Raw genomic sequence first — 71,588 nt, forward strand, 5'->3', positions numbered from 1 at the left:
TATAATTGAATCTTGGGAATCCTTATTCTTGACGTAGGAGGTGAACATTTTCTTCTCCCCCGTCATATGGTTTGTGCATCCGCTGTCGATAATCCAGCTTGAACCCCCGGATGCATAAACCTGCAAGGCAAATTTAGGCTTGGGACTTAGGTACCCAACTCTTGTTGGGTCCTATCAGGTTAGTCACAATTTCCTTAGGGACCCAAATGCAAGTTTTATCACCCTTGCATTTTGCCCCTAACTTCCTAGCAATTATCTTTCTATCCTTTCTACAAATTGCAAAGGAAGCATTCAAAGCATGATATATTGTAGAAGGCTCATTAACTTTCCTAGGAATATTAACAACATTTCTCCTAGGCATATAATGAACAACATCCCTTCTACCAACATTTCTATCATGCACATATGAAGAACTAGAAGCAAACATAGCATGAGAAAAATCATCGTACGCATCATAACTCCTATAAGCATTTCTAGTTTGTCTCCTATCATGATACAAAAAGGCATGGTTCTTTTTAGCACTAGTAGCCATAGGGGCCTTCCCTTTCTCCTTGGCGGAGATGGGAGCCTTATGGCTAGTTAAGTTCTTGGCTTCTCTCTTGAAGCCAAGTCCATCCTTAATTGAGGGGTGTCTACCAATAGTGTAGGCATCCCTTGCAAATTTTAGCTTATCAAATTCATTCTTGCTAGTCTTAAGTTGGGCATTAAGACTAGCCAATTCCTCAGTTAATTTAGAAATTGAAACTAAATGATCACTACAAGCATCAACATCGAAATCTTTACACCTAGTGCAAATCTCAACATGTTCTACACTAGAATTGGATTTATTTGCTACCTCTAATTTAGCATTTAAATCATTGTTGACACCTTTTAAAGTAGAAATGGTTTCATGACAAGTAGATAGTTCAAAAGAAAGCATTTCATTTCTTTTAGCTTCTAAAGCATAGGATTTTTGTGCTTCTATGAATTTATCATGTTCTTCATACAATAAATCCTCTTGTTTCTCTAAGAGTCTATCCTTCTCATTCAAGGCATCAATCAATTCATTGATTTTATCAATCTTATTTCTATCCAAGCCTTTGAACAAGCTAGAGTAATCTATTTCCTCATCGCTAGACTCATCATCACTAGAAGAAACATAAGTGACATTGTTTTGATTACATACCTTCTTCTCCCTTGCCATAAGGCATGTGTGACGCTCGTTGGGGAAGAGGGATGACTTGTTGAAGGCAGTGGCGGCGAGTCCTTCATTGTCGGAGTCGGAGGAGGAGCAATCCGAATCCCACTCCTTTCCAATATGTGCCTCGCCCTTGGCCTTCTTGTAATGCTTCTTCTTTTCCCTCTTGTTCCCGTGTTCCTGGTCACTATCATTGTCGGGACAGTTAGCAATAAAATGACCAAGCTTACCGCATTTGAAGCATGATCGCTTTCCCTTGGTCTTAGTCTTGCTTGGCTGTCCCTTGCGACCCTTTAGTGCCGTCTTGAATCTTTTGATGATGAGGGCCATCTCTTCATCATTAAGACCGGCCGCCTCAATTTGCGCCACCTTGCTGGGTAGCGCCTCCTTGCTCCTTGTTGCCTTGAGAGCAATGGGTTGAGGCTCATGGATTGGGCCATTCAACGCGTCGTCCACGTACCTTGCCTCCTTGATCATCATTCGCCCGCTTACAAACTTTCCAAGAATTTCTTCGGGCGACATCTTGATGTACCTAGGATTTTCACGAATATTGTTTACCAAGTGAGGATCAAGAACGGTAAATGACCTTAGCATTAGGCGGACGACGTCGTGATCCGTCCATCGCGTGCTTCCGTAGCTCCTTATTTTGTTGATAAGGATCTTGAGCCGGTTGTATGTTTGTGTCGGCTCCTCGCCCCTTATCATCGCGAATCGTCCGAGCTCGCCCTCCACCAACTCCATCTTGGTGAGTAAGGTGACATCATTCCCCTCATGAGAGATCTTGAGGGTGTCCCAAATCTGCTTGGCATTGTCCAAGCCGCTCACCTTGTGATACTCGTCCCTGCACAAAGAGGCTAGCAACACAGTAGTAGCTTGTGCATTTTTATGGATCTGTTCATTAATAAACGAAGGGCTATCCGAGCTATCAAATTTCATTCCACTTTCCACAATCTCCCAAATGCTTGGATGGAGAGAAAATAGGTGAGTACGCATTTTGTGACTCCAAAATCCGTAGTCCTCTCCATCAAAGTGAGGAGGCTTGCCAAGTGGAATAGGGAGCAAATGAGCATTTGAGCTATGCGGAATGCGCGAATAATCAAAAGAAAAGTTTGAATTAACCGTCTTTTGTTTGCCATAGTCGTTGTCGTCGTTGTCCTTTTGGGAAGAGGAAGATTCGTCGCTGTCGTCGTAGTAGACGATTTCCTTGATGCGCCTTGTCTTCTTCTTCTTCCCTTCCTTCCGTCTATGGCCCGAGCCGGAGTCGGTAGGCTTGTCATCTTTGGACTCGTTGACGAAGGACTCCTTCTCCTTATCGTTGATCACGATTCCCTTCCCCTTAGGATCCATCTCTTCGGGCGGTTAGTCCCTTTCTTGAAGAGAACGGCTCCGATACCAATTGAGAGCACCTAGAGGGGGGGGTGAATAGGTGATCCTGTAAAACTTAAACTTATAGCCACAAAAACTTGTTAAGTGTTAGCACAAGTATTGCCAAGTGGCTAGAGAGGAGTCTCAACAAAACACAATACCACAAGAGATCAAACACGGAGATGACACAGTGGTTTATCCCGTGGTTCGGCCAAGACCAACGCTTGCCTACTCCACGTTGTGGCGTCCCTACGGACGAGGGTTGCAATCAACCCCTCTCAAGCGGTCCAAAGACCCACTTGAATACCACGGTGTTTTGCTTGCGTTTTCTCAATCCCGTTTGCGAGGAATCTCCACAACTTGGAGCCTCTCGCCCTTACAATTGAAGTTCACAAAGAAACACAGAGCAAGGGTGGGAATGAGCAACGCACACAAGACTTCAAAAGATCAGAGCAACAACACGCACACAAGCAGCAACAAGAGCTCGCAACACAACTCAACGAGTTCACAACTCCACAAGAGCTCTATATGCTATCACAATGAAACGAATGCGTGAGATCGATGTCTTGGTGCTTAGGAATATTGTAGGAATGCTTGGTGTACTCCTCCATGCGCCTAGGGGTCCCTTTTATAGCCCCAAGGCAGCTAGGAGCCGTTGAGAACAAATCTGGAAGGCCATCCTTGCCTTCTGTCGTCGGGCGCACCGGACAGTCCGGTGCACACCGGACACTGTCCGGTGCCCGATTTCTTTCCTTAACCGGCGCAGCCGACCGTTGCAGATCTGGCGCACCGGACAGTCCGGTGCACACCGGACAGTCCGGTGCCTCCTTCCAACCGTTGGCCAGACCACGTGTCGCGCGCAGATTCCGCGGCCGACCGTTGGCTCGGCCGACCGTTGGCTCACCGGACAGTCCGGTGCACACCGGACAGTCCGGTGAATTATAGCCGTACGCCGTCGGCGAATTCCCGAGAGCGGCTTCTTCGCCCGAGGCAGCCTGGCGCACCGGACACTGTCCGGTGCACCACCGGACAGTCCGGTGCCCCAGACCGAAACAGCCTTTTGGCTGTACACAGCCAACTCTTTTTCTTTCTGTTTCTAACACTTAGACAAGTATATTAGTACACAAAACCAATGTACTAAGGCTTAGAAACATACCTTTACTTTTGATTTGCAACTTGTCCATCCATGGGCATAGATTTACATTTAAGCACTTGTGTTTGCACTCAATCACCAAAATACTTAGAAATGGCCCAAGGGCACATTTCCCTTTCACTTACTTTCTCCCCCTTTGGCATGAATCGCCAAAAACGGAATCATTAGAGCCCTCGAAGTACTTTCTTCCTCTTTGGTCATAAATGAACGAGTTAAGATTATACCAAAGATGAAGTCCTTTTGCTCTCTCCTCCAAAGATGGAGAGTGGCTTGGAGCGACGGCGAAGCATGAGTTACGGAGTGGAAGCCTTTGTCTTTGCCGAAGACTCCAATTCCCTTTCAATATACCTATGACTTGGTCTGAGATAGACTTGAAAACACATTAGTCATAGCATGTGAAAGAGATATGATCAAAGGTATATAAATGAGCTATGTGTGCAATCTAGCAAAAGAAATTGCGCGAATCAAGAATATTGAGCTCATGCCTAAGTTTGTTAAAAGATTGTTCATCAAGAGGCTTGGTAAAGATATCGGCTAATTGATCTTTAGTATTAATGTATGAAATCTCGATATCTCCCTTTTGTTGGTGATCCCTAAGAAAATGATACCGAATGACTATGTGCTTAGTGCGGCTATGCTCGACGGGATTGTCGGCCATTTTGATTGCACTCTCATTATCACATAGTAAAGGGACTTTGGTTAATTTGTAACCGTAGTCACGCAGGGTTTGCCTCATCCAAAGTAATTGCGCGCAACAATGGCCTGCGGCAATGTACTCGGCTTCGGCGGTGGAAAGAGCGACCGAATTTTGCTTCTTTGAAGCCCAAGACACCAAGGATCTTCCCAAGAACTGGCAAGTCCCCGATGTGCTCTTCCTATTGTTTTTACACCCCGCCCAATCGGCATCCGAATATCCAATCAAATCAAATGTGGATCCCCTAGGATACCAAAGCCCAAACTTAGGAGTATAAGCCAAATATCTCAAGATTCGTTTTACGGCCGTAAGGTGAGCTTCCTTAGGGTCGGCTTGGAATCTTGCACACATGCAAACGGAAAGCATAATGTCCGGTCGAGATGCACATAAATAGAGTAAAGAACCTATCATCGACTGGTATACCTTTTGATCCACGGACTTACCTCCCGTGTTGAGGTCGAGATGCCCATTGGTTCCCATGGGTGTCTTGATGGGCTTGGCATCCTTCATCCCAAACTTGTTTAGAATGTCTTGAGTGTACTTGGTTTGGCTAATGAAGGTGCTCTCTTGGAGTTGCTTCACTTGGAATCCTAAGAAATACTTCAACTCCCCCATCATAGACATCTCGAACTTTTGTGTCATGATCCTACTAAACTCTTCACATGTAGACTCGTTAGTAGACCCAAATATAATATCATCAACATAAATTTGGCAAACAAACAAGTCATTTTCAAGAGTTTTAGTAAAGAGTGTAGGATCGGCCTTTCTGACTTTGAATCCATTTGCAATAAGAAAGTCTCTAAGGCATTCATACCATGCTCTTGGGGCTTGCTTAAGCCCATAAAGCGCCTTAGAGAGCTTATAGACATGGTTAGGATACTCACTGTCTTTAAAGCCGGGAGGTTGCTCAACATAGACCTCTTCCTTGATTGGTCCATTGAGGAAGGCACTTTTCACGTCCATTTGATAAAGCTTAAAGCCATGGTAAGTAGCATAGGCTAATAATATACGAATTGACTCAAGCCTAGCTACGGGTGCATAGGTTTCACCGAAATCCAAACCTTCGACTTGGGAGTATCCTTTGGCCACAAGTCGAGCTTTGTTCCTTGTCACCACACCATGCTCATCTTGCTTGTTGCGGAAGACCCATTTGGTTCCTACAACATTTTGATTAGGACGTGGAACTAAATGCCATACCTCATTCCCAGTGAAGTTGTTGAGCTCCTCTTGCATAGCCACCACCCAATCCGAATCTTGTAGTGCTTCCTCTACCCTGTGTGGCTCAATAGAGGAAACAAAAGAGTAATGCTCACAAAAATGTGCAATACGAGATCTAGTAGTTACCCCCTTATAAATGTCGCCGAGGATGGTGTCGACGGGGTGATCTCGTTGGATTGCTTGGTGGACTCTTGGGTGTGGCGGCCTTTGCTCTTCATCCTCCTTGTCTTGATCATTTGCATCTCCCCCTTGATCTATGCCGTCATCTTGAGGTGGCTCATTTGATTGATCTTCTTCTTCATCAATTTGAGCTTCATCCTCATTTTGAGTCGGTGGAGATGCTTGCGTGGAGGAGGATGGTTGATCTTGTGTTCTTGGAGGCTCTACGGATTCCTTAGGACACACATCCCCAATGGACATGTTCCTTAGCGCTATGCATGGAGCCTCTTCATCACCTATCTCATCAAGATCAACTTGCTCTACTTGAGAGCCATTAGTCTCATCAAACACAACGTCACATGAGACTTCAACTAGTCCAGTGGACTTGTTAAAGACCCTATATGCCCTTGTGTTTGAGTCATAACCAAGTAAAAAACCTTCTACAGTTTTGGGAGCAAATTTAGATTTTCTACCTCTTTTAATAAGAATAAAGCATTTGCTACCAAAAACTCTAAAATATGAAATGTTGGGCTTTTTACCAGTTAGGAGTTCATAGGATGTCTTCTTGAGGATTCGGTGTAGATATAACCGGTTGATGGCGTAGCAAGCGGTGTTGACCGCCTCGGCCCAAAACCGATCCGAAGTCTTGTACTCATCAAGCATGGTCCTTGCCATGTCCAATAGAGTTCTATTCTTCCTCTCCACTACACCATTTTGTTGTGGCGTGTAGGGAGAAGAGAACTCATGCTTGATGCCCTCCTCCTCAAGGAAGCCTTCAATTTGAGAGTTCTTGAACTCCGTCCCGTTGTCGCTTCTAATTTTCTTGATCCTTAAGCCGAACTGATTTTGAGCCCGTCTCAAGAATCCCTTTAAGGTCTCTTGGGTCTGAGATTTTTCCTATAAAAAGAATACCCAAGTGAAATGAGAGTAATCATCCACAATAACAAGACAGTACTTACTCACGCCGATGCTCATGTAAGCAATCGGGCCAAATAGATCCATGTGTAGGAGCTCCAGTGGCCTGTCGGTCGTCATTATGTTCTTATGCGGATGATGAGAGCCAACTTGCTTCCCTGCTTGGCATGCGCTACAAATCCTGTCTTTCTCAAAATGAACATTTGTTAATCCTAAAATGTGTTCTCCCTTTAGAAGCTTGTGAAGATTCTTCATCCCAACATGGGCTAGTCGGCGGTGCCAGAGCCAACCCATGTTAGTCTTAGCAATTAAGCAAGTGTCGAGTTCAGCTCTATCAAAATCTACTAAGTATAGCTGACCCTCTAACACTCCCTTGAAAGCTATTGAATCATCACTTCTTCTAAAGACAGTGACACCAATATCAGTGAAAAGACAGTTGTAACCCATTTTGCATAATTGAGATACCGAAAGCAAATTGTAATCTAAAGAATCTACAAGAAAAACATTGGAAATGGAATGGTCAGGAGATATAGCTATTTTACCTAGACCTTTGACCAAACCTTGATTTCCATCCCCGAATGTGATAGCTCGTTGGGGATCTTGGTTTTTCTCGTAGGAGGAGAACATCTTCTTCTCCCCTGTCATGTGGTTTGTGCACCCGCTGTCGAGTATCCAACTTGAGCCCCCGGATGCATAAACCTACAAAACAAGTTTAGTTCTTGACTTTAGGTACCCAAATGGTTTTGGGTCCTTTGGCATTAGACACAAGAACTTTGGGTACCCAAACACAAGTCTTTGACCCCTTGTGTTTGCCCCCAACATATTTGGCAACTACTTTGCCGGATTTGTTAGTCAAAACATAAGATGCATCAAAGGTTTTAAATGAAGGATTATGTTCATTTGATGCACTAGGAGTTTTCTTAGGCAACTTAACACGGGTTGGTTGCCTAGAACTAGATGTCTCACCCTTATACATGAAAGCATGATTAGGGCCAGAGTGAGACTTCCTAGAATGAATTCTCCTAATTTTGCTCTCGGGATAACCGGCAGGGTACAAAATGTAACCCTCGTTATCCTGAGGCATGGGAGCCTTGCCCTTAACAAAATTTGACAATTTCTTAGGAGGGGCATTAATTTTGACATTGTCTCCCCTTTGGAAGCCAATGCCATCCTTGATGCCCGGGCGTCTCTCATTATAGAGCATACTTCTAGCAAATTTAAACTTTTCATTTTCTAAGTTATGCTCGGCAATTTTAGCATCTAATTTAGCTATATGATCATTTTGTTGTTTAATTAAAGCCATGTGATCATGTATAGCATCAATGTTAACATCTCTACATCTAGTGCAAATAGAAGTGTGCTCAACGGTAGATGTAGAGGGTTTGCAAGATTTTAGTTCTATAACCTTAGCATGCAATATTTCATTTTTACTTCTAAGGTCGGAAATTGTAATATTGCAAACATCTAGTTCTTTAGCTTTAGCAATTAAATTTTCATTTTCTACTCTAAGGCTAGCAAGAGAAATGTTCAATTCTTCAATCCTAGCAAGCAAACCATCATTATTATCTCTAGGATTGGGAATTGAAACATTACAGACATGTGAATCAACCTTAGCATTTAAACTAGCATTTTCATGTCTAAGGTTGTCAATCATCTCATGGCAAGTGCTTAGCTCACTAGATAGTTTTTGACATTTTTCTACTTCTAGAGCATAAGAATTTTTAACCTTAACATGTTTCTTATTTTCTTTAATAAGGAAGTCCTCTTGGGTGTCCAAGAGATCATCCTTTTCATGGATGGCACTAATCAATTCATTAAGTTTTTCCTTTTGTTGCATGTTGAGGTTGGCAAAAAGGGTACGTAAATTATCCTCCTCATCACTAGCATTATCATCACTAGAAGATTCATATTTACTGGAGGAGTTAGATTTAACCTTCTTCTTTTTGCCGTCCTTTGCCATGAGGCATTTGTGGCCGACGTTGGGGAAGAGAAGTCCCTTAGTGACGGCGATGTTGGCGGCGTCCTCGTCGTCGGAGGAGTCGTTTGAGCTTTCGTCGGAGTCCCACTCCCGACAAACATGGGCATCGCCGCCCTTCTTCTTGTAGTACCTCTTCTTCTCCTTTCTTCTCCCCTTCTTGTCGTCGCCCCTGTCACTGTCACTTGATAATGGACATTTAGCTATAAAGTGACCGGGCTTACCACACTTGTAGCAAACCTTCTTGGAGCGGGACTTGTAGTCTTTCCCTCTCCTTTGTTTGAGGATTTGGCGGAAGCTCTTGATGACGAGCGCCATTTCCTCATTGTCGAGCTTGGAGGCGTCTATTGGTTGTCGACTTGGTGTAGATTCCTCCTTCTTTTCCTCCGTCGCCTTGAATGCGACGGGTTGAGCTTCGGATGTGGAGGGATCATCAAGCTCGTTGATCTTCCTTGAGCCTTCGATCATGCACTCAAAACTTACAAAATTCCCGATAACTTCCTCGGGGGTCATTTTAGTATATCTAGGATTACCACGAATTAATTGAACTTGAGTGGGGTTAAGGAAAATGAGAGATCTTAGAATAACCTTAACCATTTCGTGGTCATCCCATTTCTTGCTCCCGAGGTTGCGCACTTGGTTCACCAAGGTCTTGAGCCGGTTGTACATGTGTTGTGGCTCTTCCCCTTTGCGAAGCCGGAACTGACCGAGCTCCCCCTCGATCGTTTCCCGCTTGGTGATCTTTGTGAGCTCATCTCCCTCGTGCGCGGTTTTGAGCACATCCCAAACCTCCTTGGCGCTCTTCAACCCTTGAACTTTGTTATACTCCTCTCTACTTAAAGAGGCGAGGAGTATCGTCGTTGCTTGAGAGTTGAAGTGCTCGATTTGGGCCACCTCATCCTCATCATAATCCTTATCCCCTATGGATGGTACCTGTGCACCAAACTCAACAACATCCCATATACTTTTGTGGAGTGAGGTTAGATGAAATCGCATTAAATCACTCCACCTAGCATAATCTTCACCATCAAAAGTTGGTGGTTTGCCTAATGGGACGGAAAGCAAAGGTGCATGTTTAGAAATGCGAGGGTAGTGTAGGGGGATCTTACTAAACTTCTTACGCCCTTGGCGTTTAGAAGTTACGGAGGGCGCATCGGAGCCGGAGGTCGATGTTGATGAAGTGTCGGTCTCGTAGTAGACCACTTTCCTCATCCTCTTTGGCTTGTCCTCACTCCGATGCGGCTTGTGGGAAGAAGATTTTTCCTTCTTCTCTTTGTGGTGAGAAGAAGATTTCTTCTCCTTCCCTTTGTTGGAGGAGCTCTTCTTCTTTTCCCTCCTCTTGGTGCGGGACTCTTCCGATGAAGTGCTCCCGTGGCTTGTAGTGGGCTTTTCGCCGGTCTCCATCTCCTTCTTGGCGTGATCTCCCGACATCACTTCGAGCGGTTAGGCTATAATGAAGCACCGGGCTCTGATACCAATTGAAAGTCGCCTAGAGGGGGGGTGAATAGGGCGAAACTGAAATTTACAAATATAAACACAACTACAAGCCGGGTTAGCGTTAGAAATAAAGAAACGAGTCCGCGAGAGAGGGCGCAAAACAAATCGCAAGCAAATGAAGAGTGTGACACGCGGATTTGTTTTACCGAGGTTCGGTTCTCGCAAACCTACTCCCCGTTGAGGAGGCCACAAAGGCCGGGTCTCTTTCAACCCTTCCCTCTCTCAAACGATCCCTCGGATCGAGTGAGCTTTATCTTCTCAATCACTTGGAACACGAAGTTCCCACAAGGACCACCACAAGTTTGGTGTCTCTTGCCTCAATTACAAGTGAGTTTGATCGCAATGAAAGAATCAAGAAAGAAGAAAACAATCCAAGCGCAAGAGCTCGAAAGAACACAAGCAAATCACTCTCTCTAGTCACTATGGCGTTGTGTGGAATTTGGAGAGGATTTGATCTCTTTGGTGTGTCTAGAATTGAATGCTAGAGCTCTTGTAGTAGTTGGGAAGTGGAAAACTTGGATGCAATGAATGGTGGGGTGGTTGGGGTATTTATAGCCCCAACCACCAAAAGTGGCCGTTGGGAGGCTGTCTGTTCGATGGCGCACCGGACAGTCCGGTGCACACCGGACATGTCCGGTGCACACCGGACATGTCCGGTGCCCCTGCCACGTCATCACTGCCGTTGGATTCTGACCGTTGGAGCTTCTGACTTGTGGGCCCGCCTGGATGTCCGGTGCACACCGGACATCTACTGTTCCATGTCCGGTGTGTCAGTATGGGCGCGCCTGACATCTGCGCGCGTTGCGCGCGCATTTAATGCGCCACAGGTAGCCGTTGGCGCGGAGATAGCCGTTGCTCCAGAGTTGCACCGGACAGTCCGGTGCACACCGGACATGTCCGGTGAATTATAGCGGACTAGCCGTTGGAGATTCCCGAAGCCGGCGAGTTCCTGAGGCCGCTCTTCCTTGGCGCACCGGACACTGTCCGGTGTACACCGGACAGTCCGGTGAATTATAGCGCGCCGGCCTGAGAAATTCCCGAAGGTGGCAAGTTCGAGTTGGAGTCCTCTGGTGCACCGGAAACTGTCCGGTGCCCCCAGACCAGAGGTGCCTTCGGTTGCCTCTTTGCTCCTTTGTTGAATCCAAAACTTGATCTTTTTATTGGCTGAGTGTGAACCTTTTACACCTGTATAATCTATACACTTGGGCAAACTGGTTAGTCCAATTATTTGTGTTGGGCAATTCAACCACCAAAATTAATTAGGGACTAGGTGTAAGCCTAATTCCCTTTCACCGCCCATGATATTTGGACATATCTTGATGGCGTATATGGGAGGATCTCTAGCGAGGATGTGGAGCACATCCTCAACACGGTGGTTCTAGAAGATTGCTCCACCTCATGGTCAAGTGATAATGATGAAATACATACCACAAGTTCACTTGATAATCATGATTGTGCTGGCTCAAACTCAAGTGATGCAAATGATTGTTCTATCTCAAGCATACTTGATGATTATGGTGATTGTTCATGCTCGGACGATGATATCGCTACTACAAGCCCATCCATTACACCACATTGCTTCATGTCACAAGGTAATACGAAGGTATATAATGCTAATGTGACTAATCATTCATATTCATATGATGAGCTTGTTGATAGACTTGCTAGCATGAACATTGATTTAGAAAATGAGAACGATAAAACAAGAAATTTGGAAAGTGAAAACTCATTTCTAAAGTATTCATGTGAACAACAAAAACATCTACTTTATGTTATTACTTGTTCACATGAGGAGCTAAAATTGAGTCATGAGGAACTTAGTGTTGCTCATGAAAATTTGGTACAAGATCATGTTTTTCTCACTAACAAGATTTATAGTGAAAAAATTAGAACTAGTGAGAACTCATCACATGATTTATATAATCAATTGCAAAATGTTGGTAATCCATGTGATGAAGATAAGAAGAATGTATCCACCTCTTGTGATGATTTATTAACTATGCCATGTTCTTCAACTATAGATTATTATTATTCTTCCTTGTCTTGTGGGACTAACCTTTTGAAGGAAAATAATAAGCTCAAAATCAAAGTGAAGAATTTAAGCAACATGTTTGAGAGGTGGCATAAATCAAAAGTCACTCATGATCTTATAATGAAAAATCAAAGAAGATATGATGACAAGAGTGGCCTTGGTTTCAACAAGAGCAATATCAAAGGCGTGCAATTGAAATTAAAAGGAAATAAGATATCTCACTTCATGTGCTATAAATGCCATGAGATGGGTCATCTTGCAAAGGCATGCCCCAATAAAAGGAAGCTCAAGTTGAACAAGGAAGAAAGGAGGCTAAAGCATGACAAGTGCTTCAAGTGCCACACTTGGGGTCACCTCACCTCAATGTGCCCAACCAAGAAATTAGTGAAGCCACAAGTGAAGCCTCAACCAAAGCCACGAGTTGAGCAAAAGAAGAATCTCCAAAAGCAAATCAAGATTAACCATGAATATAATGGTGATGTGGGGAAGAAAAAGAAAACAATAAGAGAAAGAAGAAGGCATTCAATATATAATCAAGATGACATGATGAGCACAAATCAAAAGAAGAAGGATGATTTGGCTCAAATCAAGTGCTACATGTGTGATGATATGGGTCACTTTGCCTCAAGGTGTCCCAACAATCTTGAGAAGAAGGCTCAAGCAAATGAGAAGAGGCAAGACAATGTGAAGCAAAATTTGAGAAAGAAAGAGAAGGCTAAAACAAAGAGAACTTGCTACACATGTCGGGAAAGGGGACACATGGCAAATTCATGTCCCTTAGGTAACAATTCGAAGCCTATTTTAATTCATAATAATATTATGCTTAGAAAGGATGGCAATGGTACCTCATTTGTTGCAATTGCAAAACATCCCGCTATTCATACTAAGGCAATGCCTAAGTATGTTGCTCCTAACTTAAGATGACCCAACTTAGTTTGGGTACCATCAAAACATGGATGATCATGAACAGGTACCTTGGGCGTTGGAGGCTTGATTCAATGATATTCATTTAATCATCATATGTTGAATTAAGTGTTGAAGACTAATAAAATTTTATCCCAATGCCAAGTCAATAATAAGTGAAGACCAAATTCTACCAAATACAATTGCTTTATTCAAGTTGGTTAAATTATGAATGGATTGCAAATAAGTTAAGTTCAAACTTGCTATTGGATGATCATGAGGTATATAAAGTATAATATTTGTTGATCAAATTCATTTGAATGCATATGAGTTGATTGAATTGGATATATATGCATATGTTGCTTGCTATAAGATGATTGAATGGACAGTTTGCTAAATAATCAAGTTTGGATTGATTTATGTTGAATAAATTCAAGAGACTTCATTTATTAAGTGGTTTGAACGAATATTTGTCTTTTGAAAGTAGTTCATTTCAAATTTGATTCAACTTGAAGAAGAATAACTCAATATACTGAAATCTGGCCAATATTGAAAATCTGACAAGGCTGTGCTCATAGCCATGTTTGAGTGATCAAATCTATTTGGATTGGCTTGAAATTCAGTTTACTTGCTCTTTGCATATGATAGCAAAGTCTGTGCAAATTTCATAATCATTGGATAAGTGAAACTTCTTGAGTAAGTCAATATTGCCAACACAAACACAGCAGTTTTCAGCATGTACCTACTGTGGGAGATGTTATGGCTGGCAGCACATATGAAGTCAAATGAGTCTCAACTTTTTACAGCTGTTAGCAGACTAATTAAGCACATCTCCACCAATTTTCGTGGTCATAGCATCTGTACATCAAAATTTATGAATGTTTCTTTGGAGTATACAGAATCTGTCATAAGTGACAAGTATTTGAAATATTGAAAGTCACTTTGATTGGAAGGCTCTCATATAGGATAAATCACATAAGTTGTTTGAGAGACCATAGTTTGGTTTTGAATTGATCTATAATCATGGAAAGTGAAGGGGTACAAGGATATTTGTTGAGAAATATTTTGGCACTTATCTTGATACTCCAAGTTGAAGATCAAGACCAAAGATGATCAAAATTGAGGTTATCATATAACAGATTGCATAATCTTGTTTATTACATATGGCAATCCAAATGCTTAAATTGGTTGTAAGTATTCATTGGCACATTTCAATTTGATTACTCTATTATTGCCATGATCTAGACATAATGGAGAAAAACCCCGTGTTCGTAAATGAATAAGGTGCTAAGTAAGAAATGCAAATTCTTAAAGCACTTATCAAAAGGGGAATTCTCTATATGACTAGAGTTGTGAAACTAATGTTTTTATCTAAGTGATCTATGTAGTTTCACAGCATGAGAATGAGTTTCTCAATGGACTATGAAATTAAACGTATAAAGAAGAACAATCCAAAACTATGTGATGTATTCTCTCTTGTACATTTGGATTTATTTCTTCTACATTAAATACTCACCATGATATGATTTAAAATTAGCCTTTGAACTTAATCATTTTATCATGCATGTTTAATTTGTTAAAATTAAGCATTGAAGATTAAGAGAATTTTAGTTCATATAATAAGGTTTCCTTGTTTAAGTAACTGCCTACTTTATATATTCAAAGTGTTATAAAAGGGAAAGCGGTGCTTGTATTACTAACGACATCTCTTTTGAGCTTGTTCATGAAATTCAGTGAAAAGAGATTCCATATGTTCAAATTGGTTACTCCTCACCAAAAAGTAAGAAAAGGATTGCTAGAGGCAAAGTGGTACTTAATTGGAGCAATCAAAAGATTGACCGAGAAAGAGAGCAAGCAACACATTCAAAGGCAAATCAAGCAAATATGATTGATGTTTCAAACATGGATTGATTTTGAGTATTTTCCAAGTATTTTTGGTTTGACATCAATTCATGATCACTTATACTCAAATCATGTACATTCATGCAAATTATTTATATATGGTTGAATACTAATGCTTGGTACAGTCATAAAGTTCATAAATGAGCAATGATCCTATTTTAAAATTCAACTATTGAGACGTTAACAGTCAGCTCAATGGAATGCAAGTTCCAGGTCTCGGACCGTCCGGTCCTAGGCCACAGACAGTCCGAGAGATCAGGCCACGGACAGTCCGAGCTCCCACTGCGGACCGTCCGTGAGTAGCAGTCTTGCATAAACAAAGGAATTTTCTGGACCAATATCTCAACAAGTGGTATCATCCTTACAAGTGATATTCCTATATTCCGTGCAAATTCATAATTCTCTCACATACAAGTGGTATTGAAGGAACAAATGCATGTGAACTACAACATTCAAATTGTGCACTTGATCTTAGATGGGTTCTCGACTTCATACTGGTGAAGAATGGATTTCTTATTGATAATTGGTCTTCACCAAGCTATTCAATTGGACTTCACATTGCTATTGGAGAGCTAATCGAAAGAATTTTGACTATCCTCTACTCCAACATAGCAAAGGTATCATTGTGATGTGCATGATCATATCATCCCCTACTAGTATGTGGTTAGTGCATATAGTACATACTTAATAGTATCATGCATATTAAATGAAATATTTAAATTCATGTTCTACCACTATTGGTTATTTTCGTTGATTGAAACTAGTGGTAGCATATGAGTTTGTTCATGAGCAAAGTGAACCCATGTACTTAATTTATTTTGGATTGCAACAAGCTACAAGAACAACCTCGATAAGATAACCGTGTGGAGAAGCTTAAAGAGGCTTCAACCCAAACTTGGAAGCTTAAGCAAATCTATTTGGTTAAGTCACATATTGAGCTGCTCATGAGGATGACTTATGAAGAAGATACCAATGCAAATGAATATCAAAACCTTCAAGTGGCATCAATATCTACAGAGAAATGTCCAAGCAATATTATTCCTTCAAATGGTGTTCACTAAGTGGTGTCTAGATCAATCATACAATTGATATTCTTTGAGTGGTACAAGACTTCAAGTGATCCACAACCTTAAGTGATCATCAACTCAAGAGAGCAACTCTCTCCTAAAATAAGTTCATGCAAGTGATGTCAAGGATTTTATCATGCATATGGTGTCCATCAAAAACTTATTGAGTACTTTCAAGTTGGTATAATATTCACAAGTACATTTTCCCAGAGCCTTAGAACAACCCTTTTATGGTAATTAATGACAAAGGGGGAGAAGTTGGAACAAAGATATGCAAATGTGCAAGTTGGAACAAAGATATGGAAATATGCACAAGAGAAAATTGGACATGAACTCAGGGGGAGCTTCTGATCAATTGAGTTAGAATGAATACGAATGGATCAAGAGCAAAGTATAATGGTATGAGATTTTATTGAACAAGAGATGCACACAAGTAGGGGGAGCAAGCTCGTGAATATACGTTTGAGGCATTTGGGGGAGCAAGCTCATGAATATATGTTTGATGCATTTGCTTGTGCATTACATTGCTTGCTTGCATCAGATTTGTCTTATATTCCTACATACTTGTGTGTAAGTGGTTGCTAGAACTAAGACTTGGATGATGATTGATTTAGTGATATTTATAAGCCTAGTCTTAGTGTGAAAGGAGTAACTAGAACCCTATTTATTATGATCTCATGTGCTATCTAGTTTCACTTGTTTCTAGCAAGAGATGCTAAGGATGAAATGAAAAGTAGTAAACACGCTACAAAGGTACATTTCTATTTTGTATACTTTATCATCATATGGTAGTGATAATATCCCCTCAATTTTCATATCTTTGCATGTGTGTAAGTTTGAAACCAAACCATCCAAGCACACATGTAGGCGAGGATATCACTACCAAACCGTTTTTATGGTGCTTATCCAAATCTTAACAAATGAGCTTAAAGTTGGATAAGGAACATAAGAACTTTGCCAAACTAGCAATTTACACTTGTGTGAAAAGCTAGCTTGGAAAAAGAACAAAAACGACAAATCTTTGTAGAGTTGTCATCAATTACCAAAAAGGGGGAGATTGTGAGACCCTGTTTGGTTTTGGTAATTGATTGACAACTTATATGGACTAATAAGTGTTTATGTTGAGATACACAGGTGATTAGTCCACAGGTACACTAGTGTGAGTTATTTTAGCCTTGGTGGTGATGTGGCTTGGTGATATTGAGATGCTCAACTAGTGTGATAAAGGAGCTCGTTGCATATGAAGACATGACATGGTGTCATGTGGCTATATGGAGAAGATCAAGAGATATGGCTTGGCTTCGATGGACCAAGTGGCTAGTGTGAAGGGCAAGTCAAAGGCTCACGTGTGAGGGACCGCGTGGCGGTGAAGCAAGAGCAAGGACTTAGCACCGATGGACATAAAGCAATGGTGAAGAGCAAGCTATGTTGAGATTGATGAACCAAGAAGGCCATGTGATAACATGGAGTGGATCATATCATTACAGAATTATCAAGACGTGTTGATCTGGGCTTTTGATCAAGTGGCTTGATGATGATGGTGGAGGAACTTCATGCTATGGACAAATGGTAAAAGGTATCATGGTTGGCTACACTTTTGGATGCCCATTGTTCATCATTTAAGGAGATGGAATTGAATGCTCAAGGCAAAGGTATAACAATAGGTTTTTGTTTTACCAGTCAAAAGGTGCTTAGAGGTTGATAATTGACCGGGTTAGTAGGCTAGATAGCCGTACTATCATGAGGGGTCAATTATCTTACTTGACATGTCTTTAGTGCCTCATTGCTCATATAGTTGGTGCATTTGCATGAGGGCTAACAACGCTTTGGTTCGTGAAAGAAACTTATTCAAAAGCAATTTCTTAAATGTGGTCTGAATTGAGGTACCGCGGACCGTCCGGGCCAGCATGGCGGACCGTCCGCAGGTCTAACTTGAGATGATGGTCAGAAACGCGGAGTTTCTGTGTTTCGTGAAGTTTTTGTACTGCGGACCGTCTGGTCCCAGGTGGCGGACCGTCCGTAGTTGAAGGACTGGTGTTTGGACAGAACTCGAGTAGTTCTGTTTTGGTTTTATTTTTTGAACTGCGGACCGTCCGGGGCCTGAGTGCGGACCGTCCACAGTACAAATATTTTGTATTGTGGACCGTCCAGGGTCCAGGTGTGGACCGTCCACAATACTAATATTTTGTATTGCGGACCGTCCGGGGTCCGGGTGCGGACCGTCCGCAGTACAAATTTCAGCAAATGTGCAGAGTGAGCAAAACTTCGTTTTGGCTCAGTTTTATGTATCACGGACCGTCCGACCTTGAGGGGTAGACCGTCCGCAAGTCTTTTTTGAATGCTCTGACATTTTTATAACCGTTTATAGCCATTGGGATTCTTGTGCGGACAGTCCGGGCTTGTATTGCAGACCGTCCGCATGTGCGCAGAAAAGGGGCAATTGACCCATAACGGCTAGTTTTGGAGAGGGGGCTATATATCCTTGTGTTGCCCGAGTTGAAAGTGTGTAGGAGGCTAGTTGGAACACTTGTGAGCATATTGGAGCCTTTCCTCTTCCTCTCTCTCACTCATATTGGTTGGGATTGCATTCTAGTGAGATTGAGAGCCATCTAGTGCATTGCATCAAGTTGTTGATCTTTGAGGCACTAGGTAGATCATCAAGTGAGGTCGTTGGCTTGTTACTCTTGGAGGTTGCCGCATCCTAGACGGCTTGGTGGTGGTTCCCCGTGAGCTCTTCAAAGGAGATTGTGAAGAGGCCACGGTGGTGATTGTGAGAGGCGTTGTGCTTGCCTCGCCGGAGCGGTGAAAAGCAACTCTAGTGGAATCGAGGTTTGAGGGTTCATTGACCAATCTGGCTCAAGAGATCAAGTGGAGACTTGATAGAGGAGCGGTTGGGAGCTTTGAATCTACCTCAACGTGGACTAGGGGTGACCGGCAAGTCATCGACACCACGAGAAAAAATCATTGTGCCACGTGTCATCATCTTCCCGTTGGTTTGCAACTTTCCTCACTAGCTTGTATTTACTTGTTCATATACTTATGCTAGTGAGTATTTGTTGCTCGTGTTTGCTCTTGTATATCTAGTCATAACTATAATAAAATAGTTGCTCACTTGTTGTTAGCTTGTGTAGCTAATCTGTTTTACTTAGCTTGTGTAGCTAAGTAGTTGTTTCTCTCTAGTAGTGCTTGTGCTTTGTGCTCTTTGCTTACTAGTATGTTTAGGAGCTATCGTTATGCTTAAAATTACATTTGCATAATTTATATGTCGTTGCTAACTAGATTTGTATGGGAGAGCTCTTTCACTATCTTGGCACCTTAGTTGTTTCAATTAGAATCTTTTGTGAGGTGTTTGTAATAGTTAGAGGAGTGTAGTCTTGGCTAAACCAAAATAGTTTTAATTCCGTATTTATTTGTGTTAGCCATTGTAATTAGTTTTAGAAAGGACTATTCACCCCCCCCTCTAGTCCGCCATCTCGACCCTACAACCGCGCTGAGACTTCGGTAGACTTCGAGGTGGAAGGAGAAGCTGCTTCCTCCACACCGCAGGTTCCCAGTCGCCCAGTGCCAGGCACTGCTGCTGTGCACGCAGCACGACAGCACACGGCTGCGCAAACATCCCGGACTCCGTCGAGGGCATCTCCGGGGGCGTTGTCGGCGGTCAGGGAGTTGTTGCGACACCCTCCAAGCTCCACGGCCTCACCAGGGGCCATGAAGCAGTGGCAGGACGACGTCGACCGACTGCTCGGTATGGCACACTCTACCTCGACCAGGTCGAGGACGCAGTCATCCCGACACCAACACGAGGCGTCAGCATCTGTGCGCTCGCCCTCAGTAAGGGGCGCACAGACAAACGACCTCCGGGCAGAACTCAACCGCAGGCGTGCGGGAGAGGATGCTCGGGTCTCTTTGGAAAGGGCGCGCGAGCGCCGCCAATACATCGATGGTCGCAACCTCGATCAAGACTTCGCTGCGGTTGCACCGCACACACCAATGGGCTTAAAACGTTTGTTCTCAAATCCTAGGGAGGCTGAGCTTATGCGTTGGCATGCTGAAAATCGCAAGTAGAATAACAAACATATTCGACACCCTGCTAATGCATCACAATGGAAAAATTTCGATCTTATGTATCCTGAGTTTGCCAAAGAAACCAGAAATGTAAGATTTGCTCTGGATACAGACGGAATGAATCCATTTGGTGAAAAAAGAAGTGTACATAGCACCTGGCCCGTGACTTTAACGATGTACAACCTTCCATCATGGCTGTGTCACAAAAAAGTACATTATGTTGACTATTCTTATTCAAGGTCCGAAATCAGCTGGTGTTGATATTGATGTGTTCCTAGAACCTCTTATGGAAGATATGACAAAGCTCTGGAATGAAGGAGCTAGAATATGGGATGAGTATTGCCATGAGTATTTCAACTTAAGAGCAATTATATTTGTTACCATCCATGATTCTCCCAGTGGCGCCACACTATCAGGGCAAAAGACTAAAGGAAAGAATGGTTATGTAGTGTGCGTCGATGGAACTGCTTCCATGTACCTTAAATCATCCAAGAAGTTGGTGTTCATGGGACACAGACGTTTCTTGATGAAGCAGCATAAGTACCGAAAGATGAAAGAGGAATTTAACAATCAACTGGAAAGTGAAGGTGCACCAAAGCCTTATAGTGGGAAACTTGTTTTTGAAATTGTAAAGAACATTCATGTTGTATTTGGAAAGGGAAAAACAAAGGAGAAAAGAGAAAGAGAACTGACCCTTCAACTTACACAACTTTCAAGAAGCAATCAATTTTTTTCAAGTACCTCCCATACTGGAAGGATATGGAAATTTGCCACAGCATTGATTTGATGCATGTAACAAAAAATGTTTTTGACAGCATCATTGGAACCTTGTTGGGCATGTCGAGTAAGACAAAAGACGGACTCAAATCACGCAATGATCTAGTAGATCTTCAAATCAGGCCGAAACTTCATCCAGTGGATAGTGGCAAAGGGAAGCCTTACCTCCCCCCAGCTAGCTACAACTTGTCAGTTGAGGAGAGAACATAGATTTGCAAATGTTTGCGTGGGGTCAAAGTGCCCACAGGTTTCTCATCCAATATCAGCAGACTAGTCAGGATGAAGGACTTGTCTCTATTTGGCTACAACTCTCATGACTGCCATGTGATGATGACGGTGTTCCTCCCAATTGCGGTAAGAGCCCTCGAAACAGAGCATGTCAAAGTTGTCATCACACGCTTGTGTTACTTTTTCAATGCGGTTTCACAAAAAGTAATAGCTTTAGAAGACTTGGACTATCTAAAGGCATACATCATCGAGACTATGTGCAAGCTTGAAATGTGTTTTCCTCCATCATTTTTTGATATGCAAGTACACCTAATCATACATCTCGTGGATCAGATAAAAATATTAGGGCCACTATATTTACATCATATGTTTCAGTTGGAGCGATATCTGGGAGTATTAAAAGGTTATGTGCGAAATCGCGCTCACCCAGAGGGTTCAATCATGGAGGGATACACTACAGAAGAAGTGATTGAGAGCTGTATAGATTACATCAGTGACGGAACAATGATAGGTGTGCCTGTACCTAAACATGAGGGTAAACTATGTGGGAGAGGGAGAATGGGCAAGAAAACTTTTCGCGTTGAGGATTACAAGCTAGTACATTGTGCTCATGGTAGTGTACTACAACTTCTCACGATAGCCGAGCCTTACATAGAGGAACACCTGGATGAGCTTCGTAAAGAAAATCAGAACCGCACAGAGGACTGGATCATGAGGGAGCACAAGCATCGTTTCAACGAATGGTTAATGGACAAAAACATCCCATTCAGAGACTCTTTGGAAGAGAAAACAATGAAGAATTTGGCTTCTGGGCCATCGTGTTTTGTGACATCATGGCAAGCATATGACATCAATGGGTACACATTCTACACTAAATCAAAAGACATGAAAAGTGTTGCACAAAATAGCGGTGTTCGTATCGATGCTTTTGACCTACATGGACAGAAAACCACATATTTTGGATTCATAGAGGAAATATGGGAACTTGATTATGGCCCAAGCATGAAAATACCCTTATTTAAGTGCCAATGGGTACAACATCCCGTGGGGGTGATAGTGGATAACTACGGACTCACACTAGTAGACTTAAAGAAAGTAGGATATAAAGATGACCCGTGAGTTCTCGCCGAATGTGTTGCACAAGTGTTCTATGTACTCGATCCAGCAGACGAGAAGATGCATGTAGTTATTTCTGGAAAGCAAAAAATTGTTGGAGTTGAGAATGTGGGAGACCAAGATGAGGAATACAATAAGTATGAAGAGATGTTCGTCTTTAACGGTCCAGAGAGAATCAAGCGTGTGGAAAAGAAAATTGATAAGAACTTAAAGCCATACATGCGGAAAAATGGTAGTTCATGAAAAATTGTATGAATCAAATTGTATTTGTTACCATGTATGATCGATTATGAATTGTGGTTGCCAATTAATTTAAAATCTCTCTAGTTATCTATGTGTGCTATTATAATTCATTTAAATTGTATTTGCATATTATTATTAAAAACTAAATATTAATTCATTTAAATTGTATTTGCATATTTCTGTTAAAAATTAAAATTATTTTTATATTTAAATTGTATTTTCATATTTTCACAATCACAGGCGGTTTTTCATTAGGGTCCGTTTGAGAAAAGGATAGAACACCACAGACGATTCTAAACAAAAACCGCTTGTGATACTATTACATCACAGGCGTACCGAACCGCCTGGTACATCACAGACGGTTTCTAACCGAACCGTCTGTGATGTAAAAAGCCTATCGCTTGTATAGAGCCAAATTGTACTAGTGGGAAAAGATGACCGCAGGGAACAGTCGCGCCATATTTCAGCGCCCTGCCCACATGCAAAGCCTGTGACTGTGAATGTGATGCGGCAGGCATGCAGGGTCGTCCTGCCACTGGGCCCCTCGGCATGCATTGCATCGTTAGTCGTTACCAGTTACCACCGGAAAAAAATTCTACGCGGCAGGGCCGTAAAGCCACCACCGTGCGCTCCTGATGTCGATGCCTGCCGCGTGGAGCTCTTGCGTATCTAACGCTCCCACGACAATCACCCTTCCAGACGGCTCGAATTACATACGACAGGATCGGCTCGGCTCTACTCCGTTCTGTTCGCTTCTGCTTTAGGTGCGTGCCTAGCAGATGGTGAGGCGGCGTCGCGCGGCCCTTCCGACGGCTCGCCGGCCGCGCTACGGGGCCTGCTGCAGCAGCCCCTCCTCCACGCCTACGAGGCCAAGGACCCGGCCGCGTGCATGGACATCCGGCGCCCTCGTGGAGCGGCGGCTGCCTCGCCACGTCCGTGTTCGTCTACTTTGGAGCCTATTCCCGGAGGAGGACAATCTGGACAAGCTGTTCCTAGGCAGCAACCTAAGCCTTTGGCAAGGATGCTACAGCTGTTTTGGAGCTGATTCATTCTCCCCGGGCACGTGCCTTACCTCGCGTCTGTCTGGTGTTCGACAAAATGCACATGTGGTCACAAGCTTGGCAGAATGCAGTCAAGAGATGGGTACTCAGAACTGTCTTATGCAGTCAAAATTTCAATCTAGTGTTCCTGAACTTCTTGCAGGTACAAAGAGCAGTCAAGAGCAGAAGTGTGTGTCTGTGATTGTTATGAAGTATAGAGCATAACTCTGTCTTGCAATATTGAGCTCATTAGGTGAAATTGTGCCTGTAAAAGAGCTTTGTATTTACCTGTCTGTTTGTGCTTTTGTGCAATGGAATAAACAATGATATTATACTGAATAAACATGAATGTTCTGAGACAAATCATTTCGAACTGCAATTGCAATATTTAATGACATTGAACTGGGATTGTCAGCTTTGAATGAACCGGCCAGCTCGTACTCCATTATTACAAAGTTACTAGTAGAATTTTCTACACGTGAACTTAAATTTTCCAAGTATGCTACTACTGATTGTACTCAAGTGTCCCTGTGCACACTCACATGAGCTAGCATCTGCCGATGCTCTTTTCCTTCTCTTCCAGTTGGTAGTCTTTTCGGTCTGAAATCTAGATTGTCAGATATTCTCGTTATTTGGCAATCCATCAAACTGCAACTTCTTAACTACTGAAGCAGCACCTTGATCAACTCCAAGTAAAAGACTTGTGTATCCTCCTTGTACACCCTGAGCATCCATTTCTGAAGAACTCAAATACATATTAAAGTGTGGCATTGTGGCATTAACATAACCACCCTGGATCGTTGGAATTGCCACAGTTGAAGGATGAACAAACATATCAGAGGCTTCATGGCTGTTTTCAGTTGTACTATTTTGAGCATCTCCTGTAATCAAGAATACAAGTTATAACAGATAAGAAATTAAATGGAACACTACATAGTGGAAAAATCATCAAGAAGCTTGGTAGAATCAATACCTTTCTTGTTACCACTTTTTTCTTCCCTTTTCTCTTTTCAAGCGATGTGGTTGATCGTTTATTTTTTGGGCCTTTTACCACAGGGGGAGCTCTAAATGATATTTTACCTGTTATTGTATCTGTACAGCACTCAGTAAAACTGTAGGAACCTCATTAGCTTTTTCTTGCACCTTGCATATAGAATTATCTGCGTCCAGGTCCAGCTTATCTATGGCTTTCTCCAAATCATCAAGAAGCTCTTTTGATAGTGAACACTTCAATGCAATAGATGTCGCCTTCCGTGAGATACGTGCTGCTTGGGTTGTCAAATTTTAATTCTCTGTTCCTTGTTTATTATCAGAAATTTCACGTTTTGCATATTTTGTCCATCTATTCAGTATATATTGTGATGGCAAAACAAAAACATCATTTATGTTGAAGACTTTCAGGGCATGCTTGCATAATATACCTGCAATATATGGATGTTGTACCAAGGATTGGAGCAAAAGGCATTTCAAACTTATTAGTTTGAAAGGTGGTGTCAAATGACACAGCATCACCAAAGCATCCATAATCCACGATAGACTGACCATCTGCCCAAAAGAAATTAGCTATACGACCTTTATTGGGTCCATCTTCCTGATCTATATCAATTGCATAGAAAAATGTAGGATCCTCACGTTGCTTATTCTTCAAGTAGTTGCATAGTGTTTGTGCATCATTAGATTCTAAGTATTTCTTGCGCTCACGGCCAATCTCATTGTTGCAGTCCATCCTCGAGTATGGCACTTTGTCAGCTCCTCCATAAAATTCTTTCATGAACTCATACACCTGGGCAGGTCTCATCCCAGCTTCTCGTATCTGTCCAATTAGCTTTCTGTCTGCTTCTGTGACACGTCGTTGGGATCTTAAATTTTTCTTCTTATTTGGACTAGCAAGATAATGATTATGATCTACTATAATCTTTTGCACTATCCAAATCCATTCTTTACTAACACTGAATTGAACACGAGCACCACAACCTGTCCTTGTTATGCCCTTCGATGACTCACTTTTCCCAAATCCTTCATTACTGCAAACTAAATGTTTCATATATAAACTACCATCTGGCCGGTGTTTTGTTGTACCTTTTCTAATACTAAATCCAATCTTACCAGCATAACTGTTATACATCTCATAAGCACTATTCTCTGATTCAAAAGCCATTCCAACTTCTGGAACAAATGAAGTTTGTTGAATTTTATTAGCGACCTATTGTACAGGGTAAAGAAAACGTAAGCATATTTATGCATGATCAAACTACATCAAAGAGAAATAATCGATGAAAGAGACATCTAGGTGACCATACCTGAGTTCCTTGTGCGTCTTCATCTCCATGTTCCACGGCAACTACATTTATCTCGTCGTTCTCGTACCCGACGACTTCACGATCTCCATCAAGTGGACAGATGAGTTGATCGACCTCTATGTTGGCTGCTGGACCTGAGGATGAGGAAATATCCATGGCACAACCGTCACTTGGCAAACGAGGAAGACAGCAGCCACCGGTCATGCGTGGCAGCGGCAGCGGCTTCAATATGATCGTTGCAGGACTTGTTCTTTGGAAGCTACGATATGTAATGGCGCAACCGTCACTTGGCAAATGAGGAAGACGGCGGCCACCAGTCACGCGTGGCGGCGGTGGCGGCGGCTTCAATATGATTAGCAGGACATGTTTTTTGGAAGCCAAGATACGTATCTGTATGGAAGCGTATGGAAGCAACGATGGTAAAGCGAGCCGTTCTGTAAGCCAAGCCGCGTATACGTCCGAGGCTTAGCCGAGCTGCGTATACGTCCGAGGCTTTATCCATGAGATGCAGATGCCGTTGAATATCCACGCGTCGTTAATCGGTGCCGGGCCGCACCGGCGGCCTCGTGCGGCACGGCCGCGTGCAATTTTTTTCCTTACCACCACCTTGCTTTACTCCTTGCTGCACACAACCCTAGTAGCAGTCTTGGTGGAAAGCAACAGGCCTTGGTCATGGCCAATTGGCCATGCGTTGTGCAGTTGAGCTAGCTAGGGGGGCAGGCCTAGGGTGCAGTATATTAAGTGTTTTTTTTCGGCCGTTTACATCCCTAATCTCCACGAGGCCCATGGTCTCCATCTCATGCATGCATGACATTGCAGGTAAGATCACAGTGAAACAGGAGTCGTCGGGTGGGGCAATAAAAGCCCCTTGAGAAACGGCTTGCAAGTTGCCAGATTGCAATGGAGCTCTGCAGTCTCCAGAGACCAGAGTCCAGAGCAAGGGGGGGGGGGGGGGGGGGGGGGGGGCAAGCAGAGATGATGATTTTACCAACGGTCCGGGCTCACATAGGATTCTTGTTATATTTTTCAGTGTGTGAGAGAGAGTCAATGAGTCGTCGTCTACGAGGACGGGATGCACACATGGAGGCAATCAAGCGAGCACAGTGGCCATCAGTTCATGGTCGCGGCAGTCTCCTCTCCTGGCGAACAAGTGAGAGCTAGCGAGACGCAGAGAAATGCCGGCCATGCATGGAAGCTGTTGCCTGCTCGCAACAGCATGTTAAACACTTGGCATCGTAGTCTCTCAGGCAAAGTGGAGTGGAGCACGATGGGTCGGTCTCATCAGAGTCTCAGACCACAGGTAGCTGCTTAACACCAACAGATCCATGGCAGCTAGCACTGTTAGAAATAAACCAGCGCAGCAGTTTTCCGTGCGCGTCGCTGATAGATGGCATTGCATTGGCGTGCGTGTGTCGTGTTGTTTAGTTTGCATGTGTGTGTTCATCATGCGTAGTGTGCGTGCATGCAGGCAGCAACCTGGAGGCGTGGATCGTGTGGCGAGCCGGCCGATTAGCATGTGCAGCGTTTGAGCGCAACACTGCAGTGTCCTTGGTACTGTTCATTCGTCTTCCTCCGTCTACCAATCTCTGTTCTTAAGTGTCCTGTACGTTTGAGCGCCCCTTCGTTTCACCAACAACAAGCACAGAGACTTCTCTACAGTTCACAACACATGGGCAAAACAAACCGGCCAGGAAGCTCTGCTCAACTGCCAGCAACAAGTAGCTCGGTCATACAGGGAACAACCGCTGCTACGATCTTTGACTTTGTTAAGAGGACAGAGGCTTAATTTATTAGAGATATCAATCATGCATGTCTGAGTAAAAGCACTAGGTTGTGACTTGTGAACAACTTAGAACCGGGACACAGGACTAAATCAGGAGCAAGCTCTTTAAAGGCCGGCCTAAAGTATTGTTGATCATTGACAACAGGACGATCTGATAAAGTTTGAAGCTTTAGTTTGAGAGAGTTTTGTGTTCTGATAAAGTTATCTGATTCGGTTTATTTTCGTTTTGTTTTTTGTTTGTTTTGATAATATTTAATTCTATTTTTTGTATTCGAGTTTTTTTATTCTGGTTCTGGTTTTTAAAAAAGATCGCATGTGGGCATATCTGTCGTGGGCCAGTCCACACGCAAAAAAAAGAGAACAAACAATATGGGCCGGCTCTATATTGTTCGTCACAACTCACAACTCCCTCCAGACCTAATTCTATGATCCGATCGGGTTCATCCCGCGAGATAATCCATGGATGGAGATTTTTTTTGCAATTTTGGCGCTCGCTTCATCACGCTTCAGACTATTGGAATCACGAAGATGACAATTGCTCTGTTTGACATTATAATTGGTACAGTATCACCTACCGCTAATTGTCATTTGTTGCTGTGTTCTACCCATTACCACCGCGGTGAAGGCGGCAGGCTGGATGCCTGAATCTTTTGGCTGGGTCGGCTGGGCATTTGCATGTACTTTGGGTCTATAAAATCAATGGAAAAAAAGGCAAGGCAGTGAGTCTGTTCGGCCTGAAAACTCCCTCCTGTTAGCTTCTCACGTGCGTGTGTGTTTTTTTGATAGGACAGGAGGGGCGAGCACCTACTGAAAATTTTATTAAAACTTTAAAACAACAGAGTTAGAAGCAAACAGAAAAGAAGATTACAAAGGATAAAACAACCAAACTACAAAATGGAGAAGGAAAAGAGACGAGCTCTACTGCCAAAGCTGAAGCCATGCAGGAATTGTCGAATCAAAACGGCCTTTAGCTCTCAGCATGACCAGATGAAGTTCCCTTGCAAACTCATTTTTGCAATGCTGCACAGTCGGGGCTTTATTCTGAAAAAGCCATGCATTACGGGTTTTCCAAATGCTCCAGGTCATGAGAATGACAATTTCCATAGAGAATGGAACATTGAGTTGTTGCATTAGGTTTACTGCAGCGACCTCAGGATTAGCAATTCTGGGGGACGTCAAACCAATAGAAGTCTAGCAAGCCTTTGCAAAATTACACTTGAGGAAAAGATGGTAAAGAGTTTCTTCCTTTTGCCAGATACAGTTCTCACAAGTGTAGGACTCAATGTTCATATTTTTCCTTCTCAGCATATCTCTTGTATTGAGTCTGTTTTTTAGCCAAAGCCAAAAAAGACCTTATGCTTTGGTTGACACTTGTTTTTCCAAAGCGATCTGAAGATCTGGTGAACCTGGGCTTGACCCATCAAATGCTTATACGTTTTTTTGTAGAGAAAATGTCTGCTCCCCAAATGAGTTTCCAAGTATCATTTGTGTTGTTTACCATGATTTGGTCCCAGGTTGCGTGTAAGTCTAAAAATTGTTCATGAGCTTGCACCGATAGAGGTAGCTGGAAAATTTCAATAAGTTGATCTTTTTGGAGAACTTCTTTGATGGAAAGTTTGCTATTGCAGGCGAAGGAAAATAACTCAGGGTATTGATTAGCCGGGATGCCCGAATTCCACATATCTTCCCAGAAAAGAATGGTTCTTCCATCCCCGATTTTTGGGGCAGCCAGTCCCTTGTAATCTTGGACAAACGTAAGCAAGCTTTTCCACCAAAAGGAGCCAATTTTTGAGCAACCAGGCATCCTGGCTGTCCTGTAATAATTGCTCCAAACCAAGTTAACCCAGGGAATATCATGATTGTTGAAGAACTTGTGTAAAAACTTCAGGAGCAAGGCTTTATTGTGAGTCTCTAATCTTACCACTCCCAGGCCCCCATTTTTTTAGTCTGAGTAATCATACTCCAGGCAGCTAGGGCAGGTTTCTTTGAGTTGACGTCGTTCCCCCTCCAGAGACAGTGTTTCCGATAAGAATCAATCTTCTTAACCGTGGTCACCGGGATTTTCAGAGTACACATCAAAAAAGTCGGGAGAGCTGAAAAAACCGAGTTAACAAGCTCAAGCCTGCCAGCCTGGGAGAGAAGGGCAGAAGTGCATGATAGTCTCTTTTGAATCCTCTGAATGAGTGGTAAAAAGTGGCAGATTTTAGGCTTTGAAAGACCCAGCGGAACGCCCAGATAGGTAAAGGGCATTGAACCTATCTGACAGTTAAGAGTTCCTGCAAGGATCGCCATTTTAGCAGGATTGACGTTGATGGGGTACATACTTGATTTGTTGTAGTTCACCTTCAACCCCGTTGAAAAAGCAAAAGAGTTCAGGACGGCTCTTAAAAAGAATAGCTGTCTAGGGCAAGCTTCCAAAATCAGCAGTGTGTCATCCGCGTATTGGACTATCGGAAAATCTTGACCACAATTCTCTGGCAATGGTAACTTGAGCAGGTCTTGCCGCCGCGCTTTATTTATGATGCTCTGAAGTAGATCTGCCGCGAGAACAAAAAGAAGAGGCGAGAGGGGATCACCCTGCCTGACCCCACGCTTGCAGTGAAAGGTTTTCCCAGGGACACCATTAAGAAGAACTGAAGACGTGCCAGACCGAAGAATATCCCTAATCCAGCTTATCCATCTGGGCCCGAAGCCATTGTGCAGCAATACCTGAAGAATGAACTCATGCTCTAGAGAATCAAAAGCCTTTTCAAAGTCTAATTTGAGCACAATAATCTCTTTTTTTGAAATATGACAAAGATGAATATATTCGAATGGCCAGGCCAGACAGTCCTGAATGGTTCTTCCTTTGATGAAGCCATATTGATTTTTGTGGACAAGGGAAGTCATCACTGTCTGTAACCGGTTAGCCAGCAGCTTAGTAATGATTTTCATACTATTATTCAGAAGAGAGATTGGTCTGAAATCGCCCACTACTCTGGCATTATCCTTCTTCGGAATCAGGACAATATAAGAACCATTAATGCTTCGAAGGCAAACATCCCCGTGGTAAAACTGATCACATAAGTCATAGAAGTCTTGTGAAATAATCGGCCAGCATTTTTTGATAAAGTTGGTATTAAACCCATCAGGTCCCGGGGATTTATCAGAAGGAAGGGCCGCCACAATACTATCAATTTCTTGCTTTGAAAAAGGCTCATCTAGCCACTGCAAGTCACTGCGGCAGAGCATCAAACTAGGAAGATCAAAGACATTGTCCACAAAATCGGAGGAACCCAAGCGTCGTTTGAACGCGTTCCAGAGCAGGTTGGCTTTGAGGTCATGCTCTGTAAAGGCTGAACCACTGTCATCTGAGAGCAACGCAATTGTATTGCGGCCATGCCTTACTGTTGCATGAGCATGAAAGAATCTGGAGCAGATATCTCCATCCGTAACCCATTTGATGGAGGCCCGTTGCTTCCAATAAATTTTTTGAAGCCGAAGCAACTCAGCAGCCTTGTGTTGTAATAGCTCGCGGAAATTCCATTCTTCAATCAAAAGATCACGATGCTCTTCGATAAGATCAATGAATTCAATAATCAACTTAATTTGGCTCACAGTTTTGTCGATTTTTAGCAGGGACCGCTGCCACTCTTTTAGAATCTTTCTGGTGAACTTGAACTTTGCTGTTAAATTCTTCGCTTTGTCCAAAAGGCTTGGCATACCCGTCCACGAATTTTGAAAGATTGTCATGAACTCGTCAAACTGTAACCAGAAATTCTCAAATCTAAAGATCTTGGGCTTAGGAATCTTTGACTTAAAAGAAATCAAGCAGGGCACATGATCTGAAATATCCCTGGGTAACGTTGTAGCGAGAGTATCCGGGTAGCTGACCGACCATTCTTGCGACATGAAAAACCAATCGAGTCTCTGAAGAAGGGGTTCCCTTTGTTTATTCGACCAAGTAAAGGAGAGGCCATGGAGAGGGATTTCCACCAGGTCTAGCTGGCTGATTGCCTCGTTAAAGCTCAGCATCAGGTTAATGTCTCCCCCAGCAGTATTTCTATTTTCAGGCCTACGCGTCAGGTTAAAGTCCCCAACAATCAACCAGCGCTTGTCGGAGGGCATGTTAATATTGGAAAACCAGTGGAGGAAATCAATTTTCCCAGTTGGGGAACAGGGCGCATAGACGTTGGTGATAATCCAAGATTCCTCCGACGAAGTAGCAAAAAATTCATCCGAAAGAGCATACTCATTTTGGAAAATAACATTGCCAACCAGCTTCGAACTATTCCAAACAGTAATGAAACCCCCCGAGTTTCCTATCGAAGGGACAAAAGCGAACTCATCAAAAGAACTGGGGCAGAACCTTCTTAAGTCTGCCCTAACAAAAGATTCCTTCTTCGTCTCCTGCAAGCAGATAATATCGCTATTGGACTCCCGAATCACACAATGAATTCCATTCCCCTTAGCCACGGCATTAATACCTCGGACATTAAAACTTAAAACAGACCAGTCGGAGTAATTAATAGCATTGTGACTATTCATCATAGAGATTAAGTTTGTCAACGGAAAGGAGCCCAAACCCAAAAACTGGGAGGGCAAAAGTGTATCTGTTAAGACAGAACAGAGCACAGCCAGAAACCACCAAGTTCATGAACACAGAAATCAGATATAAACGCCAGGGCCGAGACAGCCAAAAAGCCTGGCGAGGTTGAGACCTGCAAAAGACACCCACCCAAGGCAGAATTAACATATCAGTTGTCATCATCTGAAGATTCTTGATTCTTGTCCCCCTCATCTTTCTTGCCTGACTTGCTAGAGCCAACACAGCCAGGCGGATTCTTTTTTTTCTTCAGAGCTTTGTCAGCCAATTCCTCCTCTAACAGATTACAAAAGCGCTCTCCTAAGCGCCTGATAGCTTTAGCTGAAAGTGAGGGGGGCCCTCACACTTGTGCTGACACATCAAACAATTCTTCTTTTGGCAAGAGCCTTGCCTGAAACTAGCCCGGGCGTCACGAAGCCTCTTGCTTCTCCTCAGGTCTGATTCCACAATAGCAATATTAGGCTTGGAGGAGGATGTGTCCGAAGGGACAGAGGTGTCATCAGCAGATTCCTCAGAAACAACCGAATCAAGGAACTTGTCCTCCGGACACTTCCTGGGGATGACAAAAGGGAGTGTCACAGACTCTGGCTCCAACAAAGCTGAAGGAATATCTGAAGACAGGAACTTTTTGGACCAGCTAAAGGAATCTTCGTGCATCAAGTTGGATAAGAAAAAGGGCGCCCATTTCTTGGAAACCTGCACCGAGGTCGCTGAGTAGTCAGCCGGAGCAAAAAATCTCTCCCAGATCCTGTAAAACTGGGCATTCCTTTTCCTTTCTAAGTGACTCAGCAAAACAGGATCCGAATGCCAGTCATGCAAAAACATAAAGTTCAACCCCACGTTATTGTGCCCATTAGCAAAAGGCTCCACCGGTTGGGCATCAGGAATCACTATATCTCCAGGCACAGGAGGAACATCCTGCATAGGTGGGCCATCAACCTCTTGGGGCCCAATCATGGGATGGTCGGCAGGGGCATTAAAGTTTGGCACCGGCCCCACAGCCACCGGATCCTCAGGAATCTGCCCATTTAGAACCTGCCCATTCTGCAGCAAGGCACCATGAATGTGACCAGAAGAACTATCAGAGGACAGGTCCGAATGGGGGTTGCTGACTTGCTGCTCATCAGGTGGCTGGTCCAGAAGGGGCTGCTGAGGTGGTTGAACAGGAGGATCATTGACAATCCACTGGTCCCAGTCACCTTGAATGTTGTCTGCAGGTTGAGCTTGAACGTTGTCATCTGGTGGAAAATTAAGATCCCAGCCCGCCGCCGGCACAGGTTGACCCAGACCAAAAAACTCAAAGGGAAGCTGTTGCCCATCCGCCGGGGCCGCTGGCACTGGGTCCTCATCTTGAGGCTGACCTCCCAACAAAGATTGCTGGATGATCTCACACTGCACCGTCCACGAATCTCCAAGAAAGCCATCAGCGTCTGAAAAAACAATGAACTGTGGGACCTCCTCCAGGGACGTGACCCGAACCCGGAGCAAAGTCCTATAAATATTGCGTCTGTCTTCTTCCCACAGAATCAATCTGCCAAAGGAGCCAATAGCCACCTGCAAGTGCTCTGAAGAACGGTAGTCCAGAGGGAATCCCAACAACATAAGCCAACATTCCCGATTAAAATAAAGGGCCCTATGGTTCCAAGCATCATTGTGCCGCTGAACAGTGAAGGAAGCATCAAGATACTGCTGCGGACCGAGAAGAACAAGGTTGTCTCTTTCAAGAATGCTGCTGAACTGGACCAAAACCTGTCCCAGGTGCGACCGCTGGATATCACGCACCCCAAGCCGACGGTGCTCCACAAGGTACTCTCTAACCACATCCCTCACCGCCGGGAAAGCAATCTCATGGTCAGGTAAAGGTTGAATGCTGATGATAGCCCAGTCCTCATGCAATGGCGGGAGACGCCGAGAAACAGACCTGGCCATAATTTCCCGGTGAAGGACCACCGAAGCGCTGAAGCCCGGAGGGAGGAAGGGTTCGGGATCAACGCGCCTAAACGCCATCGGAGCAGGAAGCGAGGATCGGCAACCAGCAGACGAAGATGGAGCAAGTTGGGGTTTTGTTGAAGTGACGCCCACACTACACGACGGTTGATCTTTAGCGACCCTTATTTGGAACCGACGGTTGGTCGCTAAAAGTTATGGACTGACGGTTGGTCGCTAAATGCATTTATAGCGACGGTCTGTGGGTCGCTAAAAGTTTAGAAATTTAACGACTTATGGTCGGTCGCTATAGAGGTAAGTGTGTGACTGATGGTGGGTCGCTATAGAGGTACGTGATTTTTGTGTTTCTTATTTACTCACCAAAGCCCATCTAAAGGCCTGCTAAACAAACAAACGAAACCCTATTCCACGCGCGCAGCCGCCGTCACTTCTCCCATGGCCACCCCCTCCCTCAGCCATGGCGGGTGCCGCCGCCACTGCCCACTGCTCACTCAGCCGTCCGCCCTAGCCGCTAGGTCAGCCGTCCGCCCGTCGCAGGTACAGCGCCGCCACTCACCGCAGGCACATCGGCACAGCGCCTCCGACCAAATCCAGCGGCTTCACGGCGCCACGGCCTCCAGGCTCCACGCACGGGCACGGCCTCCACGGGACCACGCACGGGCACGGCTTCCAGGCTTCAACGGAATCTCGTCCCCGGTCACTGCACGACTTCAACGGAATCCAGCCCGCCACTGCGCCACGTCTCCGGCCAAATCCAGCGGCGCCTCTGCACGGCGCCACGGCCTCCAGGCTTCCACGCATGGGCAGCACGGCTTCCAGGCTTCGCAGGTACAGTTCCTAGCCCTCCACGACTCTACGGCCTCCATGGAATCAACGCACCATAGTTTTTAGTATCTTTGCTTTTGCTTGTTCCCCAGAAAAGAAAACTACAAAAACAGCTTTCTCTACCTGTCAAAATGTTGACATATTATTCAGAATCTTTTAAGGTACCAAATGAACTAAGTTGGTTTCTGAATTAGAGTATTCCATCGATTTTAGCTTATGTATATGACAACTGAAAACAGAGTCCAAATAATGTGATCAGTAAATATTGTGGAGCAAATTTAGCAAAATATTTAACTCAATGTACACAGAATAAGCAAGGGCAAACCATGATGATCAGACCTCTTCACCAGATATGGGATCAGTTACAGGTTCCCCTGCAGATGCCTGATTGAATAACATGTTTCCTCTTGTAGCTCGAAAAAGCATCCGCTCAAAAGCAAGTGCCTTCGACTTTAATATTATTCCACTAACAAATCTCACTCCAGAATGTCCATGTGCTCCTTGATGCACTCCCTGGGAACAGTTCTTTTTTGTAATGGCAGAACAGACAATGTAATAGTGTTAACATTATGAATCAGGGCTAAAATCAGACCTGTTCGAGCAGATAGGCATTTCCCTCATGTATTCCGGTTAACATTATGAATCACTGAAATATGAGTAATGCACCTCTAGCTCCTCCAGATCAATATGAGCAATGTAATAGTGTTAACATTATGAATCAGGGCTAAAAACTTTCTGTTACAAGAAATATGAGTAATGCACCTCTAGCTCCTCCAGATCAATATCCGGTTCAAGTGCAGGTCGAACAGAAGATCTTAAACCTGCCCTGTTGATCTGATCACTGAAAAATTTTAGTTTGCGTGACATTTCTGCACATCGCTTTACGTGCAATGGAATTAAGATGTGTTTGTCAACATAACTAAAAAGTTAGTGAGACCAGAGATTTTTAAATATCAGCAACAGCCCAAACAATAAGTTTTAGTACTGGCCGCTTCATCATCATATTGTTTATGTACTGTGCTATTTTTAAAGGATGTGAAGTCTGGTTCTAATTTCCTATCATCTACCATACTGTACTCAGTGCTATGAGCATATTTTAACTGGTAACTTGATTGGCAATCCAGTACTCATGATATCAAATAGCATAATGCAATGAGTAGATTAACCCCTTTTCCCCACAGTTGTCTACTGGGCAAATCACTATATAATCCACACCAATCCTGAAATGACCATCCCTTATACTGTAAAATAGCCTCTACTAAAAGCAAACCACTCAGAGCATCACCTACTGCCTGATTGATCAGCTGACTCGCTGCCAACAATCTCATTACAGCGTGGTACTGTGCTGATTGCTGAACCTAGAAAGGGCATTAGACCAACCGCATCAAATAAACTGTTGAAAGGGAGAATAAGGACGTAAAACAGATAGTAAGAGCGTACCAATGTCAGCTTGAGAGGTGTCACACCCGGATTTTAGGGGTCCAAAACCCGAGCGCGAACATAATCACCAGGTGTGCTGGGACCAAGTCTCACACATATGATGATTCATGGCACAGGATCGAATGTCACATCTTTACTACATAACAGGAGTTCTGTACAAAATAAATAAATAATTACATTATAAGGAGACAACGGTCCAGCAACCCAAAGTTGACTGGGAGACGACGACCTAGACCTCTCACGAACTCATCGCAGCATCCTCCATGCGCCTCATCCTGCGGTACCTGTTCTTGACCTGTGGGGGGGGGTGTGAGACAGCAAGAGTGAGCTCACATACGTTCATCGCTCAACAAGTTGTGGGGAATAATGTGCATGAACTCGCCAAAGGTGGGAGCTCACGTGAAGTGTAAGGCTTACCAAAGAGGATGGTTAGAGCTGAGCATTGCTTTTAAAGTTGGTCAAAATTTTATTAGCAATTACTAAGTATAAGTAAATACCAACCCAATTAAGTAGTAGAACAAAAGTAACAACCTCACCTGCGATGCAATGCATATGACAAATTGAGTTTAAGTTCCATAATTTAATCATGTGAGGGTCCGAGCTGCTCATGACCGTGAGCACGGCTAGTATACCAGTTTTACACTCTGCAGAGGTGGCGCATCTTTACCCACAAGTCATGTTACCCATCTGCCAAGGGATCGCGACTTCCCATACACCTCTACCGAGGAGGCGAGGCAGGGTAACACTACGAGGCCTTTACAAAGTTCCACTAGCTTCAGAAAACCCGCTACAGTTTATAGGAAGCTCCAATGCAGGAATCCCTTGCAGGACCGCCATCGCAGCAAAATCCTCCCGAGGGCCTCCCTACACTGACCACTCCCCTACTGCCCTTGTCCCTTTCGGGTAAGGTAGTCCTCCACTAGCTTTCCTAATTAATCAGCCAAGGGCGTCCCATTATACCCTTGTGGTAGCACTGTTTTCCCGGGTGGTCGCTCCATGTTCCAATTAACATAATGATCTTATCATGAACGATAAATAACAACGGATAACAAAAGTATAATCATGAGTAATGTATCTTCATACCCAAAACCACATAAAGCACTAGCAAGTACTACCCAAAAAGTTCAGTGGTAACAAGGTATAAAGATAATCAAACTAGGGTAACCTATTGGGTCCCATCAAAATTAACCTATGCAGATCATTATGATTAATTAGAACATGAGTGGGTAAAAGAAGTGATCAAGGGCACAACTTGCCTGGGACTTGAGATTCCAGGTACCAGGATGATCTTCAAATGACATGTGTCCTCACTGCTAGTCGTAGCATTACAAACAAACAGTGTATAGGCAAAATTAACATCACACCAAACATAAGGATAAACTGTATAATAATGATCTACGCGTCGCTACGAGATCGTGGGATCGAGAACTACTAAAATAGGAGTTATGGTTAAGAAGATATGGTTTTACCAGGTTCTAAGTGATTAATCAATAAAACTATATATTATGGTGATTAAAATAAATATTGTGAGAAAATATGTAACTAACTTAACTTTCAATATTAGTTACAACAGAATCATATTCCAGTAGATGATCATAATTAAAAATTCTATATTAACTCACATTAAACATGTCGATTCAATAGCCATAGGTTGGACAAATTAATTATTTATTTTTGAGAACATGTGACATGATAAAATAATGTTACTATGGTGTAGGTAATATTAGCACGAGTCCAACGCAATTCGAATGGATCAAATCGGAATTAAAAGGAGTAGATTATGGGGTTTACAAGTTTTCTAATCATTTTTACTTAAATTTTATACCTCAAAATAGATCCCAGGGGTTCATTTGCTGATTCCAGGGACTTAATTGTGAAATACTTATACTATCGAGGGATGGCGGGTTGTTTCTTTGGAAACCGAGGGGCTTATTTGCACTTTAGCGCGGTCAAAGGGGCACGGATGGTTTTCGGGCCGTTAGATCTATACCTGACCGCCAAGATCAGATCAGACACTGCATGAACCGGTATGCACTGCTGGCCGCTGGATCAATAGTTGACGCTTCAGATTTTAATTTACCTAGATCGGTTTTCAAGCATCAGATCCAGATCAGACGGCCCAGGCGCAGCGGGTCGAGCCAGTGCCCGAGCTGTTCGATCTCGACCGCCCATCACGATTTGAACAGCTGGCGCAGGATCAGACGGTCGCGGGATGGTCTTCTTCCTCTGGCTCTGGATACGGCAGTGCCCACGCAGCCCCGGACGACGAGCTCGCCGGCGCGACCACAGTGGCAGAGCTGAGTTCGCAGTGAGCCAACCTGAATGTTCCGGCCCTCGGTAAGCAGGTTAGGGCAGCGATGTTCGTGTCTCCCGCCTGGCCAACCAGCCCGACGACAAAAGCCATCCAATGGCTTCGCGCGCGTCGATGACCCCGCACGGCGATACGGTGACGAACCACTAGAGCATTTAGGCGTTGGGCCACGAGTACATAAATACAGAAAAGCAACGCACCGGCGGTCAGGCTGATGGCTTCCGGAGGTACTTGACGAAAGCTCCCAATCCCGCATGAGTGGGCGTCGGACTACTGGCAAGCCCACGCAGCGACCCACCAGACCACCGTGGTGTAGAAGCAATCGACGATGATTGACGCCGGTTGTTCAAGTTGCAGCTGGGTGGAAGACAGGAGCCCAGCACACGGTTTTATACCCAGGCGGCCAAGGACTTCCGTCCAGGAGGTGTCATGCACCATGAACGGACTCCGCGCATCGCGGGCGAGTCCAGCGCGGTTCTGTTGATAGAGATCGGGTGGTTGCGTACGGAAATTTGTTTGAGCAGATTGTTAAGAGAGCACGTCAAGGAAGCAGATATGGTCATGGGCTCCACACATCAGTGGATTAAGTGAGGTAATTTATATTATGTAATTTGTAATGTCATGATGACATATGCGGCTAAAGGAATAAATAAATGGAAAACACATACGAATGGATAGTTGGTCGGCTGAGAGAAATTGGACCAAAAAGTTGATTGTTTTATTCTTTTCGTTCTTTTTTTCTTTCTGTCTATTTTAGCTTCAAATTTCAAACTCATTTATAAATGCATCACAATAAAACGCAACATGAGATGCAAGTGATATTTAATTATTTTTTTATTTAGTTGCTTTATTTATTTATTTATTTATCTAGGTAATGTTTCTAATATGAAATGCACACACATTACTTGTTTTATGAAACCATTATATTTGAATATGTCATCAAAGTAAAAGTTACTCAAAAATGGATATTAACATATATTCTTTCCCATAAGTTATTTTATTTTGACTATTTTTAAAGAGTGCTTTTATATGTAAAAGGGAATAATAAATAGATAGAAAGTCATTCTTTATTTATGGTTCCAACCTTTAGTTCGAAGATTTGAATTTAAGTTTTGAATATCGAACTCTTATTGTTATTATTTGTTTAAACTAGATGTAATTTATAATGGAATGAATTCATAATTAGAAGTCATTTCATCACAAATGTAAATCACAAAAATGTGATTTTGCGTGCTACAAGAGGAGAGCTCATTGCTTAATGACTCTAGCTGAGAGATGAAATCCTCTGAGAATACCACAGTCCCATGCCCATTTGCCTCAAAGTATATACCAATGTCATACTCCAAGGCCCTTTTGTGCAGATATTTCACTCCTGTAGGAGTGAACACCACTTCGAGGCCAAGGCTCTTCAGAAACTGCGTCGACGCCCCATTCGCATAAGTTGTCTGAACTATTCCAAGCCTTGCAGACAATGACTTGTTTGCTTGGCCACCATTGTTATTAACGATATCTAGCTGCTCTCTGATAAATAGGGCAAACAGAGATAGTATCTTATCTCCATCAACAAGATCAACCCAAAAATACACTGCATATGTGTTTACCAAAAATCTTGCTTCCCAGCTGCTTCCAATAACTTTGGGAAACAAAGAAAGTTAAAAGTATTAACCTTAACCATTTGATAGTCATCACAAAGAGAAACATATATCCTTAAATTCGACGTATGCCTGGTTGACAAATACCTGGTTGACAAAGATACGCTAGAAAGGACTCTGTTTTAGAATGCATCAGTCAAACTCGCCTTCAGTCTAGTGGCGTTGTACTCCCATTTCAACAAACTGCATAAGTATATGATTATCAATCAGTGCCTTCTTTGACCCTGACTAAGCATTGTGTATCTCTTAGCAAACTGCATAAATATACTAATTTGATGTACTTTTTTCTAGGGTGTTCTGGACAAAGAAAGCTTGTACCTTAAAACAGGAGGATATAAGAAGCTGGAGTGGTTGTCTGAAGGCTTTTGAACTGCTTGAAGCATTAGTGTAGCTTTGGTGCTTTTGTGACTGATCAACTCTGGAGCAGCTAGAGTGATGTAGTTGTGGGCTTTTGAACAATAGCTGGAGTGATATGAAACATTAGTGATGTAGTTGTGGGCTTTTGAACTGCTTCAAGCTGGAGTGATGTCGCTGTGGTGCTTTTGTGACTGATCATCTCTAGAGCTTTTGTGAATGATCTAGCTAGCTATATGTAAATGATCTAGTTGTGAATGATATTATAATTGTGATGCTTTTGTGAATATATAATTGTGGTGTTTTTGTGTTTATGTGATGGATCTATGACTGTGGTATACTGATTAACTGTGTATGTCTTTATGATTTGTGTATAAAAATTTGTGATTTGTGGTGCTTAATTAAATGTATATTATTATTAATAGCAACTGTAAAAAGAGCGACTTTCTGTTGGTTGCTAAATGTATAGTATGATGACTTACGGTTGGTTGCTAAATCTATAGTACAGCAACCCACGGTTGGTCGCTAAATATACAATATTAGCAACGGACGGTCGGTCGCTAAAAAGATGTCGGTCGCTAAAGCCTTTAGCGACGGCACTTACAGCGACCATCCTTATGGGTCGCTAAAAGTTTTTAGCGACCAACCGTAGGTCGCTGAAGGCCGTTTTAGCAACCAACCGTAGGTCGCTGTAAGTGAACCGTCGTGTAGTGCCAGAGAAAGCGTCAGGGACTGAGGAGGTGCTGATTCAGATTTTTTTAATACTTCTCGGGCGAACTCCTCGAAGCAACTGAAAATGGGCGGTCCACCGGACAGAGAAACATCCGGTGTGCGAAACCAGGAACTGCGATCAGGAGAATTTTGGTTTCCCACCAAAAGGGCCCGACTCCCAAAGGCAGGGAACGAAGTCAGAGGAGAACCGAAGGAAGTAAACTTGCTAGGACAAAAAAATCCACGTGTCCCCGGCCCTTACAGAAATGACAGCATAGAGTCTTAGAGCCCGGTAGCCCAGCAGGCCCGCGAGCACGCACGGGACGCCATTGCAGGTTGCAGGGACGAGACCGACCGGAGTTCAAAATTTGAAATTTAGAACGGTTAGAGGGTCTGCCACCAATAGCAACACCAGAACGATTAGGGTCCAAGAACTGAGGGAGACCAGTTCTTCCATTAGAAGCGGAAAGCCACGGTCCCGAATCCTGCGGGCGAAGACGGTTGAACACGGAGACCCTCGGGAGAGGCCGAGGCAAAGCCTGCGGGCGCCAGCTGTTAAGAGCCTGGGCACAATTAGTGGAAGGACGGCCCAAACGATTGAAAACCGAAGAACCAGCCCGAGCAGCGTGCTGAACACCACCAGGCGACCTGGCAAGGCTCCGAATCGGAACAACATTGGCACCGGTGAGAGGGAGTTTAACCACGTCCGCATATGAAAGAGAATTCCTGACCCGGACCTTCGACCAGGAGGCAGCTTCCTCCGCCAAAAAAAGCCTGAATTCATGCTTCCAATTAGGTCCACCACGATTCCAGAGGTTGAAGAAGGCCCTGAACTCCTTACGCTCAATGGAACCCAAGTTATAAATGTGAAAACCCACCGCCATCGAGGAAACCGAAAACCGAAAAACGCGGTCAGCCAGCTGAAGCACTTCGAAATTCTCGGCGAGCCCACCAAGAGCAGCCTGGAGAAGATGACCGACCGAGACCGAATTCAACTTGAAGATGCATCTGCCAAAGGAAACCACCAGCCAGAAGGGCGACCGCAAAGAGGGGCGAGCAGGGCAAACCGAAGCTTCCAAGGCATCCCAGAGGAATTCCGCGAAGGCCAAGTGTTGACGCCTTTTCGGAGCGCCAAATACTCAAGAAGAACCGGCGGCGGTGCTCTCTGGTCAGGCGCGGACGGTCCGCGGCACAGAGCCGGACGGTCCGCGACCTGGCGCGAGGCGGCGATGCTCTCTGGTCAGGCGCGGACGGTCCGTGGCCTGGGGCCGGACGGTCCGCGACCTGGTGCAGGAGCTTGGGTCCTCTGCCTGACGGCCGGACGGTCCGCGCGTGCGCAGGGGCGGCGGAAGTCGCCGGCGGCGGCCTGGATCTCGCTCCCGGGAGGGACCCCGTCGGGGAGGAGAGATTCTAGGGGTTGTCTAGGCTCGGGCCGGCCGACCTAGACTCCTCCAATCGGCGTAGAGTCGAAGAGAGGCGAAGAATTTGGGGATTGAGAGGCTAAACCTAAACTAGACTAGAACTACTCCTAGGATAAAATGCGAATAAAAGTTGTATAGATTCGATTGTTGATGATTACAAATCGGCCGTAGACATCTCTATTTATAGAGGAGGGGAGCTGGACCCTTTACACAACTGATTCCGAGCTAATCCCGCGAATATAGCTAACAACCGTAGCACAAAACTCGGAACCCTAATCTGTTCTGCGCACGCGCGGACCGTCCGGCCCACAGGCGTGGACCGTCCCGACCGCGGACCGTCCGGCCTCAGGGCCGGACCGTCCGCTTGCTCATTTTTGGTTCGAACATATGCCCCCCTGCCTTTTGGTGGAGCTGGGCGAACCAAAAGCAACTAACTCGATGTGATCACATCGGTTCTCTTAGGCATCTTGCCACATACTAGGATGGTATTGTTTGAGGAAACGCCCATTCAAAGCCTTTGGTAAATCCTTGTCTTGTAATGTTTGTAGCAAATAGGCGTTACCAGACATTACCTGTTTTACTTTATAAGGACCCTCCCAGCTTGGCGACCATTTTCCAAACTTCCAGTCTTTATTCCTTAGAGGCAAGATGGTCTTCCACACCAGATCCCCTACTTGAAATGACTTTGCTTTGACCTTCTTATTGTAGGCCCTGGCTACCATGATCTTGTCCTTTTCTATTGCTCCCAAAGCTATCATCCTCTTGTCGGTCACCTCATCAATATTATCCATCATTGAATTATAATAATCAGTAGTAGTTAGATCATTTTGTCTAGCAAACCTGACAGCATTCAAACTTATTTCCACAGGTAACACTGCTTCCTGCCCATAGACAAGCTCAAAAGGAGATACTTTAGTAGCACTATGTTTAGATATTCTATGAGCCCATAAAGCTTCAGACAAAATCTTATGCCAATGTTTAGGATTATCAGATACCTTCTTCTTTATCAAATTAATCAATGTCCTATTACTAGACTCGGCCTGTCCATTGGCCTGAGCATAATATGGAGACGAATTAAGCAGCTTAATTCTGTATAATTCAGCAAATTCACGTACCTCCTTTGACATAAAAGAAGTACCTTGATCTGTAGTCAAGGTCTGGGGAATGCCGAATCTATGAATAATATGCTCAGTTATGAACTCAATTACCTCCTTGTGCGTCATGTTCTTTAGAGCAACAGCTTCAGTCCATTTGGTGAAATAGTCAGTGGCAACTAACACAAACCGATGCCCCTTTGATGATGAAGGATGAATTTCTCCAATAAAGTCTAATCTCCATCCTCTGAATGGCCAAGGCTTGATGATAGGATGTAATTCGGCTGCAGGAACCAACTGTAGGTCGCCGAATTTTTGACACACTTGGCACCCCTTGTAGTACTTGAAACAATCAGCTGTCATACTAGGACAATAAAAACCAGACCTTCGCAACAACCACTTCATCTTTGGAGCTGATTGATGGGTACCACAAATTCCTTCATGTACTTCGGCCATGGCTAATATAGCATCATCTGGGCCCAAGCACTTAAGCAGAACATCATTAACCGTTCGGCGGTAAAGTTCATCACTCATCAAAACATACTTGAAAGTTGTTCGCCGAATGTTCTTATCTGTCCTGATATTGGGATTTTGCAAATAATTAAGTATAGGTGTCCTCCTATCACTTGCATCGGCTTCATTGTCAGCCGAATCGATTAAGAGAACCTTTCTGGTAACCTCGGACGGTCCGGCGTCAACACGCGGACGGTCCGCGACCTGGGAATTTGGCTCTGCACTGGTTATCAGATTTTCAGTTTTGTGAAATTTCCCTCTCTTTATCCGATAACCCGATGCATCTTGTGCCAAGTCGTTAGCTCTATGATTCTCAACTCTAGAGATATGCCGAATACTGAACTCGTCAAAAGAATGGATTATGCTCCAACATTTCTCAAGATAACTATTTAGAGTACCATCAAGACATTGATATTCTTCTAACACTTGTTGGACAACCAGCTGAGAATCACCAAATACCTTCACATGTTTTACTCCCATACCATTTAAAAGTTCTAAACCGAATAGGAGGGCCTCATATTCAGCTTGATTATTAGTGTAATACGTTTTCAATCGGCTAGAGAAGTCAAAGGAGACATTACTTGGTGAAACAAGCACAATGCCAATTCCTTGCCCTTCATTGCAAACCGATCCATCAAAATATAAAGTCCAAGGAGTAATAGTGAGGTATGATATGTCTAGTTCATGAATATCATTAACCCGATGTTCTACAATAAAATCCGCTACGACTTGGCCTTTCATAGATTTCAATGGTTCATAAGCCAAGTCATATTCTATGAGTGCATAAGCCCACTTACCAATTCTACCACTCATAATTGGGTTATGCGACATGTACTTGATTACATCGGCTTGACCAGAAATAGTGCAATGACTAGACAGTAAATAACATCTACATTTGGTGCATGCATAAAACAAGCATAAGCATAACTTTTCAATAAAAGTGTACCTTGTTTCAGCATCCACCAACCTTCGGCTTAGATATGTCACCACATGCTAATTCCCCTCAGTTTCTTGTGTCAGAACAACCCCAATAACCTTGTCTTCAGCTGCAATGTATAATCTGAACGGTGCTCCTACTTGTGGTGCTTTTAACACGGGAGCCGAAGACAAGTATTTTTTAATGAGATCAAATGCTTCCTGCTGCTCTGCCCCCCAAGTGAATTCAGCATCATTCTTAAGCCGAAGGATAGGGGTGAAGGCATCAATCTTCCCGGCTAAGTTAGAAATAAACCTTCGTAAATAATTTACCTTGCCGAGAAACCTCTGCACTTCGACCTTACACGTCGGAGGCCCCACATTCCGAATAGACTTGATTCGGTCAGGGTCTATTTCTATACCATGTTCATGGATGGCAAATCCTAAAAACTTACCAGCCGACACTCCAAAAGCACATTTACGTGGGTTCATTTTTAAACCATACTGACGCATTTTATCAAAGGCTTTGCGCAAATCAGCTATATGAGAACTAAACTCAGCCGATTTGACTACAATATCATCAATGTAGACTTCCACAGTGTTTCCTAACAACTCATGGAAGATCAGATTCATAGCCCTCTGATAAGTAGCACCAGCATTCTTAAGACCGAATGTCATGACAACCCATTCAAATAAACCAATGAAGCCTGGACATATAAAGGCCGTTTTAGACGCATCTTCTTCGGCCATGAAAATCTGATTATATCCGACATTACCATCAAGGAAGCTAATAATTCTATTTCCTGATGCATTATTGATTAATGTGTCGGCTATGGGCATGGGATATTCATCTTTAGGAGTTGCTTTATTTAAATTACGAAAATCAATGCATACTCTAAGCTTACCTGACTCCTTCTTCTCCACCGGCACAATATTGGAGACCCACTCTGCGTATCTGCAAGGTCTAATAAAATTAGCTTCTAGCAGCCGGTGGATTTCGTCCTTGATTCGTGGGAGAAGATCTGGACGAAATGTTCTAGCTTTCTGCTTGAAAGGTCTGAAACCAGGCTTAATAGGCAGCCGATGTTCGACAATTTCTCGGCTTAGTCCAGGCATTTCAGTGTAATTCCAAGCAAAACAATCTGAATATTCCTTCAATAGACCGATCATCTCATTTCTAGAATCGGTCTCCAGGGTCTTGTTTACAAAAGTCGGCCTTGGAGTTTTACCATCTCCTATGTCAATCTCCTCCAAAGGATCGGCCGATGTAAACCCCTGTCCTAGTTTATCAAGATCTCTGAATTCCTCTATCATGTCCCCCACAGAGGAATCAGATGATCTTTGTGTGATGGCGGACTTTCCGGTCTCGTGGACCGGATCATCCGTAATACTGTCTTTTCGCTGTGGTAGATGTTCGGTCTTAAAGTCCGAACTCTTTTGTGAAAGACCAGACCATCCGGCCTTGGCGGCCGAACTGTCCGTGACCAAAGACTCATGAACTTTGTGTGTATTCATCATTTAACTTTATTTAGGATTTAGCCGATTCTCCATCGGCTCTAGCATTACAGGAATGAAACCTTTCTTATTTATACTTATGAATTGATAATCAGAAAAGTCTACTCCTGTGAGACATGTAGCAGTCTCATAAGTCCAGAGTACAGGGGCATCGGCCACAACGATGCAGGCCGATACATCAGCATGTACTTGTTCTATGTCATCGCCTACCCATTGTATCAGCATTTGATGTAATGTAGAAGGTATACATTGATTGGCGTGAATCCAATCTCTGCCTAGGATTAAACTGTAATTTCCTTCTACATCAGCGACGAAGAATGCAACAGCAAGGGTCTTAGTCCCGATGGTTAATTCAACGGACGTGACTCCCCTGGCTTTGATCGAACTATCAGTTCCAACACCGCTGAGGGTCATGTTGGTCTTGACAAGTTTGTCATCTTGTTTACCTAATTTTCTGTATAATGAATAAGGCATTAGATTTACAGCCGCCCCTCCATCTACCAACATCTTAGCAATCGGTATCCCATCAATGTGGCCGCGCACGAAGAGCGGCTTTAAATGATTTACCGATTCTTTTGGTTTAGTAAAGGTGGCTTCTTTAGGACCAAAATCAAACTGGGCAACAACAGGTTCATCGTCGCCGATAATAGTACAATCGGCAGAAAATGTAATAATATTTACATCCATACCTGGGCGTTCTGGAGAAGCCTCATAGTCGACCAGGTCTTCTCCCAGCAGGTCGTCCTCCTCCATTGATGTTGTTGTGTCGTTGGAGGCCTCCTGGTGAACGGCGGACGGTCCGCGCACGGAGGCCGGACGGTCCGCGCCTGGTGCAGGTTGTCCAGACGCTTCCTAGTGAAAGCCGGACGGTCCGTGCGCAGGGGCCGGACGGTCCGCGCCTGGTGCAGATTGTCCAGACGCTTCCTGGTGAGGGACGGACGGTCCGCGCGCAGAGGCCGGACGGTCCGCGCCTGGTGCGGGTTGACTTTCTATTTCTGTGGCCGTTTGTTTTTTCTCGACGGCCTTTGGTCTCCATTTCTTTTGCGGTGGCGGGTATAGTGGATGTGTGTCATTAAATGTCTTTTCCACCTCCTTTTCCTGGCTCTCCTTTGCTCTTAGGCGCTGTAATTTTCTCTTTTGGGATCGTGTCAATCCCGCTGGACACCATCGAGGCATGGAGTATTTTGGATCGGCTGTTTTGATGGTAGCCGTATCCTTTTCGGTTGTGTTGGCCGATTCGCCGAAAATCATCGGCCCTTTATTATCTTCTTGCATGACAACATCTGCAGTGCCTATTTTGATGATGTCCTTTTTTGTTGTTTTTTGAGTTGCTGCAGGCATATGCCCCCCTGCTGGATTGGTCGGCCTGGAAGGCCGAGTAGTCCGGCAATCCTGTTGGGTTTGTGCTTGGTGACCGGATTGAGCAGTGCTCAATCGGTCTTGTACTGGTGGCGTCAACCTATCAAAAACAGATATTTGGGGTGCCCCCCAGGCGGGGTACTGTGGCATCCCAAATGGATATGGTGGCATGCCCCACATTTGATTTGGGACATATGGCGGAGGTAAATATGTGTATGGATATGGCATAGGTGGATATGGAGGTGGAGGTGTCCATGCAGGTACGTTAGGTCTCACTTGTATAGTATGACCTTTCATTTCTTCCGATTGGTGGGGTGGTCCAATCGGCCTGATCTGACGCTGCTCATGAATGGGTGAGCGGGGTCGCTTTGCTGGCCGGTCACTGGGGCCGGCCTTCTTTTTTACGTATTTAGACAATAATTGATCAAAAGTTGGGCCGGCTTTAACCAACCGACCAGCTGCTTTGAATGTATTTGTTTTCCACGTACCTATCTCTGGTCGTCGTGGTTTGAAAGTACGTGGACGTTGTAAATCCTGAGTACGGCCGGACCATCTGTCGGAGCTCTCCGGATCGTCCGGTGGGGTCCCGGACCGTCCGCGCCTACGTGCCGGACCGTCCGGGATACGCAGTACGGGCTCCTGCATCTGTCTCCCTGTCTGCGCTTGCCCCCCAGTACTGGAGGCTGTGATGGTCACCTTTAGGGTCTCCCCTCCATCGGGAGTCTTCTCGGCCACCACTTTCCAGCAATAATCTTTATGATCCCCATCGGCCTCTTTAGCATTGCCGATGATTATCTCTTTGCCTTTGTCTTTATCGGCTGTGTTTGGCCGAACTAGGATTTTCTTGCCCTCGAAGTCAATCATGTTCATCGGAAAGGGCTCTGTATCTACCTGCATTTCCTGAAATTTCAATCGTCCTTCGTTAATGGCCGATTGAATCTGTCGACGGAATACATTACAATCATTAGTGGCATGAGAAAATGAGTTATGCCACTTGCAATATGCACGACGTTTTAGCTCGTCGACGGATGGAACAGTGTGATTTATTTTAATGTTGCCATTTTTAAGTAATTCATCAAATATTCTATCACACTTACCAACATTAAATGTAAACTTAACCTCCTCTTGCCGTTTCTTTTGAACCGGCTGTAAGGAGGCACAAGCCGAAGATTTGGCCTGCTTTGGCCAAACCATTTCAGCAGCATACACCTCTGCTGATTCGTCTTCTGAGCTACTTTGGTCGCAATCTACTACATGTACGTTGTGACGAATTGTTTTAGCAGTTTCTTTGCTTCGGCTTTCACAAGCCAAAGCTCTCTGGTGTAATTGTGCTAGTGTAAAGAATTGGATGCCTTCTAATCTTTCTTTTAAATAATATCGCAGACCATTAAAGGCTAATCCTACTAGCTGTTTCTCTGCTAAATGAATTTGAAAGCATCGGTTTCTTGTATCTCGGAATCTCCGGATGTAATCATTAACCGATTCATCTTTTGTTTGTCGCAACGACACTAAATCTACCAAATCCAACTCATAGTCACCGGAGAAAAAATGATCATGAAATTTTTGTTCTAGATCCCCCCATGATGAAATGGAATTAGGAGGTAAAGTGGCATACCATGCAAACGCGGTTCCTGTTAGCGATAATGAAAATAAACGTACGCGAAATGCCTCTGTGTCGGCCAATTCTCCCAATTGCGCTAAGAACTGGCCTATATGTTCGCGTGTGTTTTTCCCTTGATCACCCGAAAACTTTGCGAATTCGGGTATCCTGGTTCCCTGTGGGTATGGGTGGTGATCAAATCGGCTGTCATAAGGTTTCCGATATGATTGCCCCCCAGGGACCATGCTTACTCCGAGCTTATCTCGGAACGCCCTGGCTATTTCTTCCCTTACTATATCAATGGCAGCCGGTGCGAGACCACCGACTCTCTGGTCAAACATAGGTGGGGTTGGCTGGATATTAGCATGCTGTCTTTCCCCCCATTGATTTGAGTTACGTGGTGCATTTTCATTTGCCCTATATGGGTCATAGGTTTGATTGTTTCTTTCCGGCCTCCTCGGTGGGGCCGGAAAGCTTTCCTGGGCTCTGGATCTTGAATTAATGGGTTGATGCATTGTATAGTGCGATGGGAAGTGCTGCTGGGACGGGTGAGGATTCCGGTAACAATCCTCCTCAAAAAGGTCATGTGCGGACTGTCCGGACATTGACCCGGACCGTCCGTGATTATGTGCGGACCGTCCGTTGTTGTACGCGGACGATCCGACTGGGTAGTTTAGGTTCTGTGCCGTGTGTGGTGGCTCGGGCGCATATCTAGGTAACTCATTAAAAATAGGCCCGACTGTTGCTGGCCCGGACGGTCCGCGCTCACGTGCGGACGGTCCGGGAATGTACAGATCGGCTGGTTTGCTGCCGATTTGCGGTTGATTAGGGTATGTGTCCATCGGCATCCCATAAAGGGGTTGTGACTGGTCGTGACAACCTGTAGCCGATGTGTTACACGCGTTATCTCCTAACTCAACCTCGTTCGAAGGAAAATTTGCGGTACTAGATTTATCAAATGCACGTACTAGTCTCTTAAGATCGCTTTGCATACCCCCTATGATGTTCTGCATTTGTTCACGCTGATCTTCTACATAATTTCTAAGAGATTGCAGATCGTTGGTATTACTTACATTGGGGATATCTGGCGTGGGTTGGAGCGAAGCCGGATCCGTCGCCCGATGTCGGACGACCTTGTTGTTCCTGTCCACTTTGAAGTTGGCCAAGAACTTTGCTTTTGCCTCCTGGATCATCCGCTCCTTGTGCTCCTCGAACTGGAGCTGCTCGTCAGCCGGCAAGGTTTCCCAAGTCGGCTCTATGATGTTGCTTGGAGAAATATCAGAGCTATCCCTTGAACCGGCCATTGAGGGCCGATTTGATGAGCTTAGATATGTCTTCCCCAGCGGAGTCGCCAAAAAGTATGTTGACGCCTTTTCGGAGCGCCAAATACTCAAGAAGAACCGGCGGCGGTGCTCTCTGGTCAGGCGTGGACGGTCCGCGGCACAGAGCCGGACGGTCCGCGACCTGGCGCGAGGCGGCGATGCTCTCTGGTCAGGCGCGGACGGTCCGCGGCACAGAGCCGGACGGTCCGCGACCTGGCGCGAGGCGGCGATGCTCTCTGGTCAGGCGCGGACGGTCCGCGGCCTGGGGCCGGACGGTCCGCGACCTGGTGCAGGAGCTTGGGTCCTCTGCCTGACGGCCGGACGGTCCGCGCCCTGAGGCCGGACGGTCCGCGCGTGCGCAGGGGCGGCGGAAGTCGCCGGCGGCGGCCTGGATCTCGCTCCCGGGAGGGACCCCGTCGGGGAGGAGAGATTCTAGGGGTTGTCTAGGCTCGGGCCGGTCGAAGAGAGGCGAAGAATTTGGGGATTGAGAGGCTAAACCTAAACTAGACTAGAACTACTCCTAGGATAAAATGCGAATAAAAGTTGTATTGATTCGATTGTTGATGATTACAAATCGGCCGTAGATCTCTCTATTTATAGAGGAGGGGGGCTGGACCCTTTACACAACTGATTCCGAGCTAATCCCGCGAATATAGCTAACAACCGTAGCACAAAACTCGGAACCCTAATCTGTTCTGCGCACGCGCGGACCGTCCGGACCACAGGCGCGGACCGTCCGGACCGCGGACCGTCCGGCCTCAGGGCCGGACCGTCCGCTTGCTCATTTTTTGTTCGAACACCAAGCCTGGCCGAAAGTGCAGGAGGGAGAAATCCATAGCAGAAAAGCAAGAAGACGAAGCAGGAGAACCTGAGCTAGCTCCTCATGGTTGTTGCCGCAATAGAACGAAGCAGTTCACGGTTCTTCCAGATCGAGCTGCAGCATGCCTGCCAACCCTCCTCAAACCACTTCAAACCAAACAAGTTCTCAGGTGGGGCGACAGGTGATAAAGCGAAAGCGAGAGAAGTGGTGGTCTATGCGTGCGTGTGTGTTCACCATAAATTAAAGCAAACTAGTTCTTCAGGTGCTTGTGATTAGCACTTGCCGAGTGGAGTGATTCGATCGAACAGTGGCACATTCGTCGGTCTGTCCTGACAGGAGGAATGCAGCCTTTGGTACAACAGTTGCAAGTACTTCCTTAACTAAGAGGATGGATCATTATTGCTTTTTTTCTTTGTGACGACGGTGAGTTGCAGTCACCTGACGACACTCATGTTGACAAGTGGCGTAAGTGTCTGAAAATGATGTTTATTGCATGTGTCACGATCACAGGAAGATTTGGATGCCTGCTTTGTCGATCCATCACCTGCCATGGAAACGTTTTTCACATACGCAGTGACAACCGATATAGACTGCTTTCAAAATGATCGCATGGAAACGGTTTTCAGATGCATTTAAAGAGTGGAAGAGCGCACTTGTTACACATACGCAGAGACACAATCGATGATGTTTTCTCACAGATTGACTCCTGAGGCTGAGGCTGGAACTACGTCCGAGCTTGAACATTGTGCAGCAGCTGCAACAATAACAAAGCATTGTATTCCCAAGTAAGTTGATATAGACTAAAGTTGAAACTCAACATAAGGCTTGGGCATGTGGAAGCTTCTAGTCAACACTAAATCTTTAGGTATATTCCAAAGTCTGCTTTTACTGTCCCTTTTTATGTCAACTTCAGTCTTTCTCTGCCTCTCTTCCCAACTTCGAGCCTGAACATTCTGTGGTTTCAGAAAACATAATGTGCACAAAGAAAATACATCGGCCTGTATTTCTCGTTTGTCCGAGGTTTACATGATGACACAAATGGCTTCCCTGAAGCTGCTGTTACACAATTCTCAAATCCTTCGTCAACAAGCAAAATGGAAGCAGGTTCTGAAATCCCTGAAGATGCTGTTACACAATTCAGTTTTTATATTGAAGTTGGAACCTCATCCTATGCTTAATGAAGAGATACAGTGGGTTGAAGATGGTCTACCAGTTGCTTCTGGGGTATTTCGCCCTGGTACTGAAACTAAGGATATCTGGGAATTCTTACACCCTGTATAGTGTGACTGGAGTGCAAAAGGGTCTTTTACCGATTTTTCCCTCAAAAAAGGAAATATGGGCTACAATACCAACCTTTTTTTATATAGCGTTGTAATGGAAGATTCCCATTTGACAAGATGTATTTCAAGGACTGAAATGCTCAGCTTTTCTCATCGTGTTCCTGCAGTACTGTGTTGAAGAAAGGAAACCCATAAATCCATAATCGTCAACCAGTGATGTATTTTGGTGTTCCTTGTGACAGGTATCCCAAAATACCATTGTCGCTTGTCAGTGCTAGATAATTCTACTGAGATATATATTTTTTACTTGATATCAGAATATGATGTTTGCAGACTTAGAAAAAAAGAATAACTATTCTCTAGTCACCCTCTTGAGCTGTTTGAAGGTCCATGAAACAAGAGGATGATGTCTTCTGTAGTCACCCTCTTAAGCTGTTTGGAAGTCCATATCAGCACAGTATCAATCAAGTATAAGTGTATAGCTGACTTTGAGGATACACTGAATACTTTTTTTTTGTTATTTGGATATCTTTTAATGCTTGTTAGGTACTTGATTTCTGTCCTTGCCTTCAGCTATCACTATAAACTCGTGCATATGTCAGCACTGTGAAATTTACTGTTCTAGTACAAAATTTGAATTGTGTAAATTTACCGAATTTCGTTCAGTTATTAGTGTGTGATGGATTATGGATATCTTTTTTTTCCTTGGTTCTAGCCTTGTAATTGCCCCCATTCAAAGCTATTTACCTTTGCTGGATTGCATTGATCCATGACGAAGATGGAATTCTCATTGGTTTCCCTTTTAAATATGTCTGAATCTATCCATGTCATATCCTCTCGGTTCGAACTCCATGGTACTTTCAGTACTGGTGAACGCCGAATGCACGCCAGCTACGGCTTTCGGTTTTTGCTTTAGTTCTGGCCTTCTCATGTTTTTTTGGAGATTGATGGTTCTTCTTTGCCTACCACCTAAAGAACAGTAGCTTGGTGTCTCTTATCCTGGCCTTCTGTTGTAAGTATGAAGGATAATATATGCTAATCACTTCGTGCTAACAGAACAGTAAGGATACCTAAAGGCTGCAACCGTTGTCGCTCTGTTCCTTTATTTTCAATATCAGCTCTACCTAGTAGTACATTATAAAACAATCACGCTAGAAGGTGCCAAGAACTGGAACCTTTCCCCCCGCGAGCGCGTGCTGTGCCGCTGCTGTGTATGTATATGCTAGTGAAATACGCATAGCTGCAGCCCGCAGGAGGATTTACTTGCTGAGACTTCAAAAGATCATAAAATTTGCAGCATATGGATTCTGGGGAAGCCCTGACTGTATTTTGTTGTTCCAGTGTCACATCTCACCATCCATGCATGATGGCCATTTCAGACTTGGGGTGCCTTTCCTTCTTCTTCTTCTTCTTTTTTTTTACTTTTTGCACTGCAAGTATGCTCTCTGATGTGGTGATTTCTTAATCTGTCACTGTAACAAATGGTCACAGTGAAAACAAAAGAAGAGGGAGGAATCAAATACAAGGTGGGCCCACCTTGATTTAGAAATTGGCAGTAGCCTCCAAGACATCAAATATACATATATAATCCTAGTCATCCAATGGAGCTACGAAAGCGAATGAATGACCATGACACATTTGGGGGCTGGACCGCTGGACTGGGTGGTGGGTCTCTTTGGAAAGGAGATCCATTAGCAAATAAGCATGATTGCTGGAGCTCACCTTCCATTCATCCCACACCTAATTTCATTCACAAGTGCTTAGAACAAATCTCCCTTCTCAGTGGGTGGTCTAGGCAAGTAACTGTCGTGACATGACATTTGACATCCGTCCTTTCCCTCTCTCTCTCTGTCTAGACTATAGAATAGCAAGTATAAAAAGGAGAAGCCTCGGGCGCTGTCGTTGGACAGGAAAGGGGGAGCTCAGGCCTCAAGAAGAAAGAGCCCGCGCCACGCCACGCCACGCCGCCGTGGACATGGAGGTGGAGCTGGAGCACGGCGGGGATGAAGGCGGCGACAGAGGGAGCGAGTCCTCCTCCTCCTCCTCCAAGAGGAGCTTCGGCGCTTCTTCGGACGCAACCGTCAGCAGCACACCAAGCAAGCTGCAAGCCCTGAGGTTTGCAGAGGACCTCTCGCTGCCGTCGGTACGCTCGCCTCTCTCTCCCCCCCTCATCATTGTTAGCTGCTAGGTGATCAGCAACCAGAAATGAGAAATCTGCAATGGCGTGGCGTTGGGTTCTTGAAACTAGATAGAGCCATCCTTTTTTTTCTTCTCCCTTCGTCGAGGTCGCTAGCCTTTGCCATTCCAGAAACCATTAGCCCTGTACACCACCTGTCCTGTCAGTTCAGGCTTCATTGGTAGTAACAGACTAACAATGGAGTCGATCCACCCTTCACTGCATTTCGACAGTCGACACTTGACAGACACTCCCCATCCCCACACGTTCCGTGTCCGTTGCCTGCTCCACTGTACATCGAGGGAGAAAGAGAAAGAGAAAGAGAAACGCAGGAGCCTGGCTGCTGGTTTATCTCCTTGGATTCTCAAAAGGGACCTCCTCCCCGGCCACACCCCCCATTTGCGATCGCTTTTTGCCGCCCTCCAGTCCGGCTTTTAGCGTAAAAGGTGAAAGGCCCTGACCCTGACACTGTTTATTGCCAATCCGCCAAACGACTCCACTGCAGGAGCAGTTTACTTCCCTGTCCGTCTGTCTGTCTGTCTCTCTATCTCTTAACCTGCCCTGGTCAGCCTGGAAACCAGATATCTGTAGAAAGCTACACATTGCTGTTCCTGATCTTGTTCACAAGGAAACCAACGGGAGAGAGTGGCATGCAGTAGATGTAGATCGCTGGCATGGCATATGGCAAGACTGGATCTGGTAGCATGGCAGACACCGGGCACGCATGCGGCACCTGTAGCCTGTTCCTTGCGCCGGTCTCTGCCACAGCTGAGCTGTCGGCCCTGCGTCTTTATACCGGCGTCAAATACAGCGCATGCGCTAGGCAACACGTACACGTACGCCTCCTTTTGACCTGATATGCACACGCGCATGTGGAATTTAACAACGATTAGTAAACCATCCCCGCGCGTCAGATACTCGTTCGTTCATCCATCCATTCCTGTCCCAGAGCCAGCATGTGACCATTTGATTCAGTCCAGTCCACCCAGCATTTCACAATCAGTTAGCTTAATTAGGCTCTGAGCTCTGACTGAAACATTGTATATGTATTTGCAGCATTCCTGACGCGCGCCTTCCATGCTCATCCTTCTCTGAAAGATTATTCTTATCTTAGAGAGACATTAATTGCATGCTACGTACTACACATTACTGTGCATGCATGCCAGCCACCACCATGCGGCATGTCGTCCCGGGAGAGGATGAGGTGCCACATGCAATGGTATCTGAAAAGGAAGTCTTATTGGCCTGATCACTAGACCAAGAGAAGAAGATGGATCACAACGGTAGGCATGCGAGACGACTAGCCCAGGCCACTGGCACACGTGATGATACTTGTCATACTACTATAGTATAATGCAAGTGGCTTGCACATATATATAGCCGATAGATTAGCATATATATATATATATATATATACTGTATGTCAGTGATATTGGTATGATGTGCCATGGAGGTACAGAGCCAATGAGATATACGACTAGCACTGCTGGCTGGATGCAGGAGGACTCTAGTACAGTCTGCAATGCATTAGGGTTCAAGATCAAGAGTGGCAGGGCAGCCATGTGACTCTTGGAATTTCACATTAGAGATAGCCGTACTGGTTAGTGGAGAAGGTGGATTAATGCATGGTTAGGTGTGATGGACACAGAGGGCATGGGTAGCTAGCTAGCTTTTAATTAGGATAAGTCTGTGACCACTTAACCATTCATGATTGATGTCAACAACAGCTAAGGCGAGGAGCCTATCTCTATCTAACAAATAAGCTAGCATAGGTTTTATTAGAAAAAAAGGAACATAATGACGACGACGACGACTTATACATATACTGCGGTGATGGTTGCCAACAACATATGATGATGTTTATGCAGAGCGAATGCTTAGTTCGTCGTTGATGTAGAGATGAAACTGATATAAACCAAGCAAAAAAATAATGATAATGCTGGAATATAATAATAATGCAGGTGCAGGTGGTGGTGATGAGCGCCAACATGGGGTGTTCGCACTGCCGGCAGCGGGTCGCCAACGTCGTCTCCAAGATGAACGGTGAGCACCCACATTTCTGAGAGATGCCACGTACGCCACGCACGTGTACTCGTGCCCGTTAGTTAATTCGCATAAATACGTGGACCATCACCACTAATTACCTCTGCCACGCATTAGCAGGACGCGGACGCAAGCATTTCATGCATGTCCGTGATGCGTCGTCGTTTGCCTTTACTAGCACTAGCAGTGCTAATTGCTAAACAATGCACCGCTGTTCTTCCTTCTCACGTCACCCGTATCTTGGTCTTGGCCCACGTACTGGCCGTTGTACGTGCGTGCGTACTGTACTGCTGCCTGCCTGCTCATCCATCAACTCATGTATGTGCTTGGCTCGGCTGCTTGTGTCCATTATTCCATTAGCAGGCCTGCTGGACTACATGGTGGACTTCGGGAAGAAGGAGGTGACGGTGCGCGGGAAGGTGGTGCATACCAAGAAGAAGAAGAAGAGGCACATGAGGGCACTGCTGGGTGCAGCAGGAGCAGGTTGGGACGACGCCCGATCGGCGGCGTCTTTGCCCGGCGGCCATGCCAGGACGCTGTCCTGGTTTTGGGGGTGCTACAGCTCATGACGGCCATAGCTAGTATAGTCTTTATATAATACTAATATATACCGCATATATATAGAGAGACTATCATACGTCTGTATGTTACATTTATATGTAACTAGTAGGAGCTGCGTATATATAGTTGTTGTATTAATAATCTGTTAGTAGTAATATATTTCTTCTCCTGGTCCATTTATTTCTGAATAATCATGTAGCATGCATGCATGTATCATGTATGCAGCAGCGGAGCCCTCCCCCTCCACCAGTCCACCCCCCAATTAAGCACAGCGAAATAACCGGATCCGTGCTGGGGACACGCCGGCGTGACGCCTCAGAGAATTCCATGGCGTGCACCTGCAGTGACAGACAAGGCGAGAAGAACAGAGCAAGAGTTAACTGACTGCTGCACTGGTCGGCTCCTGTGTCGTCGCGGCGTCGGCGTCGCCTGAATATTCTTTCCCTCACGTGCGCTGCTTATGAAAAGCTGTAGCCACCTGTCTGGTGAGCGAGCAGAGCAGACTAGCAGAGGCGTGCAGTGCAGCAGCGTCTGAACTGGAAAGGCTCAGCTGAGGAGTGAGAGCTGTGCAGTGCTCACCCACACCTGGCCAGTCATCACAGCCACAGACCGCAGTCAGTACCATGATCAATACTAATCAGTAGCACTAGCATGATCCCACAGGATACAGTCCAGATGAACAGAGCAGGGGTAGATTCAGATTGTCGGTAAAAGCAAGGACCAATAACCGATCGCTAATCATAGCGGCGAGAGGGAGAGGGGCCAGGAGCCGATCGCTGCGGCGACGGCGAGGTGCCCTTTCAGAAAGATAGAAAAGCTCAGCGCACGCACTAGCAAAAGCGAGAGTGATCCAGCCATCGCCACACCACGGCTCACGGCACAACGACAACATTTCGGCATGTTCATCGATGTTTCAGAGTAGTAGACAGATTCTTCACAGATCGCAGGAGACAGGGCAGGTGGGTAGAGATCACATTATTTCAGTTAGATTCATGAGTCGGCAGTACCTATTTTAACAGGAGAAAATGCTATATAAATCGATAACATTGTATCAATTCAGTGGCCATAACAGTAATGTAGTATCCATTGATTAAAAAAACACGACAGCACATAATAGAAAAAACATAGATCCATGCCCAGACATATCAGTTAATTGATTTCCTGCAAAATATGCTACCATGACCAGCATGTCCTCCAATTATCACAAAATAAGAATGCTCTAAAAGGAGATTAAGTTGCTCCTCTTTCGCTATATATCAGAGCATGCCAACTACATAAATAACATGAATGCTTTCCTACAATATAGGTTGTTTCCTGCAAAATCAAAATGGAAACACACTGCAGGTCTAGTAGAGGCGCTTCCGGCAATCTGGAGCACCACAGTGGCATGGCAGCTTCACAATTTTACCATCAGGCCCAACAACACTGTCCAAGCGATAACCGTAGTCATAGGATAGCTCCTGAAAAGCATACAGTAGTTAGAAATTTTCTTTTGGTGGAGTCTCCAGTTCTAGTAAGAGAAGAACTCAAACACTTCTCACCTGAAGAGGAAGTATTGTGTCAGCAGCAAAAAGCATCACTTTTGCTAGTTTAACATCGTTGTGTGAGCTCATGACGCACTGGACGAAAAGGTTAGGTTGGCAACTATGATTTATAAATCTTGCAAAATTGCCAATGGAACTGCCGTCTATGCAGTACTCAGGTGCAGGTGGTGCATCTGAGTCATTCTCTGGATAAAGATTAGGCAGGTGCATTTCAGATCCAGCTCTTTTCTGCAGGACAGAGTACATAGCATGAGTGTTCAATAACTAATGCTCTAAAAACGTCAGAAAAATTTCAGCACACCTAAAATATCTATGTAGCAAGAACTAGTGATATAGGAGTAGAATTTGGCAGTATTTCTTGTTACAGTAAATGAGAAAAGTCTTACCTCCCTTCCATCCAAACCTTTCATGGTTTGAAGACAATCAATGTCAAAACAATAGTTGTTCTGTGAACCATCCAGATCTTCAGTCCTCCTCAACACCCCCGTGTACTCACAGATGGGAGCCCCAGGGAGGATAGTGTCCCAAGTCCTGACTCCCCAACCTTTTGAAGCTGTCTTAAATACCTGCAAAATTCAACGTGTTAAGAAAAATATAGCTAGATACAAATGCTAGTAAGGGGTGTCACTCCCAACAGAAGAATTGTGAAAGGGGCCGAATTGTGGAAGTACAGGAAAGATTTTTTTTTCCACTGGTGCAACCCAAATGTTTCAGTAATCCGGCAAACAACATTTGGTGTCTGGTTGGAGCATATGGTTCAAGAGGGGAGGGGTTGACCACTCTTTTGTACTATAATCTGTTCTCTTAATGAAACAAATTACAACTCTCCTGTTTTTTTTTTTGATAGGGGGAAAGTCTAAAATAGATATCCTAGGAAGTACCAAACCACACTACAGGCCACGGTAATAAGATATATACCGCTGAAAATAGCTTATTTTCGGCGGCCTCTTGCCGTAAAAAAAATTAGCCGAAAATAAAGATTAATTTTCGGCGGCCATAGCCAGGCCGCCGAATATAAGCAATTTTCGGCGGTTTTCCCTCGGGCCGCCGAACATAGTGGCCACCGAAAATAATCCTGGTAATTTTCGGCGGCCTACACATAGTTGCCAAAAATAAGTAATTTCAGCAAAAAAAAGAAAAAGAAATGTAAAATCAACAGCAATTTCAACAACAATATAATCACAAATTCACAATAATATAACAGAAACATCAATTCCAGAATTACGCACATTCAAGACAAAATATCACAATTCGCCACAATTCCTCACAAATACATCACTATTTTCGGCGGCCTACGTCAGCCGCCGAAACTTTATTTTCAGCGGTTGTACCCTGGTCGCCGAAAATCGTCTGCAATGCTATTGTGCCACTGGAAAGAGAAATACCAACCTCTAAGTGATACTGCAAACCCTGTTGAGATGTTCTGTTTACACAATCATGGTTGCAGCTGCAGTTAGCCCCGCATTCAAATACAACTGCTTTGGGCTCCACCAACCTATAGAATTAGAATTAAAAATATGGAAAAAAAATAATAGTTGCAAAATGCATCCAAGTGTTGAAGCGTTTAAAAGTTGAGCTTACCTGCCAATGTTCTTATATGATACATAAGGCAGATCAGAACCATTGCGCTGAGCACATGAACAATTTTTGTTGCTAGCACAATCTCCTTCACAATCACAGCCAATAATACTAGATGGGATCTTGATGTCCTTTGGAATTTTTAGAGACTTCAAGTATGTGAAACCTAAAATGTTGCCAAAGGTGACACAAAGCAATCAGCCACTGGTGATTGGTGTATAAATTGAAACAGGAACAGGAACAGAAATCATAAACAACAGTAAAACAAGATGACAAGAATGCAGACCTACTAGATGCAACATGAGAAATTATCATAAGACAAGAAACATTTGGCACTAAATTTGGGCAGCTTAGTTACTTATCATTGTATTATCTTGTTTGCTGCATTAGCTATAATGTTGGATGTTTTTATGTTTTGTTGTTTTCGGCCGCCATGAGTTGGTTGGCCTCAGACTTTTGTATTGTTCTATTTTAGACCCGTTTCTTCTTCTTAATATATATGATGTGTAGCTCTCCTACTCTTTCGAGAGAAAAATAGACAATTGATAAATTTGAACATACCAGATGGAGGAACAGGTGGATCATCAACCAAGTTAGTGGCAGGAATCGGAATGTTTTCTTGCCCTCCAGAGATATCGTCACAAACCAGTCTATCAAATTAAAACATGACATACGATTAGTTTCATTCAAGGAAACATAATCTCAGTATCACTAAGGCTAAGGTGACAAAAGAATACATACATGGATGTTAGCATAGCACAGCGTGAAACTACCACAACCATTGATGTTGATAGAGTACAGTCTAGTGTTGCAAATATTTAAAGGTATATTTAGCTATGGTTTCTCTCTTATCTCCAGTAGACTGGCATGTTATACGGATACTTGAACTGAAAACTATCCTGGTTCACAATACAGGTCGTTTTAGTTTTGTTTAAGTTAAATCTCTATAACTTTGGCCAAGTTTATATAATAATAGTATTAATATTTAAAATACAAAATAATTACATTATCAAGACATGATTCATGGCAGATTTAATAAAACTGGTTTAATGTTTACATTATGGATTTTTCTATAAATTTGATTAAAGTTATATAACTTTGACTTAGGACAAAACTAAAACAACTTATTTTGGAATTGAGGGAGAATACATAGTCGCACTCCAGGCCAAGGCGATACAACACGATAGTCTTCCATTATTCTATGCACATATAATCAATATGAGCTGCTTTATTTTAGAACACATTTTTTTGGGGGGAGGGTTCAAATCATGAATGGTAAAACAGTCCCATGTGCAAAAAAAAAAAAAAAAACTTCATGTGTTTCGGATCATTTACCCAGGTAATTCAGAAATAGTTGTCGGAGCTTCTGCACGAGTAAATCGCACCTGGACACATAGATATGTGATGACACAAACACATAATATTTCCAGCATATACAAAACTGCAAAATTAAATTTATTCAAGAGAATACAAATTTAGAAATAGTTGTCGGAGCTTGTGCATCGTTTAAGTTCCCTACAGCATCGCTATGTCGGTGTCGCCTAGGCGAGGCCTAGGTGTCCAGGCGCCCGGCCAGGCTCATCGTGATGCGGCACCTCGCCTGAAGATGGCTAGGCGGACGCCTGAAGGGTAAGTCGTCGTGGCGTGGACGGCTAGGCGTCGTCTAGGAGCACCCAATCAAGCGCCTAGGTCTAGGTAGGTGAAAAGATTACCTAGAGCCTGCTCGCTCGTCGACGCCGGTAACCCTCCCCACTTCCTTCTCTGCGATTCCGTGCGGCGCTACTAGCTTCGCTCGCGCGGCTGCTCTGCACGCCGCGCCACCGCACGCTGTTGTGCGCCTTGCCTCCGCGCGCTGCTGTGAACTGTGATGCTATGCTCTGCTTTGTTTTGCGCAATGTTGTGAACCAGTTGGTCGCGTAACTATCGCCTAGTCGTCCAGGCACCCCGGAGGCGACTCGCCTAGCGAGGTGCGCTGAAGGCTTGTACCGTCTGGTGCCCAGCCGTGAGGGGGCTGAGGGCTTATACTATTCCTGCTCAGGGCCCCAAGCAGGGACGGATCTGAAGGGCCCTGGGTGCTCTTATGTGGTCCTCCACAATGAGTTGGGTACTCCACAATGTCAAGCGATGCCCCTCGCCATGGGGCCTCAATAGTATTATTCCTACTGTTGCAGACCTAGAAGTCATCCTTGTCTAGCAATCCTTGGTTGTGTCTTGGCAGCAGCAGCCAGAGGTATGCCCCTTTATGAGCGCTGACAATGTAATTTTCATGTTGCTTCTCTACGTAGTATAAAATAAGTGAAGGGTGTTTGTTTGGGGTTATAATCTGCCCAGATTATATAATCCAACAAATTTTGAGCTTCAAACAAACACCCATCCAAGCTATACCAAGATAGTGGGTGTTATATGTACAATGAATTCAGTTTGTTTTCTATGCTCAGGTATACCTCAGAAGTTGTCAATGATGGCTGACCCTCAAGCCGCTTCAACTTAAATTTGAAAACAACATGGCCTTGCACACCGTTCTGCACCCAGTCATCTACAACCTACCAAATATCCACACGAAATAACAAAATTTGAATTGCTCACATAATGCAATAGAACTATACGCTAGAAAAAAGCTCAAACTCCTATAACAAGACGAGAACATTTGGTTTGCATTTATTCGTAAGAGAATTCAGAAAACATAAAGACCTTGTAAAGCCCATCGTAGGTGTAGACCTTTCCAGTATAGCTATTCTTTGATAAATGACCTCGAATAACTCGGACAGGATTACCATTCTTCCTGCTATTCTGCAACAGTAAAATAAACTGAGGTTAATTAAAGCAAAACAATTATCAAAAGATTAGTTTCTATATAAGCTTGAGATCGATCCATTTGGAAGCACATGGCAAAACAGTTGTGATCGGCAAGAAAAAAAGTGGGCCCTTGGGTGATTGACCTCACCCGAGGTATATCATATAAGGAAGATTTTTTCTCGAACTAGAAGGTCAAGAAAAGGCCATAAAAATTGGCTGCCAGAATGCACCTACGACACAGATATATCTACAGACAGTTACACAACATGGGACCTTTCTTCGTGCTACTCAACATTTGAACCCCTGAGCGGCAGCCTCCCAACCCAAGAACCTACCACTGTGCTAAACCAAGATGTTGAGTACTTGAGTATATAAAGTAACTCAAGCACTGAAATGTTAAATGTATCAGGCATGCCACGGCCCACGTCTTGAACAACTAGAAAATCGTAATGTCTGATTGGTTGCTTACTGCCTTAGCCTGCATTAGAGTTTGTTGTGTGTAATCACCTCCATGTTCTAGTTGAGGTGCCATGTTTTAGTAATGTTATGAAGGAGAATATTTCATTTTTGTATGTGCATCAGCTTGGGCAAACATGCATTATCCAATATGACCAAATCCGGCGCACTAGTCAATGCCGCATTGGATCTGCTTTGAGCATTGTGCAAGGCTGCAAGCCTACATAAGAGTACAAGCCTTCGTAAGAGCTTATGTGGACAACCAAACATGAGCAAACTGCACTGCACAAGTTTAAATATAGGCAACAAATCAGATGCACGGGTCCAACCAAGACTAGACCTACCCCTCACCCGGAAAACCACACTCATAACAAACCCACTTACACTTTTTCCATGTTTCACATAAAAGGGTTACTATAAGATTATTGATATTGAATTTGGACGAGCTTATTAAGTTGCATGTACCAACCAATTCAACCTAAAGAGAGAGCAATTCACTTGTATTATATTTCAATACTCCCCCTTATGTCAAGGTCAAGTTTCTCTTGGGTCTCAGATGTGGAGCAGGAGCGAGCAACAATTATTTTATTTTAATTGTGTTAACCATCGAACTCATGACCTTTGGATCTGATACTATATTAAGTTGCATGCACCAACCAAACTCGGCCGGGGAGGGAAAAGACCGCCCTCCCGGTATTCCATATAAGAAGAGACCGAAACAATGGTCCCGGCCGAGAAAATCCTCGAACCCTGGCCACTCTACAACGGCCCAACCAGAGGGTGGCGCACAGGACATCGTAACCCGAGAGCGGGTGGGGCACAGAGAGGGGATTTTTTTAACCAAGCCTGAAAATTCGCTCCCGATAGGAATCAAACCCAGGATATGGAGGTGCTACTCGGAAGTCCTTAACCGCTAGGCTAGAGGCCCTTTCGCGCATGCACCAACCAACTAAAAAGCTTACGCTGATATGAAGAGGTGAGCAATTCACTTACATTATATTCCAACTGAGCTAAGCTTATATATTGTTGTTCCCCACCCTATGCAAACAAGATGGGACTAAACACCCACTTATCATACACACGTGCAAATGATCCACCATGGTGGCCAAATCAAATGAAGTTGGTATGTCACATTATACAGCCCCTTTGTTCCAACTTCCAAATTCTAGTTCACTTTGATTGCTCTAAAACTTCTCTAACTTCAAAAAACTCAACCTATGAGGGTAAGATAGCCTCGAGCATTAAATTAAGAAGATCTTCCTGCGCAAGTGGAGAAAATCTCTGAACCTCTTCCGCACCCATACATAGCAGCATTGTAGCCCATATGAAAACAATTATGACCGAGGCAAGACCTTTAGACCTATGTTTTGGCATGCGACATACGAGATGGTTTTTAACCCCAGCCTGAAACTCGCTCTACGATGATTCAAACTTAGGACCTGAGTAGTGCTACTCGTACCACATAATCAACTCAGCTAGAGGCCCCTTCACAAACTTCTCTAACTTTGACAATGTATTCAGAAACATATATTCGTTGTGTTTTGTGTGATCGGGAAGAGAACACTTAGCACATCCTAGTTGGATGTGTGTTTTCAAGGCAAATCTAGTTCTTTTTACTCTGTAGTTGTGGTATAGAATCTCTAGCCCCTACAACAGCAGATAATTCCTTAAGGGGCATGGATGCTTTGGAAGCAGCAAATGATGGAATTTCCAACGGGTCTGCACCTTCGACCCATTGTACCCTGATATGCTTTTTAGAGGAAAAACAATTGTGAGGCCTTGCTAGAGCTAGAGAGCTTGTGAGAATGTCCATGAATGATATGTCTGACTAATCTATAGCTAATGGAGTAGTCCTAGTTATGGCGCTGATGTAATGTACTAATGCTACCCCTCCTCTTGTTTGGGCCCTAGCAGGAGGATTCAGGGGGCTGTTATAGGGCCTCCCTCTCTCTCTCTCTTCTTAATACAATGAAACACAATTCTTATGCGTTTTTTGAGGAAAAACAATTACAAACATATATAGAAATCTACAAGTTGAAATGAAATTTGTATTAAAACTTATTTCATGAAGAGTTCGATAGTAGAACTACTTAATATGTTCTAGATGTTTGTGCATTTTTGTATAAACTTAGTCAAAATTGAGGAAGTTTCACTTAGGAAAAGCCAAAGTGAATTATAGTTTGAAACAGAAGCATAACCACAAAAAGGTGGAATATAGTATATTACATGCATTTAATATAACTAACAAATAAGAACTATTGAAACCAACCTTCAATGCTAAATTCCCACGTTTCAACTGTTGAGAGCCAATTTGGCGGTGGTTACCAAGTAAATCATTTCCTCCTTGACCAGTATAAATAATTTCATCAGCCTTGTCTAGATCATCTTCATATATCCCCGACATTACAATACATGTGGCCAATGGGAAAGTTAAGTTGGCATACTCCTTCTGCATAATTGAATTCAAAATTATTAGTGAAGGTACATGATCACACCCTATTAGTGAAGGTTCAAAATAATTACTAGGAGTCATTTTTGCTTTGGTTTAGAAGGTGGAGATAGAATAGCAAATAACTTGCTCAACATTTAGAAAAATACAAAGAATCAGCTACAAGATGTTGCAACAAGGAATTACTTCCTCAGATCACTATATATGTCACCTAGTACAAGGAATCAGCTACCAAATGATAGGCAAGCCAACTCCCCTAGGCCACCTAGTACAAGGCGGCACCACACACTGAACAAAACATGACAAAACCATGAGGAGCCTAAGCAATCGATGGCAACGACCTACATAGGATCCAAGCAAAGCCTTAGGCACACTCCAGCAGCATACGATATATGGTTTTGTACACTATATTTAGAGAAGATTCCCTTTCTCTATACGCTCCATCAGTGTCATCTAAAGTATTCTATAAGGCTATCTCCAGCAGCCTCTCCTATCATATCTCCTATTTCAAACTCCAGTCCATTAACAGTGTTGTCTACATCGCAAAATAGTATTTTGCATGGCCATATAAACGATTTGTTGAGCACAGTCTAAGCGGATGTTTGGCATGGCTTCTGAGAAAAACTCCAAGGGGGAGCTGGCCAAAGCAAGCCAAACACTCCAACTCTAGTGTTACAAACTTCGTAGAGTTTTAGGAGCTACAGTATAAATTTTTGGAGTACCTCCTCTGCTACTCTGAAATCCTTAAATAACTTCAAAGTTGCTCTATCATAGAGTTTTAGAGCAGAGTTGTTGTGGGGTAGAGCGGAGTCATGACAAACACCCCTAAATATAGAGGATGTTCGCCCAACCTCTCTATATAAAGATCCTCTCTCCTCTCCTATTCATAAACGTACAAAACCTAGAGCAAAATATGTCTCTACTATATATATTTAACATATATAAGACGAGATATAGAGGATACTGCAGGAGAGAATGAGATAAAGAGGACATAATCTTTTACCATATAGACTTATAGAGGATATTGTTGAAGATAGTCTTATTACCAGCCCAACACCATAAATTACAAACATGAACTACAAGCAGACCCTGTTGAAAGCAAGGACGGCCACCCTCAAATACACAGTGGTTCCTATGTTTCTAAATCTCCTAAGCAACTAAGGTTATGAGCGAATTAAGCCCTTTATTTATCTCCTTAGGAACTGCCTTGACTGTCTTAATCCACCAGCTACTAAAACGAGAATCCTTTGTTGTGGTGCAATAAGGAAGCAACCCCAACACAGAAAAAAATTGTCCAGACCTGCCTTTGCAAGCACACAAGCAATCAAGATATGCTGAATCGTTTCATCGGTATGATCACACAAGAGACAAACTGCAGGGTGAGGAAGCCCCCATCTTGCGAAAGAGACAAACTCCTCATGTCCTGAGTTCGACTCCCCGTAGGAGCGAATTTTAGGCTGGAGTTAAAAAAATTCCCTTGTTTGTCCCACACTCACGCTAAAGCACAAGTCTAAGGCCCACCCTTGGTCACGGTCGTTCTCACATAGGCTACGACGCTACGTCATCACTACGTATGGATGGGACATGGGTTCAGATGTTTCCTCGACCCATGTGAGAAGGTCTTTTTTAATACAATGTCAGTGGTTGTCTTACCCCTACAGGTTGAGTGTGAAGCCCCCATCTTGCAAGGTGGTCAAAGATGCAGCAACGGTTCTTGATTCATGATATGGTTCTTAATTCATGATGAATCTAGTAATGCAAATCTTTTCGGTCGATATAAAGTTCAGATATTGATAGTCAAAAGTAAAAAAAAGTTTGACTAAAGACACACCTAGATGGACTTAAATATGTGATCGAAAAGAGTAGATACTTGGGCGTGCTGGAAGGAAAATGCTAATGTTCAATAATTACATACAGCAAAAAAAACATGATGGGTCAAGGTGTGATTCTCCTGTCAAATAAACTAAAGAGATATTGCATGGCATGTTCAGAATGAAGTAAACTTGCAAATTTCCCAATCCAGAACCTCCTCCATCTATTTTTTTCTTGAAAAAAACGTCTCTATAGAAATGTTTGCCGCCGTTAGGCTATTCACAATGGTAGTTTCATGATGGTTTCATGCACATTTAATAGTGTGTCATATCACTATTTTAGATGGCATGGCATAGTATTTAAGATAAATGCTTGTGTTTTTTATCTAGGATGGTGGAGGCAAGCAATCACAGCAGCCCCAAAGGAGGCTCGCAAGGGGCTGAATTCCTTAATAATCTTGGTGGCCTGGGAGTTATGGAAGCACCGTAATGCTTGTGTTTTTGAGAAGCATAGGCTTAGGATTCAAGATGTTCTTAGTTATGTTAGTTTGGAGGGAGACCTGTGGTGTTTGGCAGGGGCCTCCAAACTCAAGGAGCTAGTGTTTAGGTCGTCGACGTTCTTGGCCTAAGGCATAAGGCCGCTCTGGTCGTGTCTTATTTTCTTCTGTGGCGCTTATGTAATGGTGTGAGTGGTGCCTTCGTTAGGCACCTAGGGCGGTCTTTCTAGACCATGTATTTTTCTTCTACCTTAATGAAATGTCGCGCAATTCTCCTGCGTGGTTCGGGAAAAAAAGTATTTAAGATAAATAAGTTTCATGGGATGAAATTGGTTTCATGGGGATGAAACCATGTCAACCCGTTTCCAAGGTCTTGAAAATCGTGTGAAACCTCCTTTAAGAGTGATTTGTTTCATCTTCACATATTTTACTGATTTTCATTGGTTGTTTAGTTGCATCATTTAATTGGTATGTTAGTCTATGAAATAGTGAAGTAAAATATTGCATTGAGAGACATTGTTTCATTCTTAGTTTTAGGACACTCTTGATGATGTGGCAGTGTTGGAAAGAGTGCTATGAAATGGCCATTGTGATTAGCCTTACCTTTCCTTGGTATTTCATCCCCATATAGTCAATGCCATTGAGCCAATGGCTGTGGATGCCCAACACTACCATTTCAGCGCGAGAATAAAACTGATCTCCGACATCGAGCCCTGAGAAGGATTGAATAAGACCATCACTTTGCACATCCATACAGTAAAATGGAAATATGGAAAATATATAAAACTGAATTCATGGAAAAAGAAGAACTTTATTCATAAACTGATGGTCGACGAGAACCTCGTTACTTCTCAAGAGGCTAAACAGCAGGCTATGTTTCAGTTTTATAAGGATCTGATTGTTAAAGAGTCTGAGCGAAATTTTAGTCTTTTTTTATCGAAAGCGCAGGGGAACTGCGCCTTAAATATATTAAGAAGAAGATAAAATAGTCTAAAGTAGACCACAGGTTACAGCAATGAACTCCTTACGGAGGCCAGTAACGCACATAAGCGAAATAATCCATGGAAAACGAACTCAAAAACACTACTAGAGATGAAAGAAACCAGGGGGGTTCAGTCATCAGACAATGGAGCTGCCAAGAAGGAGAGGCCCTTGGCTCCAGCTAATTCCCAAAGTCTTCTCTCGTCGTCAGCCTGCCGAAGGATAGAGGGGAGACTAGGAGTTTGACCATCGAACACACATCTATTACGGTGATTCCAGATCATCCAGGCCCCCAATGAGATCAGAGAGCTCAATCCTTTCTTGACCATTCCTTGAACTGTTTCAGAAGTTGTCTCCCACCAGTCAAAAAAGGATGTCAGGCCCGGTTGGGGAGCAAGGTTATCCAAGCGTGGGTTGAGACAAGGTGATCCTCTATCTCCCATTTTATTCATCCTAGTCATGGATGTTCTTAATAGCTTATTCATCAGGGCAGATGAGTGTGGATTATTACACCCCCTTGCTGGCAGAAACATTAGCCAAAGGGTTTCAATGTTTGCAGATGATGTTGCTGTGTTTGTAAAACCAGTTTCTGGGGACTTAGTGGTGGTCAGAGAAATTTTGAGGTGTTTTGGTGTTGCCTCAGGTCTTCATACTAACTTGCAAAAAAGTTTCTCCTACCCAATTCAATGCAATATTCAGAGGGCTGCGCTGGCTGTTCAGACCTTGGGATGTGCCTCAAAAAAAAAATCCCACAACCTATCTTGGTCTCCCTCTAAGCAGCAAAAAACTTAGTGCTGGGGATCTTGATCACTGGATAGAAAAAATTGTTGCCAAGCTTCCAGGATGGAAGGCTGAGCTTTTAAATCTTGCGGGAAGAATCACTCTTATGAAATCTGTCCTCTCTGCCATCCCAGTTTACTTATTTATTGCTCTTAATGCTCCTAAATGGGTTATCAAAGCCATTGATAAAATTCAACGGAACTTCTTGTGGAAAGGTAGAAAGTAGGCTAGAGGAGGTAATTGCCTTGTAGCTTGGGATAAAATCTCTCGGCCTCTTGATTTAGGGGGCCTTGGAATTCCTAATCTCCAAAAGATGAACTGGGCCCTACAATTGCGATGGCTTTGGCTACAAAAAACTGCTCCTTCGAAGCCTTGGAGTGGCCTAGATCTTAAAATATCTTCCCAGGCCCGAGCTTTATTTCAGGTAGCAATGGCTACCACCATTGGTAATGGTATTTCAACTTTCTTTTGGAAAGATAAGTGGATTCATGGGTATTCTATTGTGGATATAGCTCCCCTTATTGCTGCTGCAGTTCTGATGAAGATTAAAGAAGTAAGGACTGTGCAGCAGGCCCTTACCTCTCATTTCTGGGTTCAAGATATCCAGAGGAATCTCTCTCTGGCTGAGATTGAACAGTATCTA

General features: G+C 44.0%; 3 protein-coding genes and 2 long non-coding RNA genes across 9 annotated transcripts in view; 2 read left to right on the forward strand and 3 right to left on the reverse strand.

Annotated features, from left to right (window-relative positions):
• Positions 1-23,900: 23,900 nt before the first annotated feature.
• On the reverse strand, positions 23,901-26,663 carry LOC103636329 (protein FAR1-RELATED SEQUENCE 5-like). Its single transcript, XM_008658683.2, has 3 exons — positions 25,827-26,663; positions 24,500-25,729; positions 23,901-24,407 (listed from the first exon to the last, which is right to left on the reverse strand). Exons 1-2 carry the CDS (start codon positions 26,028-26,030, stop codon positions 24,905-24,907), a joined length of 1,029 nt encoding a protein of 342 aa, XP_008656905.1. The 5' UTR covers positions 26,031-26,663; the 3' UTR covers positions 23,901-24,407; positions 24,500-24,904.
• An 8,371-nt stretch (positions 26,664-35,034) lies between these two features.
• Positions 35,035-36,447, reverse strand: LOC103636330 (uncharacterized). Its single transcript, XR_557943.2, has 4 exons — positions 36,407-36,447; positions 35,559-36,324; positions 35,306-35,479; positions 35,035-35,089 (listed from the first exon to the last, which is right to left on the reverse strand). It is a non-coding gene; the product is annotated as an uncharacterized lncRNA (long non-coding RNA).
• Positions 36,448-54,796: 18,349 nt separating this feature from the next.
• On the forward strand, positions 54,797-58,229 carry LOC103636331 (uncharacterized). 2 transcript variants are annotated; one of them, XM_008658686.4, is made up of 3 exons: positions 54,797-55,416; positions 57,411-57,492; positions 57,853-58,229. In XM_008658686.4, exons 1-3 carry the CDS (start codon positions 55,087-55,089, stop codon positions 58,059-58,061), a joined length of 621 nt encoding a protein of 206 aa, XP_008656908.1. In that variant the 5' UTR covers positions 54,797-55,086; the 3' UTR covers positions 58,062-58,229. The 2 variants fall into 2 exon arrangements, with proteins under 2 accessions (XP_008656908.1, XP_008656909.1); XM_008658687.4 differs by having other exon boundaries at positions 57,856-58,229.
• Positions 58,230-59,084: 855 nt separating this feature from the next.
• Positions 59,085-71,588, reverse strand: part of LOC542089 (Histone-lysine N-methyltransferase H3 lysine-9 specific SUVH4) — a 14,698-nt gene continuing 2,194 nt past the window's right edge. The window contains exons 6-16 of one of the 3 annotated variants that reach the window (XM_008657203.3): positions 69,788-69,897; positions 66,697-66,876; positions 63,867-63,965; positions 63,620-63,718; positions 62,511-62,560; positions 61,737-61,825; positions 61,179-61,341; positions 60,987-61,092; positions 59,984-60,163; positions 59,595-59,825; positions 59,085-59,513 (exon numbers count right to left, since the gene is read on the reverse strand). In XM_008657203.3, coding sequence (XP_008655425.1) covers positions 59,400-59,513; positions 59,595-59,825; positions 59,984-60,163; positions 60,987-61,092; positions 61,179-61,341; positions 61,737-61,825; positions 62,511-62,560; positions 63,620-63,718; positions 63,867-63,965; positions 66,697-66,876; positions 69,788-69,897 — 1,421 coding nt within the window. In that variant the 3' untranslated portion in view covers positions 59,085-59,399. The remainder of the gene's footprint in view (positions 59,514-59,594; positions 59,826-59,983; positions 60,164-60,986; positions 61,093-61,178; positions 61,342-61,736; positions 61,826-62,510; positions 62,561-63,619; positions 63,719-63,866; positions 63,966-66,696; positions 66,877-69,787; positions 69,898-71,588) is intronic. The other 2 variants (NM_001111722.1, XM_020542328.2) reach the window with 2 other exon arrangements.
• LOC103636332 (uncharacterized) lies at positions 62,567-69,624 on the forward strand. Of its 2 annotated transcripts, none has more exons than XR_004852198.1 (2): positions 62,567-62,804; positions 69,078-69,624. It is a non-coding gene; the product is annotated as an uncharacterized lncRNA (long non-coding RNA). The 2 variants fall into 2 exon arrangements; XR_557944.2 differs by having other exon boundaries at positions 62,692-62,914.

The sequence above is a fragment of the Zea mays genome, chromosome 8, assembly GCF_902167145.1.
Source record: "Zea mays cultivar B73 chromosome 8, Zm-B73-REFERENCE-NAM-5.0, whole genome shotgun sequence".
NCBI lineage: Eukaryota > Viridiplantae > Streptophyta > Magnoliopsida > Poales > Poaceae > Zea > Zea mays.

What these genes read in the sequence shown, in the direction of transcription:
- LOC103636329 (XM_008658683.2), bottom strand. Translation starts at nt 26,030, where the DNA reads ATGACCGGTGGCTGCTGTCTTCCTCGTTTGCCAAGTGACGGTTGTGCC. An exon ending in AAGACGCACAAGGAACTCAG is followed by an intron (nt 25,730 to 25,826) that starts GTATGGTCACCT and finishes CCTGTACAATAG; the next exon opens with GTCGCTAATAAAATTCAACA.
- LOC103636331 (XM_008658686.4), top strand. Translation starts at nt 55,087, where the DNA reads ATGACATTTGACATCCGTCCTTTCCCTCTCTCTCTCTGTCTAGACTAT. An exon ending in AGGACCTCTCGCTGCCGTCG is followed by an intron (nt 55,417 to 57,410) that starts GTACGCTCGCCT and finishes ATAATAATGCAG; the next exon opens with GTGCAGGTGGTGGTGATGAG. An exon ending in CGTCGTCTCCAAGATGAACG is followed by an intron (nt 57,493 to 57,852) that starts GTGAGCACCCAC and finishes TTATTCCATTAG; the next exon opens with CAGGCCTGCTGGACTACATG.